The sequence below is a fragment of the Denticeps clupeoides genome, unplaced genomic scaffold, assembly GCF_900700375.1.
Source record: "Denticeps clupeoides unplaced genomic scaffold, fDenClu1.1, whole genome shotgun sequence".
Classification (NCBI taxonomy): domain Eukaryota; kingdom Metazoa; phylum Chordata; class Actinopteri; order Clupeiformes; family Denticipitidae; genus Denticeps; species Denticeps clupeoides.
In genome coordinates this window covers 1-53,793 of record NW_021629896.1, presented here as the reverse complement: position 1 = coordinate 53,793, position 53,793 = coordinate 1, and the positions used below count along the sequence as shown (strand labels likewise).

The window sequence follows — 53,793 nt, the reverse complement described above, 5'->3', positions numbered from 1 at the left end:
TTTTGTGGTTTTATAGGAGTTGACGTATTTAAGTAGACTGGATCAGCTGAGAGAACTGAGTCTGAGTGACACCCAGTCCTCCCCGAACCCCATCTGCCTGCTATGTAACTACTCCACACACATACTGTACCACCTACCTCACCTGCTGCGGCTGGACGGCTACACTGTGTCCAGCAAACAGGTGAAGGATGCAGCTGAGGTAAGACCTGAGTGTGTGTGTGTAGAATACAGTGTTTCACAATGACTATCTGTTCACTTTCACTTCCCTTCACCTGCATGTGTCCCTGCAGTCCACGGTGCAGAAGAAGATGATGTACTACAGCATGCGCATGCGCTCAATCCAGAGGCAGCTCAGGGAGGCTCAACTTCAGCTGCTGGAGAAGAAGAAGACACGCCTGCAGCTGCCTGCAGACAGGATCCGCACCCTCAGCTACACCCACAAGAGCGTGAGTTCCACAGCAGTGTGGCTACACACGTTGGGAACAACTCTCATTTCTGCTGCAGCTACAGTGTGCGTGTGTGTGTGTGTGTAGCTGGAACTGGACCTATCAGAGTTGCAGTCTGGGGGCAGGTCATCAGAGCACTTGGCAGAACAGTGTTCAGCTCAGTCTGGAGCCTTCGCTGACCTCAGCAACACACCGCAGCTGAAACGCAACCCGGAGCAGAGGATTCTGGGTAAAATGGCCGCGCTGAAAAGAGGCTAAAGAGGTGGAACTTCAGGATGGAGGAGTGAGTGTCATCAACTGTTCACTACACAGCAGATTCACATTTATACTGGACTCGCTTCACCTAGTGGCCTAGCGGGTAGGGAAGCCGGCTCGTAATCGGAAGGTTGCAGGTTCAAACCGTCCCCACACACTGGTCCCTGGGCGCCTTGCATGGCTGCCCACTGCTCACTAAATGCAGAGGACACGTTTCTCTGTGTCACGTATGCTGTGCTGCAGTGTATCACAATGGCAGGTGTAGAGGTTCCTTTTAACGCATTGCCAGTGTTAAGTGTCCAGTGATATGTGGCTATCGGGTTTGCGTGCTGTGATTGGTGGTAGTAGCCTAGTGGGTAACACACTCGACTATGAACCAGAAGACCCAGGTTCAAATCCCACTTACTACCATTGTGTCCCTGAGCAGGACACTTAACCCTAAGTTGCTCCAGGGGGGGACTGTCCCTGTAACTACTGATTGTAAGTCGCTCTGGATAAGGGCGTCTGATAAATGCCATAAATGTAAATGTAAATGTGATCAAGTGGACATAGCCTGTAGGGTGTGGTCGTGCAGAGGTCACCGGCAAAGTATGTGACAAGTGGTTGAGTTTGCTCTGCTCCTCTCTGCAGACTGGAGCATCAGTACCAGCTGGACCTGAAGTTGCTGACGGCCAGAAAAGAGCTGATGGTCCATTTTCTGTTGACGGAGCTGGAGACCGTGGGCAACGTTCGCTTTGAGGAGGGCAGCCCCAGCGCCCCCTGGTGTCTACCTCGGATCTATTTTCCGGTCATAATTTGCGAAACCCGATCGTATTAAAAGGAACGAAACAGGAATATGTTCCTTTGTTCTGCCCCGCAGGTTCACCTCCTGTCACGAGCTCCTGCTCTCCCGTTTCTGTGCTTGGGATTACACGCGGCACGGGGTGACAGGGTTAAAAGTCCACCGGATCATCAGAATCCAGAACCGCGCCCTTCGTTCGCGCTTCGAGGACCGACTGCACAGCCTGCTGGCCAGCAGCGACTCGCCGTTCGTCTCACAGTGAGGCTCAGTACGACAGAACCATCGTCATATCCCGCGTTTGTTTAAAAAAGCCCCGTCCCGTCTCATTTCTGCGTGGCAGGAGTTACAAGCGCTCGTTGGAATATCTGTTCTACGTGCCTGATCCTGGACACGCCCCGGACAAAACGAGATCCTGGACATCCCAGAGTACGGCCTTAAAAGTGCTGATCTCTACATGGTATGTCTTTTTTTTTATGTTCTTTACAGAGAGCCACGGAATGATCTAAAGGAAGAATAAAGTTTAGGATGATTGGCTGTCTGCGTTTGTCCCAGATGCAGGGAAGAGAGCGGGCAGTGCCACTGTCCAGCAGCCTGAGCGTTGCAGAACGTTTCCGGATACAGTTTGAAGAGAGCGGATGGAGTGGGCAGAACTTAGGAAGAGGGCCCGTCCCCTTCAAACATGGTCAGCAGTGTTACCCAACCCTGGTCTTCAGTCCAATCCCACCGTAATTAAGCTCGAGTGCTTCTTAATGGCCGGCAGAGGTTCCTCCAGAAGCAGGCTTGGGAAACACGCAAGTTCAGTTCATTACATTCATGCATCTGTGACCTTCTACTCTGTGTGTGTGTTTTCTGCTGCAGGCCAGCTTATCATTTGTAAAGTGTTCTTGGGCAAAAGCGTTGCGGTGAGGGACGACGTTCCAATAAACCCCGCCCACTTCCCTAAAGTCCACTCAGTTTACCGCAGCGCCAACACAGGACCAGGTGTGTGAGGGCATGTACACACACACATCTATCCTTCACATATATGTTATATATATATGGGGGCAGTGGTGGCCTAGTGGTTAAGGAAGCGGCCCCGTAATCAGAAGGTTGCCGGTTCGAATCCCGATATGCCAAGGTGCCACTGAGCAAAGCACCGCCCCCACACACTGCTCCCCGGGCCCTGTCCACTGCTGACTAAGGGTGATGGGTTAAATGCAGGCAAATTTCACTGTGTGCACTGTGTGCTGTGCTGCTGTGTATCACAAGTGACAATCACTTCACTTTTTTTTTTTTTTTTTGCATATGCTATGTGTGGGTCTAACTGTGTGTATATGGTGGCTGTGTAAACAGCCCCAGCTCCCATGATGAATGTGGCTGCAGTCAGAAACAGACTGAGTGGTTTGTGTTTGACCATGAGCTCGTGCTGCCAGAATATTTCATCGATTTTGAATACATCACAGAGGTGAGGGCACAAAAACATCACGTCACACTTCACTTCACCATACCTGGATCACCTACGCCACTTCACTTCCACCACCTCACACTTCATCTCACCTACATCACCTGACACCTACACCACCTTGAGACAGTGGTGGCACCTAACTGTTTGGGAAGCAGACTCATAACCAAAAGGTTAGAGGTTCAAATCCCCAAGATGCCACAGAGGTCCCCTTGATCAAAGTACCGTCCCCACACACACACGCCTTACACACGCTGCCCACTGCTTACTAAGGGTGATAGTTAAATGCAGAGGACCCATTTTGTTCTGTCACTATATGCTGTGCTGCAGTGTATCACAATGACAAAAACAATCGCTTTTACTTTTGCCTCACCTACACCACCTCACAATTTACCTACATCACCTCATACCTCACCTACACACCTCATATCTCACCAACACCCCCTTACACCTCACCTACATCACCTCATATCTCACCAACACCCACTTACACTTCACAACTCACCTACACCACCTCACCTACATCACTTCACATCTCACCAACACCCCCTTACACAACACCTCACAACTCACCTACATCACCTCATACCTAACCTACATCACCTAACAATTCACCTACATTATCTCACAACTCACCTACATCACCCTCACATCTCACCTAAAACCCCACACATTTCATATTGTAACCTACCCACAATACATCATATCATACACCACCTTCACAATGAACAACTCTACTGGTAATTGTTCAGACCACTATCCTCCTGAAATGTGCTTCCTCATCTATAATTCCCACAGGACCAGGATCAGCTCTCATTACTCATTAGAAAGTAACCCTCACCCAACTCCAACTTTAGATGATCACATGACAATAAACATCCTGGCACAGGATGAAGCGGTGATGGGGATGGAGCCAGCATTAAAGCCTCGAACAAAGATGCTGAGTCTGAGTGACAAGACCCTACTGAATGTAGCCAAAGCCAACATCCTGAGCCAGATAACTGTAAGAGAGAGAGAGGACGTGAAGCAACACACTCCTTTCCCCACAATCCACCATTCAACACAGGCCAATCAGAACTTAATCAAAAATCTATAGCTTTAGTACAGTGTTGCATGTCTCTTCTCCCCATCTCCAGGTGCTGAATCTCCATGGCAACAGCTTGAGCAGTTTGAAGGAGATATCCTGTTTGACTGGTCTCCGTAGTCTGACAATCAGTTTCAATGAGTTCACACATCTGGATGACATCTCATACCTGGTGAGCTCCAGAAAGCACGGGGCAGACGTTTATCTGGGCCTCGGGTTATTCGTTCTCTTTAAAGAGCATCCATACTCCGTTAAATCGCATGTATTATTCAAAGAAATGCAGACCCGCATTAACCAGATGATTAAAGGTGAACGATTTACTCCTTAGAAAGCAGTGACTGTCCCTTTTGAGCACCAGATTTTGTCAGTTGCCTCAATAGCTCATTCGGAAGGCAGAAGAAGAAACCAGCATGTTCTGTAGACACGTTCTGTAGAACCTCAACTGAAAATAGGTTGGATCCACTGTCTTCTTTCTGCAGTCCAATTTGGAGTCTGTAGATGCCAGTTTTAACCATGTGACATCTCTGGGCGGAGTCCGTGCCCTGCCACGCCTTCAACAGTTGGACCTATGCTGTAACCTCCTGACCCATCCACAAGATGAGGCGGCCATCCTGCAAGAACAAGCCCCTGCTCTATTACGCCTTGACACTCGCTACAAACCCCTGGGACAAGTGAGGACAGAGGTCACACACCACACCATCTTCTGAGAAGACAGTTCCACTGCAGTGTATGTGTATGCATGTGTGTTCCAGTCAGACTCTGTGAGAATGGTGCTGCTAGGGTGTCTCAGGTCCCTCACACATCTGGACGATGTTCTGGTGTCAGAGGAGGAAGCTGTTGCTGCTGCTGCGTTGAGGACTACAGGATCCAGAATCAGCCAGGTACAGCAGATAACTTCAGACATCGGGGCAGCGGGTTGTGGGGGACATTGGGGCAGTGGTGGCCTAGCGGTTAAGGAAGCGGCCCCATAATCAGAAGTCACATTATAGAGATGAAGTTAGTGTTTGTGTGTGTATAGGCTTGTCTCCTGGACCACTCTCGTACAGATTGCAATCGTCCACGGAGCCTCAGTCTCCTCTCCACAGCTCACCTGATGTCTCAGGTTCGCCCCAGTCCCTGGGAGCTCCATGACCTTCCACCTGACTGGACCAGCAAGGTGTAGCTCACAATCTCAAACACATCAACCATTACTAATGCAAACATGTTACATTTTGTGTGCATAAAATCCATATGATCGCAGCTCAGTTAATCTCTGCCTCTGCCGAGCCTCGACAGATCACGGCTCTGAGCCTGGACAGTCAGGGTCTTTCCTGTCTCTCCGGTCTGGACAGACTGGTGAACCTGCGCTGGGCCTCGTTCAACCACAACAAGCTGAGCTGCCTGGAGGGTCTGCAGTGCTGCCTGAAGCTGGAGGAGCTTTCTCTTGACAGGAACCGTCTCACCAGCCTCCATGGTCCGTCAGTCTGTCCAACACCTGCCTGCCTACCTGTCTGTCTCTGAGACATTCTCCCTTCTCTCCACCAGGTTTGGACCAGCTCCCCTGTCTGACGCGTCTCAGTGTGAATGAGAACCAGATCGGCTCTCTGGACGGTTCTGTCCTTGACCGCCTACCCAACTTGCACTTCCTGTCTGCGGAGAAGAACAGTATTGACCGTCTGTACGGAGTACAGAGGGCGCGCTCGCTCCTCAAGCTCTACGTGGGCAACAACGCCATTGCCACCTCTAGGGACATCTACCACCTGAAGGTACAAGATCTGGCCCTGTAAGCCATCCTGAAGGGGAATGGACTACTGGATGCTGAAATGATTTTCTCTTTCCTTGTTTCCAGGCCCTGACAAACCTCATCATTTTGGACTTGTATGGAAACCCTCTAGTGGAGAGGCAGGTGAACTACCGCATGTACGTCGTGTTCCACCTGCCTTCACTCCGTGCACTGGACGGCGTCACCGTGGTGAGATCTGTTCCACATATTATACTGTTTACTTCATCACTCCAAATATACATTTTTGATGAATTGGTGGAGAGGGTGACAGAGAATCATTTTCTATTGCAAAACCTGTACAGGGCCTGTCCATGTACCTGTACGTGGGGCAGTGGTGGCCTAGTGGTTAAGGAAGCGGCCCCGTAATCAGAAGGTTGCCGGTTCGAATCCCGATCTACCAAGGTGCCACTGAGGTGCCACTGAGTAAAGCGCCGTCCCCACACACTGCTCCCCGGGCGCCTGTCATGGTGCCCACTGCTCCCTCAGGGTGATGGTTAAATACAGAGGACACGTTTCGTTGTGTCACCGTGTGCTGCGCTGTGTATCACAATGACAATCACTTCACTTTAAACTCACTTTAAACATCTCACTCTACTTGTCAATGTCTGCACTAACTTTGAATCTAGATATCACCAGTCAGGGTTACTTACCCTTCATGATTTGTTTGATTTTCTGAAGGAAACGTCTGAGCGTGAAAATGCCAGGGACATGTTTGGAGGGAGGCTGACTCCAGATATGGTCTCTGAGAAACTGGGCCACTCCAACTTCACTGAAATATCAAAACTAGAGCTGTCATCTTGCTCCATCAGGTAGTTCAGATATATCATCACAGTGTGGCACAAAGGCCTTTTCCATGAAAGTCAGATGGCAAAATGATTTGGAGTAATTTTGGAAAGAACTGAGGAACAGACATTTGTGCTGCAGGATGGTGGATTTGTCTCCTGCTGATCTGTTCCTCAACCTGCACAGCATCAACCTGGAGCACAACAACCTCACCTCCTTCTGTGGTCTCATCTGCCTGCCCAAGCTGAAGGTGTGTGGGTCCTGTGTGTTTCTGCCTGACGTCTGCCTCTCTGTCCGTCTGTAGTTTTCTAACTGCACACGTCTTTAGATCCTGTGTTTGAACTATAACCACGTTGAGTCGATCCTCCCACGTGAGAAGGGTTCAGTGCAGCTGAGCAGCAGGCAGATGCTCTACAACCGGGTTCCTTCCAGCGGCTACGGCCAGCAGACAGCAGCAAGACCATTCGGTAGGGAACCGACCACACCCACCCACACTCTCACACATTGACTCTGCTGAGCATACACACTCTCTCGGCCCTCTCTCAGGGACAGTGTTCCTGGTGATTGCCCTGGACCCCATCATGCCCAGCCTGGAGGTGCTTTATCTGGGTTACAATGGCATTTCAAACCTGTCTGAGCTGCAGCTCAGTCGCCTCCACCAATCTTCGAGCTCTGTTCCTCCAAGGTATTGCTGAAGTGGGTGTGTTTTAATTCCAATAATCTTGAGACAGATCTTTATTATGTGTGATTTATATAACAGACTCAGAAATAACTGCACCAGATTTCACTAAAACAGCTGAGCTGCTCTAAACAGGTAATGAGATTTAAAAGCGTGGAGGGCCTGAACGGCCTCTGTTCACTCAGAGAGCTGGTTCTGGACCGGAACCGCATCAGAACACTTGGAGAAAACTCCTTCTGTACCCTGTCCTCCCTGCTGGAGCTACACCTAGTGGAGAACCGAATCCGAGCGCTGAACAACCTTCAACCACTAATACAACTGCACAGACTCTTTCTGGCTATGAACAAAATACAGGTACAGATATCCTTCCCACAACCATCCAACTGCTCCAACCAAGGTTCTCTAATAGAAACATTTCCATAACTAGCCATCAACATTCCCACAACCTACCTACCACCCAACCAATGTCCTCTTATAGAAATTTCCATAACTAGTAATCAAGCATTCCCACAAACCGACTTACCACCCAACCAATGTCCTCTAACAGAAAATTTCCATAACTAGTAATCAACATTACCACAACCTACCTACCACCCAACCAATGTCTTCTTAAAGAAACATTTCCATAACTAGTAATCAACATTACCACAACCTACCTACCACCCAACCAATGTCCTCTTAGAGAAACATCCCCATTACCTAGCTACCACCTGACCAATGCCGTCTTAGAGCAATATTCCCACAACTAGCCATCAACATTCTCACAACCTACCTACCTCCAAACCGGTGTCCTCTTATAGAAACATTCCCATAACTAGTAATCAACATTACCACAACCTACCTACCACCCAACCAATGTCCTCTTAAAGAAACATTTCCATAACTAGTAATCAACATTACCACAACCTACCTACCACCCAACCAATGTCCTCTTAAAGAAACATTTCCATAACTAGTAATCAACATTACCACAACCTACCTACCACACAACCAATGTCCTCTTAGAGAAACATCCCCATTACCTAGCTACCACCTGACCAATGCCGTCTTAGAGCAATATTCCCACAACTAGCCATCAACATTCTCGCAACCTACCTACCTCCAAACCGGTGTCCTCTTATAGAAACATTCCCATAACTAGCAATCATCTTTCCCACAACCTACCTACCACCCAACCAATGTCCTCTAGCCATCAACATTCCCACAACCTACATACTAGCTTTGATTTTTAAGAAATCTGTGAGTTTATAGTGTGTGTTGGAGAATTGGTTTATGACTGATTGAAAACAGCTGCTGTTTTAATGATCTGTGTGATGTGGAGACGTGTCTCCATAGTAACAATGCTGCTGTGTTCCGCAGGACGTGTCTGAAGTTGAAAAACTGGATCTTTCTGCCGTCCCTCACCGAGCTGTCAGTGGTGGGAAACCCTGTGAGTAACACACACACACACACACACACACAAATTACATGTAGCGAAATTGGATTATTTAATTACAATCCATTAGTTGTAATCCATTGGAATTACTGGAGGAACTATAAATTATATTACAATTACTTATTGAACAATTCATGATTCCAATTTTAAATACATGATAATATAATATATAAAACCATGCTGATATGTTTAATAATAGTGGTTTAGTGGGAATAAGTCCCTATAATATCCACTGTGTCGACATTACATTCATATCTTTTGTAAGGCGACATTATTCTAACGCTAGTTCAGTGTCGCTGTTATATAGTAAAGAGTCAGAAAAAGAAAGAAACATGCACCAATAAATTGTAAATATACAGTTATTGTCAGGATGGAGGAGCGGTTGGTTCTAGCAGTGATTTCAAGGTCTGATGTAGAAAAATGTCAGATGCACAGGCCTGCCAGGTGTGTTTTGACTGCGAGCGGGTGCTGGTTTCCTGGGACGGAGGTGAGAAGGGTGGAGGAACCCCGACCAACCACAAGTCCTCACATTATTCAATGTTCTTGAATGTTAAATATTTGATTTAGCAGTGGTTTCTAACTGAATGATTTTACAGCAAAATTAAGCCTGAATTCTGAACTTTCGGTGGCTGTTATTATATTATCTCAAATTATAAATTATAATGATGTTAATTCATGTATCGAAAGGTAGTTTGACAATGTTCAGTAGTGCTATAAGGTAAAGTTACAAAATTTCAAAATTGACAAACGTAAACAAAACGTACTTTCATATAGTAATTAACATAGTTACACTACTATTATATTTTAAACAGGTTAATTTGTAATATTCTGTACCCAACACTGCACACTCGGTTGGTTTATGTGTCAGGTGGTGCGGCGCCCCCTCTATAGGCCAACTGTGGTACTGCACCTGACCCAACTGCGCGTTCTCGATGGGCTGATGATCACACTGGAGGAGAGAACCAGAGCAGAACTGCTGAACACAGAAACACAGGTGACAGCCTCTATACACTTACAAATTATGTATACCCACAAAGTGATTGTAACCTCTGTAAAATTTAACAGTATGTCAGTGAACCAGAAGGAATTATGTACGTGTTTATATACTTATGTGTGGCTGAAATGTGTTTTGTGTGTAGGGTGTAGCTATAGATCTACCTCTGTTTTCTCTGCTGCCATTGGTCTCCAGGCCAACACCTCTGCAGAGGAACATTATCATCGGGCAACAGCAGCATTTGGATGAAACAAACACAGGTCCACTACACACACACTCAAACATCCCACACACTCCATCCAGCAGTCACAGCGCTACTGGAAGTAAATATCTCCTGCATGACAACAGGTCATATGACAAATATTTCAGTGTATTATGTTAAATGAGGTGCTGAAACCAACTCTCACCGTGGAACCATGAACACCACAAAACACACACCCATTTCCACAGAGAGGAGGCAGCGAACATCTCGTCTGGGTCCAGCTGAGACCCTGTATCGACTGGCCAAGGGAGTGACCAACCCAGTTCCCAGCAGCCACCGAGGCGCATTCACACACACCAACAACGACCAGGATTACAGGTATCACACACACACACACACACACACACACACACTTCAAGATTCATAGCAGTACAACACGCAGTAAAAAAAATCCTGAACTGTAACAGTTATAAAAATAATTACAATAGAACAAAGGAAGAAGAAAATAATTCAAATAGAAAAAAGTAAGATATTTATGTTCAGACTTCATTAGGTAGTGGCTAGGCTATGGATTCTGCTAAAGTGGATGACCAGCGTAACCTACACACACACACACACACACCAGCCTGTCGTGTTTCCAGGACTCAGAGCGGCAGCGGCGTAAAAGCCCAACACACCAAGGATCAGACGGAGGATGCACACACTCTGAACACACACAGAACCTCATCTCTGGACACGTCCAAACAAGACAACTGTAGATGAGCTTCTGCCATTTTTAATTTTTTGATCAATGTATTACTTTGAGAAAACATCATGTTTATATATATATATGTATATATTCTTTAATAAGAAAGAAATAATAAAAATATGTTCATTTATAGGGTCATTCCTCCTTGACTTGACAAAAACACTTAAAATGGTTCAAATTGAACCAAAGTACAAACAGGTTGCTGTATTTTCAACACAGCATTTTCCAGTCTGGCTATTTCTCGTGGGCGTGGTCGCTGTCATTCACCAGAAATCATCTTACCTCAATGGTGGAGGTAACATTAAACATTAAAAGATCTCTCTTATACACACACAACTACTTGCTGGTAAAACTGTTTTTTTTTTTATTAACATTTCAAAATACAATGTACATAGTGCACATAGTGGCAGCATATAAATAAATGAAGAAAAACACTGAGACTTTACGCTGTTATTTGGACAAAGGATCTAAAAGAGAAGTTAAGCAGAAGGACCAGACTTATTAAAAATGTGTATGGTTTTGGAAGAACCAGTAATGGTACCAAGGTAGCATTTGAAATTTGGCAGAAAGAAGTTTAAAGGGGGTCTTTTTGCCAGTATATTTAAATGTATAGATTAAAAAAAAAACAAAAAAAAACTTGCCATAAACTATGAACGGGTTTAGCACAAAAGACGGGTCAATGATGTGGTAAAAAGCTCTTTGTAGGTTTTCTCGGAACACGTGTTCTTTTGCCGCCCCTGGTATCAACGTACCCGAATTTAGAACACAAAAAGACCGTCAACGTAGTCACAGAATAACGCGCAGCTTTGTGCCTGAGATGCTTTTATAGATACGGGCATTTCACTGTTTTTTTTTTTTTTTTTTTTAAACCAATATATAAAGATAATATCCCGTTGCATTTCTGCCGTCCTCTGTTACAGTTATGTTTATATCCTAATTTTAATTAGTGAAATTAAAACTCGCTGATGGTGCAACAATGATTTATTACTTTTTAAATATAAAATGCCAGTCTGTTTTATGAACATCAGTCATCGAGAAGACGTCTGCAGTGCAGCATGGCAACCATCATAGCAGCCTTCCAGAAGAGAACATCTGGCCCCGGGTATCCACGGTCATGATTGCAGGGCCCTCGTTTTCACCTCATCCCTTACAGCATCAAGGACAAAAGGACGCGGGGACGATGCAGCTCTTCAGCACAGCTCTACACAGCAACCAGCGCCTCCTTCATAATCAGGTACTGCAAAGAGAAGCGTGAAGAGCAGGAGGTCATTTGAAGATGGCTGAGTCGCCGAAGGAAGCTGGAAGGCGGTTCCACAAGCGTCTCGCACCTTCTTCCTGCTGGCAATGGCCTGCTGGATCCAGAGCAGCTCCATGGTGAGAATGCTCCTGCGCTCCTGCAGCGAAACGGCAGAGGCGAGGACTTCTTCAGCGGCCGGACGTGCCTGCAAAGCTGTGCACAAGACAGCAGAAATGACCTGATCTCCACACCATCTTTCCAGCTGCTCTGCTCTACATTCCCTGTAATTCTGCTGCTGGAGAACAACACCTGCACCCACAGACCCACCTTTTAACTTAAATTCACTGCTGGTACCATCCACAGGTGAGCTGCACCAAGCAGAGGTTCCTGGGTGGTTCTCCATCTCCAGCTCCCCGCCATCTCCCACCTTTCTGCACGCAGGGTCCCTCTCTGGAGCAGCATCCTGCGGCCGAGTGCTGGGAGCTTCGCGTTCAGGCGGCGCGCAGCGACCGAGTCCCAACGTCACGACTCCCTAAAGACAGGAGGAGGCACATGGGGTGGTTGTAGCCTAGTGGGGTAACACACTCGCCTGTGAACCAGAAGACCCAGGTTCAAACCCCACTTACTACCATTGTGTCCCTGAGCAAGACACTTAACCCTGAGTTGTCCCTTTAACTACTGATTGTAAGTTTCTCTGGATAAGGGCGTCTGGTAAATGCCGTAAATGACAATCACACGCGGACAATCGGCCCGAGACCACTGGTGTAAGACGGCGCGGCGGCGACACCCACCTGGTCTGAAAAGCGAGGTTGAGGGATGAGTGTCCCCTCCCAGCTGAGGTCACAAAGGTCCCCGTCAACCTCACTCACAATGTCCTCAAACTCGGCCTGCGCAGCCTTCAAGGTTCTCCGGACCAGGTAACCCCGGGATCTCGCCTGCGGAGGGAATTGCAGAATTCCACTTTACGGACGAGGAGGAAACGTCAACGGTGCTGGAGACATTTTCCATTATGTGATGCCCTTTTCCGCATTCTACTTTAAATACGGAACTGTACAAACGTCACCACAAGAAAATAATTTTCCCGAAAAGCCGTTTTATCTGCGTCCGTTTTATCCATCGTTCTAACCCCCTCCACCCGTAGGTGGCGCTGTAACTCCCCACTCGCCTCGCTCCTTCGCTGGGAGTTGAGAGCGCCGTTGTGCGGGCGTAGAGACGATTTCTAGTAGTTGCTTCAGCACGACCACGAACGTGTTGTCCACCATCGGTGTCGCCAGACGTACGATCATGATCACATTTGTCTTCTCTGTACATTCGATGATTCCCAAATCCCCAAAATGTACAATCATTTTGCCACTTCAAAATAATTTGATTATTTCATCAGCAGGACAGCTACAGATCTCAGTCGCGTCACGTGGCTTTACAGACAATCGTGGGGTCGCACGTCGTAAACAATGACGAGCGGTTTAAATGCGGATTTACATGGCGGAGTTGCAGCTACAGAAGAAAATGTGATTTTCTGGACTCATCCTGACTCCACACAGGTAGGGGGCGCTGTTCGTACTCAGAAAGTGAAAGTGCTTTAGTTACATTTACGGCATTTATCAAACGTTCTTATCCAGAGCGGCTTACAGTCAGTAGTTACAAGAACAGTCCCCCCTGGAGACAATTAGGATTAAGTTTCTTGCTCAAGGACATAATGGTAGTTAGCAGGATTTTAACCCGGGTCTTCTGGTTCATAGGTGAGTGTGTTACCCACTAGGCTACTACTACTTTCTTCTTTCTGCAGTCTCAGTTTCTTCTCCTGTGAACATCCTTCTCATCGTCTTATATCGCCCTCCAGGGCCACTCGGTACCTTTATTGATGAATTGGACACTCTGCTCAGCATTTTCTCCTTAGACACCCCCCTAATTCTCCTTGGTGACTTCAACCTTCCACCAGCCAAACTCCAATCACCTTGCCTTCTTCCTTTTCTCCACTCTTTTTCCTTGACCAACAGCAACATCTCTCCCACACACAAAGGAGGGAATGTCCTGGATCTGGTCTTCAGTCGTCTTCAGCTGACCTCATCCCTTTCTTTTCTTATATCATAAACAGCTCAATGTCATCCAGCCATGTACCATCTGCCTTTAAAACAGCCAGGGTTCTTCCAATCCTAAAGAAACCCACAGCCGATCCTACAGACATCAACCACTACAGACCACTTTCCCACCTCTCATTTCTTTCTAAAATCATTGAGCGGTGTGTCTACAATCAGTTATCGGTTCATCTGTCACAGAACAACCTACTGGATCCTAACCAGTCTGGCTTAAGAACAGCTCATTCCACTGAGACGGCCCTTCTGGCTGTTACCGAGCAGCTACATGCAGCCAGATTGGCAAAACTGTCATCGGTTCTTATTCTCCTCAACCTCTCTTCAGCATTTGACACCGTTAAACACAAGACTCTCTTGTCTATCCTGAAGAGGCTTGGAATTCGGGGCTCAGCATGGCAGTGGTTTGCTTCCTACCTTGAGCGATCTTACCAAGTGACTTGGAAAGGATCCACCTCTACCTCACGTAGACTCTCCACCGGTGTCCCTCAAGGCTCGGTGCTAGGTCCTCTCCTTTTCTCCCTCTACACGATATCACTTGGTGAGGTCATTTCCTCACATGGATTATCCTACCACTGCTATGCCGACGACACACAACTCCTCTTCTCCTTTCCTCCCTCAGATCTACATGCTGCTTCCAAAAATCTCTGCATGTCTAACCAGATCGGGATTCGAACCGGCAACCTTCTGATTACAATAACTTAAAACTCAAAATACGATAAACTTTAAGATGCTAGTACGATACGTCGACATTTAGGATCTGGCAACTCTGTCCGCCATTGTTATATGTAGGAGGCATTTGGGGTTATAGGTCAGGTTAGAGGCTGGGATAACAGTTTTTTTTTTTTTTTTTTAAATCACCGTTCCGGGTCACCGTTCCAGGTTTATTCGTGTTTTATACTGTATATAAATGGCATTCTATTTAAATTCCCCGTGTCCGTGACTTTATTATAAGTATTATGCCGTCTTTCCACTCGGAACTTTTATTTTGAAACGTGGCACACCGCCTTAAGATGGAAGAGCGGCGGAATCACTTCTCGTTTTTTTTCTTACAATTTGTCTGTAGCAGCAACTGAAAAACGGACATGCATGACCTTGCGAAAGTTGAGACTTCTGGGTTTTTGTTTAACGAGTGAGAGAAGATCCGTGAAAGAACTCCGGTAAATAAACAGCGAATGACCTGAAACCGCGTGGTCCGCTGGAGCCAGGCGCTCCTCTCAGTCATCTCGTTTCTTTAAATGTTCTTTCAATCTTTAAATGTCGCCCAGACGCGGCCATCGCGTCGGTTCGTTCCTTCTTCGTGGAACTCGGACAGGCTCGTCTGCGCCCTGGCGCCCCCTGCAGGCCGCAGCAAGTTCCACAAGTTCCTCTTCCACTCATCTGCCAAAATATGATGCACCTCATGGTCTCTTCAGGCTTTTCCCCCACAGAAGTGAAGTGATTCACTTGTGATACACAGCAGCACAGCACACGGTGCACACAGTGAAATACTTCCTCTGAATTTAACCATCACCCTGAGTGAGCAGTGGCAGGCATGACAGGCACTTTGCTCAGTGGCACCTCGGCGGATCGGGACTCGAACCGACAACCTTCTTATTAGAGGGCCCCTTCCTTAACCGCTAGGCCACCACTGCTCCCAGAATGCGAAAGTGCTGGAATCAAAATTCAAGCATCCATCGGTCGCTGGTCGCAACTTGGACGTGACTGGAGCTCCATAGACCCCATGACAAGAGAAGCCTCCAGTCCATTAGGCGACCAGATGCTGAGATGGTTCCATCCAGGCTTGCCATGAAGCTCACCTGTAAACCTGCACATCCTCGACCTCAAACTACATTTATGGCATTTACCAGACACCCTTATCCAGAGTAGTGACCGGGACAGTCCCCCTGGAGACACTCAGGCTATTGAACCCGGGTCTTCATAGGCGAGTGTTTTACCCGCATCAGGTATTCCACAAATAACTGCTTATTTCAAATCTTCTCAGACATCATTACCAACCGTCATTACTTAACTTCACCGGGTTCTTCTGAACATGAATATGAATGAAATATAGAAGGACGCGAACATGGCTTCTCTGGCCTACTTCTTGCTTCCTGGCGTCAGTTTTTATGCTTGATGTTCGTGTCTCTTTTTCATTATTGCATGAATTTCATGACATTTACTTACGGTAGAAAGTGCCAGGACAGCGAGACGCCATTACGTATTTAAAATGGCATACGGTCATATAGGTGTTACTTAGTGGCCTTTATTTTTTTTTGAATGGATTCAAAACCAGGTTCATAACCAGGTTGGAGCCTGACTCCGAGCTGTAGCTGAGTGGCTATGGTCATTACTTCATCATGATAACATATCATCAGCATGGACTGATGATATGTTAATGCAGGCCGCATTAAAATTTCCAACCTTTGCGTCATCCCGCAGGCCGCTACCCACTCACCTATGAACCAGAAGACCCAGGTTCAAACCCCACTTACTACCATCGTGTCCCTGAGCAAGACACTTAACCCTGAGTGTCTCCAGGGGGGGACTGTCCCTGTAACTACTGATTGTAAGTCGCTCTGGATAAGGGCATCTGGTAAATGCTGTAAATGTAAATGTAGTTTGAATCCGGTGGTGTCGTTACATTTCGAACCCCTCGTTTACCTTGCATCACCTCGACACCGTACTGTAAAATATGTTCACCCGCAACACCGAACTCGCAGAAGCACCTGAACTTGAGCTAAACTCCGCCGTCACGTCCGCGGACGCAACCGTGAAGGCCTGGTGACGTTCACCGGCTTTCCCCGGTCTTCTTTTTACCGCCACGACGGAGACACTACAGGACGCTCCGTTTACTCTCCGTGAGAACCTTCCATGTACGTTGTGGTGTTGTTTGGAGTGGCGTTCTGGTGAAAATAAAGGAGTTTGAAATCACAGGAACTGGTTTCAATGTCTTTCTTCCTCGGTTTATTCTGTATTTACATGGTCGCATAGCAGCGTTCTGATGAAACCTTTCTTTTTCTGGAAAAAGAAACCATGAACGGATTTGGATTTTTTTCAGAAAACATCTTCTGTTTAAGAGAAGTTTTTAAAGGCGGCTCTTGTGGAGCAACCCCGGGAAAATAACCAGAACGGACACCGATATTTTGTACTAATAGCAGCCATTTTTTATTCTCAGGCTGTGAGATGTGGGCACAGATCATTAAGCCTTAACTAACAATGCTTGTTAACGAATGCGGATGTGTGTAAGAACTGTGTTGTGTTGTGTTGGACGCACACCAAAAATGACGATTTGAAAGTGAAGTGATTGCCATTTGAGACACAGCAGCACAGCACACGGTGACACGTTGATATTTGTCTTCTGCATTTAACCCATCACCCTTGGTGAGCAGTGGGCAGCCATGACAGGCACTTACAAATCGGCTTCTTGCAGGTCTGCCTGCAACATGTGTGAAAGGTGGGTGTAGAACATTAATGGCTGGTCATCCATGAATTATTCAAAATTAAAAGGAGATAATGCGTGCATAGATTTCTAGGGCGACATTTCACAAATCCATTTGAGTGGGTGGTTGCATGGGGCATCGTTCCAGGCCTCCAGCGGTTTGCTGGTGGGATATGTTGCAGCACAGTCCTCAGCAGAGTAGAAGTCGTTGGGTTCACCCTCCCTCCAGTGCCTGGGAATACACAAGATGCACAAAAAAAGATCTGCGGGAACCCTTGCACGAAAACTGCATTGTGCCGTGGTTTTATATGCACCCTCGCTCCAGCGAAGCCCCGTCTCTCCACTTCCAGACGCCCTCAGTGTGGTCATCTTTCAGTCCAATCCAGAAGCCATCCCAGTAGCCGAGGCGGGATGCCTGCAGGACTTCCGAAACGAACTCCTGCGTGAAACAGAGTGGCGGCGTCATTTCGATGCTTTGATGCTGCTTCTTGTAAAAAGAAAGTTATTTTTTATTATTTTTTTTTACCTGCTTCTCCTGGGTATCTACAACCGCCAGGTCGCCCCCCTTGTTAACACAGTCCTGCCTGCTCTGTTCCCAGCCTCTTTTGTGAAGACCTTCATCGGAGAAGTAGTAGCAGGTGGCGTTCAGCAGTCTCCATCCCTGCGGGCAACGTCCACAACTGTCCCCTGTCATGCAACATGGACGATTTGATCACATTTACGACATGGAGTCATTTTAGTTGCGCACTTAAAACCATTCAAGATCTCACTGGATATCTTCAACTGATTCTCGCTTCTTTCCTTCTCCTGCCGAAGGGCGACGATCTGTGACATCGCCCTCTCCAACCGCACCTGCAGGGCCTTCTTCTCGCTCAGCACCTTGCCGAACTCCTCGTGCAGCGTGGACTTTGTGGCAGCCAGGCGCTTGTAGTCGGCCTTCAAGCTCTCCAGCTCGCCGTTCGCTTGGCTGGAGTTGAGCGCCAGGCGGTCGTGCCTCCCGCTCACTTCGCTGTCTGTCCGAGAGGAGGACAGAAGGCGAATTGAAGCCCTGGCCGCCCTGGGTTCAACGCGTGTCTCAATACAACGCATATCATTATACGCACAGACTGGAACGTATCAGGGCGATCAGTGCATGGTCCTTCGGAATATTAATAAGATGCATATCATGAAACACTTACATTCAATACTACCATTCAAAGGTTTAGGGTCAGTTTGAAATATGAAATATTTTTATGAAAACGATTGTTTTGTCCAACGTCAAATGAAAACAACACCGAATTGATGAAAAATCCTGTCCAGAAGGTGTCCTCTTGCAATGAGAAGGGCTGAGTACAGTTTCACTGGTTAGACAAGCAAATAAAACTGGACAAATTCACACTAGTTGAGTATCTGGCGCATCAGCAAATGTGGATCCAGTCTTTATTTCTTTGTATATGACTTTATATTTAATGAGATAATAATTTCATGGAAGACGAGGACATTTCTGAAAGACCCTGAAGTTTTGAACAGTAGTACACATGCATACATACGTGCGTCTCAGTGTGTCTCAATATGTAAGTTGGCAGTATTACACAGTCAAAGCATGCTGAACGTGCCCATAAAACAGGCAAATGTCACTCACAGAGCACCGACATGCCAATGATGACAACGAGGAAAAGGACAGAGAGCAGCCCGAGAATGGTGGAGGCCAGTCGGTAGAACCCGGAGCCAGTCTCACCTCGCACCGTTAATATGGACACTGCATGGGGACACAAGGCCACATGTGTGACGGCGAGAGTCCTGGACAGGGACACACTGGTCTGCTGGACTACATGTGTGGCTCGCAGTGTGTGAATGCAGATACATGCTGTGCGTGGATCGTGTTCCCCGTACCTTCCTGTAAGTCTTCAGAGTTATTGCAGAACGGCATGTCGTCCGTGCCGAAGTCGTCTCGCCTGTACGTCTCCGCGCTCGAACTGGCCATTTTCTGGCTGGTGTCCCGCCAGGGACTGGACTCTGGCAGCCTTTACTTTTACGTGACTTTTGGGGAGGGGAGGGACTCTGCCTGTGAGAGATAACAGGAGCAAACAATGAAAGATTTAGCTAGTTTTTTAGGGCTTTTTTAGAGCCTTTGACGTGAACGTTGCTCCATGTTCTCACAGATGTGGTCTACTTGGCTTCAGAAAGATGGTCGAAATGCACGTACGTACAGTAGAGGCCAAAAGTTTGGACACACCTTCTCATTCAATGTGTTTTCTTTATTTTCATGACCATTTACGTTGGTAGATTCTCACTGAAGGCATGAAAACTATGAATGAACACGTGGAGTTATTTTCTTAACAAAAAAAGGTGAAATAAGTGAAAACATGTTTTATATTCTAGTTTCTTTGCTCTGATTACTGCTTTGCACCCTCTTGGCATTCTCTCGATGAGCTTCAAGAGGTCGTCACCTGAAATGCTTCTCCAACAGTCTTGAAGGAGTTCCCAGAGGTGTTTAGCACTTGTTGGGGTCCAGCTCACCCTATCACTCCCTCCAGGTAATACACGACACCGAGGTTCACTTCTCCGCCAATCCACCATAAAATCCACCGTCAAACTGTCATTACATAAATGTACAGAATGATTAAAGTAAATATAACAAATAAACATTTAAACTAAAGTTGTGAAACATTTAAGAAGTATCTACATTTACAGCGTTTATCTGAAGTATTCTCGCTGCCCCGCCCCTTTCCACACCTCTTCCGGGTCCTTGAGAGCCAACATGGCGTCCGCCGCCGTGTCGGGCTGAAGGCCGTAGCGGTCCGGTTCGGTTCTCGGTTCGAGTTTTGTCAGCCTCGCAGGGGCCAACATGTCCCTGGAGGAGTACGAGCGACACCTCGCGTCCCTCAGCTCGGAGACGGGCAGCGACGCGGCGGCCGGTGGCGGCGGCGGCGGCAGGTCGGCGCCCGGCGGGGAGGAGGAGAAGCTGCACTACATCCCCATCCGCACGCTGGGCAAGGGGGCGTTCGGCGAGGCGACCTTGTACCGGCGCTCGGAGGTGCGGCGCGTTTTAAACGTTTACATTTACTAACAGTCAGTAGTGACAGGGACAGTCCCCCCCTGGAGACACTCAGGGTTGACACGATGGTAGTAAGTGGGGTTTGAACCTGGGTCTTCTGGTTCATAGTCGAGTGTGTTACCCACTAGGCCACCACCACCCAACATTATCAATACAACAATATACAGCATTTTATTATGATAAATGGAAAAATTATTAATTCAACAATATACACAGTGTTTTGAAAACTGTTTCACACAGTGCTTTTATAAAAATATTAAACACTATTATGAATTTAGAAATCATTAAACCAGGGACAACATCAGCTAAGATGCCTCAAGAGCATTTACCAGATGCCCTTATCCAGAGTCACAGGGACAGTCCTCCCCTGGAGACACCCAGGGTTAAGTGTCTTGCTCAGGGACACGATGGTAGTAAGTGGGGTTTGAACCCGGGTCTTCTGGTTCATAGGCGAGTGTGTTACCCACCAGGCTACTGCCAGGCCCCGCCCGGCCCTCACCATGCCTGCATGTCTGTCTCCACGCAGGACAACTCGCTGGTGGTGTGGAAGGAGGTGGAGCTCAGCTGCCTGTCGGACAAGAAGCGGCGGGACGTGATGAACGAGATCAGCATCCTCTCCATCCTGCAGCACCACAACATCATCGCCTACTTCAACCACTTCATGGACAAGAGCAGCCTGCTGATCGAGCTGGAGTACTGCAACGGTGGCCGCAGAACATCTCACAACCTTCTTAACATAGAAAGTTCTGGAAAACTGACACGTGAATGTATTACCAAGACACTTCCTCTACGTTTAAAGCCAGCGCAGGTCTGTAGTATCTCTGCTGGCTTTACGTAGTGAACCACGTCACTCTTCCAGAACTTTCTCAGCCGCATGTCTCAGTAAATTAGAGCTGACGATCTACGTCAGAACGTTACAATGTAAGCAGTGGTGGCCTAGCGGTTAAGGAAGCGGCCCCGAAACCGAAAGGTTGCCGGTTCGAATCCCGACCCGCCAAGGTGCCACTGAGGTCCTCTTGATGAAGGTACCGTCCCCACACGCTGCTCCCCGGGCGCCTGTCATGGCTGCCCACTGCTCACCAAGGGTGATGGTTAAATAGTGAAAGTGAAGTGATAGTCACCTTCATCAAGGGGACCTCAGTGGCACCTTGGCGATTACGGGGCCGCTTCCTTACTCTCTGGGCCACCACTGCCCCATAAATTCAGAGGACACGTGTCTCAGATAATTAGCAGCGTGCCGCTGACGAACTGGCTGTGTTGTTCCAGGTGGAAATCTGTACGACAAAATCAACCAGCAGAAGGGGAAGCTCTTCTCCGAGGAGGTAATATTTGGGGGACTGGAGGGGGACGTGTGGTGTGTCGCTGCACATTTTAATTTTTCCCTCCGTTGTCCTCAGGTGGTGATATGGTATCTGTACCAGATTGTGTCCGCCGTGGCCCACATACACAAGGCGGGCGTCCTGCACAGGTAAACGGGTTTCGTGTCCCCTGGCGTGGAGCAGCGGCGTCAGATCTGCATTTTAACGGCTCGGTATCGATGCTTTCCCCCCGTAGAGACATCAAGACGTTGAACATCTTCCTCACTAAGACCAACCTGATCAAGCTGGGCGATTACGGACTGGCCAAAAAGCTGGGCTCGGAGTTCTCCATGGCAGAGACGGTGAGCGGCCGCCGTGTAAAACTCGGGCGGGATGGATGCGGCGAAGCTGCCGTTTTTAACTCGTTAAAGGCCCATGTGGACTGAGGTGAAGAGGCGGTGGAGAAGATGATTATACCATCATGCGAGACGATGACATTCTCATCACACAACGAAATATGAGTGAGGAAGCGAGAGAGATTCTGTGTTTCCGTATTCCGGAGACGAACAGCATCCTGGTCGGCTTACAGTACAGGTCAAAAGTCTGGTCACATCTCATTTTCTGTTTTCTTTATTTTCATGACCATTTACGTTGGTAGACTGAAGGCAGCAAAACTATGAATGAACACATGTGGAGTTCTGTACTTAACAAAAAGTGGAGACCTGACCTCCACAGTCACCGGACCTGAACCCAATCCAGATGGTTTGGGGTGAGCTGGACCAACAAGTGCTAAACACCTCTGGGAACTCCTTCAAGACTGTTGGAGAAGCATTTCAGGTGACGACCTCTTGAAGCTCATCGAGAGAATGCCAAGAGTGAGCAAAGCAATAACTAGAGCAAAGAAACTAGAACATAACACATGTTTTCACTTATTTCACCTTTTTTTGTTAAGTACAGAACTCCACATATTGCAGTGTGGTGAAGTTTGAAAACTCTTTATCGCTACAGTGGAGCATCCTGAGCCTGAAGTTGAATGTCATTATTCAAAATTTTGCCGCTTCCATTTTTTTACTGTGAATTTATTGCCATCGGGTTGCAAAAATTGTAGAGGCAAGATATTCAGATACTTTGGTTTTCCTTTCGGGGGCTGATCAAATTTCTAAATCTGATGGAAACAGGGCGCTGGGGGATCTAGAAAAGGGCAGCCCTGCACTGGGGTTAAAGCCAGTAAAGAAATAAATAAAAAAACTCATTATAGTCTTATAACATCAGAAAAACGTGTAATAAAGAAGTAATCGTTCCAAATCTGATAGACGTCCAGTAAGGTTTTAGTTAAGCAGCTTGACCGCAGTGCAGACTCGGATGAAACAGGCGCCCAGTTTCTAATAGTCAAAAGTGCGTTTGGACAAAATCTGCCAAAATGTCAAAATTAGTCTCGTCTGATCAAAGTCTCTAAATCACACGTTGTGATTTGTGTGGTGATTCTTGTTTTTTAAAGTTTGCCGCGTATTTCTATCAAGTTTCAAATGAATATCAAATTATAGAAGGTACTGCTGTGAATAAATCACTTTATTTATAATGTATTAGCTTTCGTAATGGCCTCGTGCAGAGTTGAAGGGGAACCAACGTCAGAGGGTTGCCGGTTCGAACCACTGAGTTCCCCTTGACGAAGGCACCGTCCCCACACGCTGCTCCCCGGGCGCCTGTCATGGCCGCCCACTGCTCACCAAGGGTGACGGTTAAACACTGAGGACACGTTTCACCCTGTCACCGTGTGCTGTGCTGCAGTGTTTTAACAAACGCGTGGTCGGGTCAAAGTCACGTCAATCCATAAAACGGCTTACGTGAAACGAGAATAAATTCGCCGAATGAGTTTGCGGTTGTGCTTGCTCGTTGGTGCTTTTTTTACACTGTCCGTGGTCCTGGGCATCTAGTCCTTCCGGTTGGGCAAGGGGCCTGGTACCCGCGGCAGCCGTGACATTTTTTCAGAACGATTACGACCAGGGTTTTAGTAAGAGTTGTCAAATTGTCACGCTGGACGTAACTCCTTTGCTTGATGGTGGCCCCTGGCAGTGTGTAGGAACTCCGTACTACATGTCTCCGGAGCTTTGCCAGGGAGTGAAGTACAACTTCAAGTCCGACATCTGGGCCACGGGCTGTGTCCTCTACGAGCTTTTGACCCTCACCAGGACGTTCGATGCTACGGTAACCCCCCCCCCCCCCCCCTTCTCTTTTGTCCTCGCCGCCGTTCTACGTCCACGTTCTACATCAGGCGACTCCCGATCTCCCCGCAGAACCCACTCAACCTGTGTGTGAAGATCGTCCAGGGCAACTGGACCATGGAGGTCCGGTCGGACGTGTACTCCGCCGACCTCATCAAGCTGGTCTACGCTTGCCTCGAGCAGGTCAGGAGCTTTTGGCTTTTCATGTTCGTTGTTGTCATGTTGATTTTATGGCTGTAAAAAAAAAAAAAAAAAAAATTCCCGCCCAACCAACCGGAATACTAGCGCACGAGTGACGGCCGTTCCATTTTCCTTTTGGACAGGACCCGGAGAGAAGACCCGCGGCCGACCAGATCCTCAACCAGCCGCTCATCGCCGGTGTCAAGCAGTGGGTGTTAGAAATAGAGGCGCTAGAACGCGGCTCCGGCGGTGTTGCCGGACGAGGGAGGATGTCAGCGCTTGTTCTGTGTTCCGCAGGGAGCTGGAGGAGCGAGTGGCGGCGCTCAACTCGGCCATCAAGAAGCCCAAGTGGGTGGGACGCAGGGACACTTTCTCCCGCCGCCGCCGGCGCCGCTCGGGCTCGCCAACGTCACGCTGCTTCTGTCCGCAGGCTGAGTTCGGTGACGGAGAGTCCCGTGGCGGTGGTGACCACTCGCTCCAGGGAGGCGTACTTCTGGGGCGGCGGCAAGCTGACCCCTCAGAAGCTGGACACGTTCAAGGGGGGCAGCAGCGCCCAGCACGTGTGCGCCGGGGAGACCCACTTCGCGGTGGTGACGGTGGAGAAGGAGCTCTACACCTGGGCAGTGAGTAGTGATCTCGCTAAGCGGGCGGAAAAAAACGTCCCCGCATCCAATAAAATGATTGTTTTTACGTTTTTTTTGTTTGTTTGTTTGTTTGTTTTTTTTGCCTTTTCTGCAGAACTTTGCTTGTTTTTGTCTAGAGCGTGCAGGGCGGTGCCAAGATGGTGGGCCAGCTGGGTCACGGGGACCAGGCCTCGTACCGCCAGCCCCGCCGCGTGGAACGCCTGCAGGGCAAGGCCATCCGGCAGGTGTCGTGCGGGACGGACTTCACCGCCTGCGTTACCGGTGAGTGCGGGGACGGGACGTCCGGACTCCTCTCCGTCGCCCCGGGCCTGCGCCGCATCGTCGCCGCGTGCGTTTTTTCTTTCTTTAGACGAAGACCAGCTGTACCTGTTCGGGTCGGATTACTACGGCTGCGTCGGCGTGGAGAACGAGCTGGGGATGGAGGTCCTGGAGCCGGTTCTTCCCGAGTTCTTCCAGGAGCGGCGGGTGCAGCAGGTGTCCTGCGGCGACAACCACGTGGTGGCCCTGCTGGCGCACAGCGGGGACCTGTATTCCTGGGGCTGTGGTGAACATGGTGAGCGGCTCGTTCGTTTCGCTCGAATTGACGTACGCTGTGGCGAGTGTTGAGAACTTTCTGTTCGTTCTGCCCGCAGGTCGCCTTGGTCTGGGCTGTGAGGACGATTTTGCTTCTCCAATGCAGGTGACCGACCAGTTAACTACATTTGCATTTAAATATTCGGCATTTACCAGACGCCCTGGGGCAGTGGTGGCCTAGCGGTTAAGGAAGTGGCCCTGTAATCAGGTTCGAATCCCGATCTGCCGAGGTGCCACTGAGCAAAGCACCGTCCCCACACACTGCTCCCCGGGCGCCTGTCATGGCCGCCCACTGCTCACTCAGGGTGATGGGTTAAATGCAGAGGACAAATTTCACTGTGTGCACCGTGTGCTGTGCTGCTGTGTATCACATGTGACAACCACTTCACTTTTTTTATCCAGAGCGACTTACAATCAGTAGTTACAGGGACAGTCCCCCCCTGCAGACACTCAGGGTTAAGTGTCTTGCTCAGGGACACAATGGAAGTAAATGGGATTTGAACCTGGGTCTTCTGGTTCATAGGCGAGTGTGTTACAAATTAGGCTACTACCACCCTAACTGGGCATGATGCTAAAGTCATAATTTCCCTTTCTACATTAATACGGTATTTCTGGCAATTCAGACCGGGCCCAAGTCGGGCGGGGTCGAGGTCGCGCTCGTGCTGTAAATTAACTTCTTTAATACTTATCCGTTGCGCGTGATCCGCTGCTTGTATATTTGTTTCGGTGGTTGGTAAAAGTGTGTTGCGTGATGTTTATTTTTTTTAAATTTCAATGACATTCGATTTGCGTTTCTCGGCCACCGTCGCCAGGCAATTCATTTTAACTACATCAAAGAAAGTCAGACTTTTTAGAAGCAGAACTTGTTGGGCTTGGGCCAGGTCAGGTTTGTAATTCAGACAGTACATTATAACAATCTAAAATCACCTAAAGCTTCTAAATCTTCTGCCTTTCGTCTGTTTTGTACCGATGTAGGTGGACGTGCCCAAAGGTGCCAGATTTGACTCTGTCTACTGTGGCAGCGACGGCACCTTCTTCCTGACCGAATCTGGGAAGGTGCTCGCCTGTGGGAACAATGAGTTCAACAAGCTCGGCCTGAACCAGGGCATCACGGGCCTGAAGAACCACCCTGGAGAGGTGCGTGCGTGCAAAATAAGTCCCTAAATGTTCTCATACCGACCGTCTGAGCTGCCACTCTCTGAACGGTGAGGCATTTCTATCGCCATTTCTAGCCACTGCGGGACCATATACAGGCTTGGGGACTCGTATTAATGTTAAATATTCATGGTTTGAATCTTACAATCAAATGCATCGTATCCACAGATCCTTAAAAAGCCTTTAATTGGATGTTCGGCCAAAAAATTAAGGCCTTAAATATAATAAAAAAATGTCTAGTAATCCCTAAATCCACGGTTAAAGGTCTTAAAAATACTGCAGACCCAATATAATTTTGTACTGGTAACATCTAAATAATTTGGTGAATTTCGTCACTTCTGGGTTCACGAAGTGCAGCAGTGGAAATGCCTCACACATAAGAAACTGAGAATGTTGCTGTCGCCCCCTAGTGACACTTACCAAATCAAATACAAATAATCTATTATTTTAGAAGAGTATCTGGTCAAGGATAACTCTGGCCCTTGGATAAATGTGGTTCACGACCCTGATTCAGGGCTTTTAATTCGATGTAAGTGGCCTTAAAAAAGCTCTTAAAAAGCCTTAAATTTGGCTTCCTTAAACCTGCATTACATTTACATTTACGGCATTTGGCAGACGCCCTTATCCAGAGCGACTTACAACGTGCTTTCAAGTTACCATCGATGAAGAGATCAATTCCGGTTCACTAGGACCCCAACTATGAATACATCTATTTAATTCACTCTGTTGTAGATTCTGTACACAAAGTTTGACAAGAAAATTACAATTTAATCTAAATATTCTTTAAAGAGGAAGGTCTTGAGCTGCCGTTTGAAGGTGCTCAGTGACTGAGCTGTTCTGACCTCGAGGGGAAGTTCATTCCACCACCGAGGGGCCAAGACGGAGAAGAGTCTAGATGAGCGTCTTCCTTTTAGAGATGGAGGGACCAGGCGAGCAGTACTGGAGGCTCGGAGTATACGAGGTGCAGTGTGAGGTGTAATAAGGGCTGTGAGGTAGGATTGTGCTACTCCATGTTTGGCTTTGTAGGCCAGCATCAGTATTTTGAACCTGATGCGTGCAGCTACTGGGAGCCAGTGAAGGGAACGTAGCAGAGGGGTGGTATGGGAGAATTTGGGAAGGTTGAAGATCAGTCGTGCTGCTGCATTTTGTATGAGTTGTAGAGGTCGGATGGTACATAGAGGTAGACCAGCTAGAAGGGAGTTGCAGTAGTCCAGTCGTGAGGTTACTAAGGACTGAACCAGTAGTTGGGTGGCCTGGGTTGACAGGTAAGGGCGGATTCGTCTGATATTGTAGAGAAGGAATCTACATGAGCGGGAAAGATTGCTGATGTGAGTTGAGAAGGAGAGTTGGTTGTCTATTGTTACGCCAAGGTTGCGGGCTGTTGCAGAAGGAGAGAGCTGCGAGTTGTCTAGGTAAATAGCAAGATCCTGATGTGGTGAAGAATCTGCTGGAATGAATATTAGTTCAGTTTTGGTGGGATTGAGTTGGAGGTGATGGGCTGCCATCCAAGACGAGATGTCTGTTAGACATGCAGAGATTTTGGAAGCAGCATGTAGATCAGAGGGAGGAAAGGAGAAGAGGAGTTGTGTGTCGTCAGCATAGCAGTGGTAGGATAATCCATGTGAGGAAATGACCTCACCAAGTGATCTTGTGTAGATATCAGACTGCAGATATCAGTCAGGTGCCGACAAAAAAAAAAAAAAAAAAAACAGTTCATCCGATCATTTTTCTTATTTCTCCTAAATAAATCCTGTTTATTAAACTAGGATAATCAAGGCATTCCCTACACCCCCACCCTCACCCTGGTGAAGACTCTGGCTCGCTTCAAGATCCAGGTCATCGCACCAGGAAAGACCCACACGGCGGCCATTGACGGTACAGAATTTGCCTTTCGTTTGGTCTGGTAGGGAATCCGTTGTCTGCATTTCCTCACGTCCCCCGTCTCCGCGTTTTTCTGCAGAGCGAGGACGCCTGATGACGTTTGGCTGCAATAAGTATGGCCAGCTCGGGGTCAAGGACTTCAAGAAGCACCAGGGCGTGCAGCTGCTTCTGGGTCAGTTCGGGGGGAAGGCCATCACCAAGGTGTCCTGTGGGGACGGATTTTCTATCGCTGCCACCGAAGGTGAGGGGACCTCAGCGTCTCATCTCTCCCGGTCACAACGTCAGATTAATATCTGGAATTAGTTTTAGGATCTTATCTGTGCCTGTTTGTTCTTTTTTCACTTTTTATGTCAAATTCAAAATTAAAATTTTATTTGTCACGTACACAGTCAAACACTATGATATGCAGCGAAATGCTTTAGCGACTGCTACAGACCTCAGTATTTCAAATATTGCAAGTATACAATGAACCACAATGTCTATTATTGTGTTAATATTGTGTGGGCTGTTTTTACCGTACTGTCCCGCCCGTTCATTTCTACCTTTATTTTGTCACTGCGTCTGTATTGATTTTACCGTATTAGTGCTTCATGTTCATGCTGAACCTTGAGTGTGTGTAGCACTGTAAGATCTCAGCTGAACAGTTGAGCACTGCCGGTTCAAGGCCAGTTGTCCATAACCCACCGTGTGGTGTTTTTTTTTTTTTTTTCCCTTTCGCTTCACGTAATATTCGGTTTAAAAATCCGAGAAAGCAGTAACACGTTCTTTCCGGCCTCCACCAGACAATCAGATCTTTGCGTGGGGGAACGCTGGGAACGGGCGGCTGGGGATGCCTCATGATAAAGGCTTTGGGTCTGAGGTGTGCCCCGCTCTGCCGCGCCCAATTTTTGGCTCCCTGCATCACGTGCCGGACCTGTCCTGCCGTGGGTGGCACACCATCCTCATCATGGGTCCGTGCCTTTTCTTTATCCTTTTAAATTGATCAGAAGACAAAAAAAAAAAAAAAAGTCCTGCTCTCCATTCATGTTTTTTTTTTTCTTGTTGTAAATTTCCAGAAAAGGTCCTGAACTCAAAAACCATCCGTTCGAACAGCAGCGGCGTTTCAGTAGGCAGCGGTAAGCAGCTTTCTGGGGGGGGGGGGGTTGAGTCGGGTTCTTATTGGGGTTGGTTGTAATGCAGTCGGTGTTGTAGGCGTGGGCCACGTCTCCACGTCCTCCATGGACCTGGACACCGAGCACGGCTCGGCGGACACCGAGCTGCGCGAGGGCACCATGGGCGGCACGGTGGAGGCGGACACGGAGGACCGAGGGCTCGAGTTCTCAGCGATGAACATGGCGAGCCAGACGGGGGACAGTTCCTGTCCTTTCTGGCTGCGAAAGGTGATCGCCACACTGTACCAGAATGTTTCATAATCTACTCCGTTCACACATTTTAATTTCTTACTTTGAAATAAAGAAAACGGGTACGAAATGAGATTAAAAAGCAGCTGCTCTGGTGCAGGACAAGATAAAGTGAACAGTGCAGGAAGTAAATAAATAATATTAAAAACACGTTATTGCAGCGAATAGTCGATATTGAGAATAATAATATTATTTTTATTAGCTTTTGCTGTTAAATGTTACACAATTTATTAATACAAGGTATTCTGGGGGTCGAGGGGCTAGTCTGTCAGTGTTACGCTAGTTTTAAGAAGGTTGCCGGTTCGAATCCTAGCTTTCAGGAAATTTACGTTTGTCTCCGTCTCTCTGCGCTGGTTCATTCGCTGCATCTTTTTTGGCGCATGTTCCACCGAGTCACACGCGTCCCTCTGGCATCGCCCCACTCTTTGAGACGCAATTTTTTTTTTTTCCACGTGGTCAGCGCCTGTAACAGCTCAGAATGGCCTTTGGGGATGGAACTAGAGTCTTTTCGTCATTGTCATGAACCACATGCCGGGTGGGAGCAGTAGCCTAGTGGGTAACACACTCGCCTATGAACCAGAAGACCCAGGTTCAAACCCCACTTACTACCATCGTGTCCCTGAGCAAGACACTTAACCCTGAGTGTCTCCAGGGGGGGGACTGTCCCTGTAACTACTGACTGTAAGTCGCTCTGGATAAGGGCGTCTGGTAAATGCCAGAATGTCTGGTAAAATCTGCTGCTGTGATGTGACCGTCCCCACACACTGCTCCCCGGGCGCCTGTCATGGCTGCCCACTGCTCACTCAGGGTGATGGGTTAAATGCAGAGGACAAATTTGTCCTGTTCAGCGGGCTCAGAATCTGTGCTTTTGTTCATGCTTCGGATATGGATGATCAGGATTCCGCGTCAGGCTACAAGGCGTGTAGATGTTACATGTCAGACAGAGGGCATCCGAATGAAATTGCTCAAAATGGCGATATTTAACCCACAGGAGCTGCAGGACGCCGAGTTCATCCCCATGCCGGCCAGCTCCGGTAACTCCCTGTGCGGCCCCCTGGCCTCCTCCGTGTCGGAAAGTGCCACGCTGCCTTACGACGAGCTGCAGGGCCTGAAGGCGGCCGCCCACGCCGCAGCTCCTGGGAAGGGGCTCTCGGTAAGGCGCAACGCGGTTTAACGCGCGGCCGCGCGCCACCGCGCACGTTTTCATTTCTCGCGTGTCGGTCCTCAGCAGGCGCGGCCACCGGCCTGCGAGAAGGTCAACGGCGTGCAGGAGGGCGGGGCCTGGAAGAAGAGCGGGATGGGGCAGAGCTGCTGCCATGCGAGTGTCGAGTTGGCCCAGGTGAAGCTCCGCCCCTGCCACACCCCTCAGCAGGGTTACTGTGAAGGCGAAGCCTTATCATTTCCTTCTGGTTTTTTGTGCGTGCAGCTCCGAGAGACGGTGAACAGACAGGAAGCTGCGATTCAGTTGTTACAAAAGCAGGTAAAATGTCTTTCCACGTTTCTTTCAATTTAAACGGAAATCCGACCCCAAGGCGCTAAATGAAGAGTAGGGCTGGAGCGACGCTCCGACGTAGTCAATGTAAAATACGCGTGGAACTAAAGCATGGGGGCCGTGGTGGCCTAGTGGTTAAGGAAGCGGCCCCCGATCCGCCAAGGTGCCACTGAGCAAAGCACCGTCCCCACACACTGCTCCCCGGGCGCCTTTCATGGCTGCCCACTGCTCACCAAAGGTGATGGTTAAATACAGAGGACAAATTTCACTGTGTCACCGTGTGCTGTGCTGCAGTGTTTCACAATGACATTCAGGTCACTCTTACTTTCAATGTGAGAGACTCGCGGTTTCGTCAGAAATGTGGGAGTACTTAAATGTAAATAAGAGACCTCGTTTCTGTTACAGTAGTATTCACACCTGTAAATACAACACAGGCCAAAAGTTTGGACACCTTCTCATTCAACGTGTTTTCTTTATCTTCATGACCATTTACGTTGGTAGATTCTCACTGAAGGCATCAAAACTATGAATGAACACATGTGGAGTTCTGTACTTAACAAAAAGTGGAGACCTGACCTCCACAGTCACCGGACCTGAACCCAATCCAGATGGTTTGGGGTGAGCTGGACCAACAAGTGCTAAACACCTCTGGGAACTCCTTCAAGACTGTTGGAGAAGCATTTCAGGTGACGACCTCTTGAAGCTCATCGAGAGAATGCCAAGAGTGTGCAAAGGTGAGGCAGTGGTGGCCTAGCAGTTAAGGAAGCAGCCACGTAATCAGAAGGTTGCCGGTTCGAATCCCGATCTGCCGAGGTGCAACTGAGGTGCCACTGAGCAAAGCACCGTCCCCACACACTGCTCCCCGGGCACCTGTCATTGCTGCCCACTGCTCACTCAGGGTGATGGGTTAAATGCAGAGGACAAATTTCACTGTGTGCTGTGCTGCTGTGTATCACATGTGACAATCACTTCACTTTAACTTAAGCAGTAATCAGAGCAAAGAAACTAGAATATAAAACATGTTTTCACTTATTTTACCTTTTTTTGTTAAGTACATAACTCCACATTCGCCTTCAGTGAGAATCCACCAACGTAAATGGTCATGAAAATAAAGAAAACACGTTGAAGGAGAAGGTGTCCAAACTTTTGGCCTGTACTGTAACTGAAATGACCCGTAAGCCTACTTGACTTGTTAAGAAATTAATGCAGATATGTACATTACCACGTATAAATTGCTATAGTCGATTAATCAAGAATCTGATCAAACTGAATGTTAATTAATCAATGCATTGTGAAAGTAATCGCTACAATAATCAATTCTTTAAATTATTTATTTTTGCCCAGCCCCCAAATGTCAGCTTTGCTTTGTTTCACAGCGTGACGATCAGCTGGAGGAGAACGAGAGACTGTGGAACGCCATCCGGAATCTGAGTGGCGGCGGAGCGAACCAGCCCTCGGCTCCGCGCCGCGATGACCGGGAGGACGGGGAGGAGTTCAGGGAGTGAGACTCCGCCCTCGTCCCGACAGGCCGCACCGCTTCTAAGGTCCCGGGGTTTGACAGGCCTGCCGTTTTTTTTGGGATTTAGTATCGATAACCGATGATCGAAACCATGACCGGATATTCAGCAACGAGGCCTTTTCATTCCAGTTTACTGTATTAACATATTATTATTGCATGATATGTATATGAATGCGTGTCTCTGTCTTTCAAGCCAAAGTGTGTTCACGCCACCGGATTCAACGTTTTGCACGTCGCTTTAGCGGGAATGTTTAATAGCGTACGTGTTGCCTGCGTGCAGAAGTGAGGTATGAGTTATATATTTTTATATTTGTGTAAATTACGTCTTTATTGGCCATTCAGCATCACATCTGGAATTGTTTCAGGGGTGGCGATTCGTATTCCTGCCAGCGTAAAACGTATTCAGTATTCATCACACGCAAACAGTTATCTGTGCCTTATTATTATTACTATTATTATTATTATTATTGCAGCTTACATGCCTCCACGATGAAAAGTCTGTTGAAAATGATTTCCGATCTCATCAAATGTAAAAGATTTCAGGTGGAGGGGCAGCTTTTTTTTTAATTAATTTATGCTGCATACATATGCAAACGGAATATAATTTTATGGCTAAACATCAAATGGTTTTGTATTGATGGACACTACTCATGGAAAAAGAAAAAACGCTTTACTGATATTATATCCAAAGATTCTGGGTCCTGCAGGGGCTCGTATGGATTACATTTACATTTACGGCGTTTACCAGACACCCTTATCCAGAGCGACTTACAATCAGTAGTTACAGGGACAGTCCCCCCCCGGGGGGTTAAGTGTCCTGCTCAGGGACACGATGGTAGTAAGCGGGATTTGAACCTGGGTCTTCTGGTTCATAGGCGAGTGTCTTACCCACTAGGCTACTACCACCCATGCATGCATCATATATGTGGACAGAAGCCTTGATTAAACCTTCATAATGCATTACGGTGCATAAATATTTCCATGCATATTCATCAGTGTGTGGTACGCGGTGGGCTTGGACCCAGAACGTTTGCACACTTGACCTTTGAACTTACCCAGAGCTTGGAAATGATTAATCCAGTTAAATCGTGAACCGTACTCAAAAGTGTTTTTATAAAATGTATGCATAATTATACCAAAGAAATGTCTGTTTTTCCCCCGTTTCTCTGCTTGTGCCTTTAATTTTGTTTTTTAAATACGAGTTTTATATAATCAGAATTTATATTCTCTCTATATTCTCATGTCACCGTGTGCGGTGCTGCAGTGTTTCACGATGACCGTCACTTTTCACTTTCTTTTATTTTGCCAAAGAATGTTCCACGAAGCCGAGGTGTGATGTGGGTGTAAATAAAGGCGTCTCCGTCCAGGCCGTGTCCGAGTCGTGCTGGTCAGCGCCGGTGTCTGGGAGGGGGCGGCGGCCTGCTCCGGATGTTCTGACACTTGGGAACGTGCCTCTCGGCCACGCCCGGCGCGAAGCGGCGGCTGCAGTGGGGACAGGCCACGTAGTGGGCGTCCGCGGGGACCGCGTCGCGGTGCGCCTTGCGGACGAGGGCGTCGTTCTTCTGCCTCGGCGTCTTCTCCTGGGGGGGACACGGATACGGAATGAACGTGACGCACGGACGGGGCTCGGCTGCGGGTGGGCGGGCGTGGTCTTACCTCGGCGGTGGAACTCCCGCCTCCTGCCTTCATGAATTTCTCGAGCTCGGTCCCTCTCGCCCTCTGCTTGGACGAGTCGAACGTCTTGCGGTTGGAGCGCTGGACCTTCTCGCAGATCTGAAGGTGGCTCTCCAGTCTGTCCGAGGCGAAGCGCCGCTTGCAGATCGCGCAGGGCTCCCGCCGGGCCCACAAGCTTTCCTCGGAGTGGAACTCCACCCGTCCCAGCCTGCTGAGGCCTCGGGACGCGGGCGCCAGCCTGGGGGGGTCTCTGGGTTCCGTCTTCACGCCCAGACCTGACCTCTGCATGAGCTCGGTCACCTGGGACGCCCCGCGATCGAGGTCCGGGTCCCGTCTCTTCTCGGGGTTCCCACCTCCATCCTTCCATCTCAACTCCGTCCTCTCTGGATGCCGTTTGGTGTCCCTCTCATTCTGCTTCCAGTCCCTTCCTACATCTGCCTGCCTCGGTCTGTTGTCCCGCCTGTCTCGCCTGGCTTCTCTCCACTGTTCTGTCTCTCCTTTCCGCCTCTCCCAGTCCCACTCCGCCCTTACACGTCCTCCCTGATCAGATGAGTAGATCCTACCTTCTCCCCACCCCGCGTAACTCTCCGTCCTCAGCTCTTCCACGACCCTGCGGAGCTTCTCCTGCAGGACCATCTCCCTGCGTCGGATTTCCTGCGCCATCCTGGCCTCCCTGTCCCTCAGGCTCCTCAGCCCGAGCTTCCCTTCCTCCAGGACGTGATGTGGGGGTCCGGGCGCGTCGAGCCCGGGCTGGTGGCTCGCTGCTCTCCTGTAGCAGGCCGGCTTCAGTGGAAATCCGGGTTCCTTCGGCTGGTCCTCGCTTCTTCTCAGCGGCGGGAGCTTCTGCCACCTCGACGGCGCGGCGCCCTGAGGACGGCGAGACGCGGCGAGCATCGCGACGCGCGGCGGCGGGTCCGACGTGGAGACGGGACGCGGCTTTGTTGACCCGCGTTGCCTGGTAACGGCGCCGCGCTTCCCGGAAGTTGCGACGCGGAAGCGTCGCGCGTTTCCCGTTTCCGGCCCGCGTGGGCGCCGCACGTCGACGTTCGCCGTGGATCCTTTACACAAAAACAGCCTTTAAAAAGCACCCAGCCGGTTTCCACCATGTCCGCGGACCTCCTGTCGGTGGATTTCGAGGTTTTCGGTAAAGTCCAAGGCGTGTTTTTCCGGAAGTATACTCAGGTAACGCACGTTAGTTCGGTGTTCGGTTCCGAGCTCTCTTATTGCACGTTTCTAATTTAATTCCACCGATAATCTGGGTTTATCGGGAGGAAACCGGAACGCCGCCCACCGTGCACAGTTCTAGAATTAAATCGAATCGGGTTGTAATGTGTTCGTTTTATGTCGGCCCAGCGGTGGCCTAGCGGGTAGGGAAGCGACCCCGGTTCCAATTCATCACGGTTGATGGTTAAATACAGAGGACGCGTGTCACCGTGTGCTGTGCTGCGGTGACATTAACAATGACAATCGCGTCACTTGTCACCTTTCAATGGATGTAAAGGAGGAAGTGACGTGATTGTGATGCACAGTGAAACGTGTCCTCTGTGTTTAACCATCACCCTTGGTGAGCAGTGGGCCTTCGAACCGGCAACCTTCTGATTACGGGGCCGCTTCCTTAACCGCTTGGCCACCACTGCCCCCAATGAGGACATGAGACGTCTTGTCACGTTTACCACGGTGTGTATTGCACGATCGTCCACAGTCAGAGGCGAAGAAGCTGGGCCTGGTGGGCTGGGTGCGGAACACTGCGGCGGGGACGGTGCAGGGCCGCGTCCAGGGCCCGGGGGACCAGGTCCGGCAGATGCAGGAGTGGCTGAAGACCACCGGCAGCCCCCAGTCGCGGATCGTCCAGGCCCAGTTCACCAACGAGCAGAAGGTCCAGGCCCTGGACTTCACAGACTTTCAAGTGGTTCGCACTTAAAAAAACCCCACATATTTATTCATTTATTTATTTCAGATGCAGAACATGCTGATTAAAAGTGAAAATCTAATTTAAAAAGCACGCCGCTCGGTTCTGTTTCGTTTTTCAGCTTCGTTTCAGGATCGGTTATCTGAAATAGTTTAGTCTTCATGTCAATTCTGTTCTTCCCAGATTTCTCCTTTACGTTCCACTGAAGGTTCAGCTGATTCAGAATTTTGAAACTTTTTTTTGGGGTAATATTCTTTATTTAAAGGTGACAACACGATGGAAATTTTATTACAAAATCCAAAACACTGATATTTTTGTTATTTATCTTAAAGCCTTATATGGAGAAAAAAAAAACTACGTTCATATTTAGAATTTTTGTAGAAATGGTACATCATGGTACAACATTATTAAACAAAATATTCAAAAACAATCATCCATCAGCAATATTTTACACCGGGGAACAAGACGTAAAAAGTGGATGCGTCACTCGATCAGCTTCTTGGCCTTAAAGAACCTGCGGAGGTAAAGGACCTGCCATGTGGCGAGTCCAGTCAGGCAGCACATGGAGAAGATGCTGAAGTACAGGACCCGGCTGCTGGTGGACTCTGCGGAAATTCCAACACTCGCTATTACACGGAACTCCTCGAGCTTCCATCCAAACTAACAATACGGTTATTCTAACGTACCGTTCGTGTCCCTCATTTCCTCCTCGCGCTTTTTCATGTAGGCAAAGTCGTTGACGATGGACTCGGACAGATCCTCCAGTCGTCTCAGCTCCACCTCCAGGGGCTTCAGCTTCTCAACTTTGGCAATCTAAGCAACACAAAGTAAAGTTAACGATCTATCTTTGATAGATCAAATATTAATATAATGCAGGCATTTCATAATATGGAAATTGATGTATGACCGAATTCTCCAGTAGATGGCAGCATAATAATCTGAAAGGCCATTTAGCTAAATGTAGGTTACACAGTCCATTCTTATATTTAAATCTCAAAAATACACAAATACTTAATGCATCATGCTGTTAATGATGTTAATATTACTGCTATTTACTACCCGTGAAAAGGCATGATATTTTAGCCTCTTGTTGTTTTGTCTTGAAATGCAGGATAAAATAGACGAGGGGCGTCACTCTCACGCACCAACCGCGGCCGTGCATGGTGGCCGATGTGAAACACATTCGGGGGGCGAGTTCTTACCTCTTCATAATTCTTCGCCTCAACCCCATGCTTCATGTCTAAATTGACCAGCTGGTCCGGGACCCTCCCTGTACCTAGAGCCCAGAATGAAAAGACTTATTGTGAGGAAGCCAAAAATTCCAGGAAATGACTGTTCGCCCGCCCCCCAACCCCACATTCTCTCCTTCCAAAATCCAGGACTGGCTGCACGTTTTGTACATTTTCCCCGCTTAGTGCTGCCGTGGGTCATGACGGCGGAGCGAGCGTGGGCAGGGCCTGTGGCATCATGGCACTCACCCATGGGAGATTTACTCTCGAAGCACACTTCAAACATGTCGTAGTCCTCCGTGGTGAAGGCGAACTTTCCTTTAGACGCGTTTTCTTTCGAGTACAGCATGTGAGAAGAAGAGTCTTTGATCTGGGGAGGAGATTACAATAGTGTAACAATGTGACTGCAATCACATTAGAGTAACACTAATTACAACCATATTAGTGTAATAGTGTAACAATGTAACTACAATCACAGTAGAGAAACACTAATTAAAACCATATTAGTGTAACAATGTAACTGAAATCACACTAGAGTAACACTAATTAAAACCATATTAGTCAAATAGTGTAACAATGTAACTACAATCACATTAGAGAAACACTAATTAAAACCATATTAGTGTAACAATGTAACTGAAATCACACTACAGTAACACTAATTAAAACCATATTAGTGTAATCTAAAGTGAAGTGATTGTCACTTGTGATACACAGCACACGATGCACACAGTGAAATTTGTCCTCTGTATTTAACCATCACCCTGTGTGAGCAGCGGGCAGCCATGACAGGCGCCCGGGGAGCAGTGTGGGGGGACGGTGCTTTGTTCAGTGGCACCTTGGCGAATTGGGATTCAAACAGGCAACCTTATGATTACGGGGCTGCTTACTTAACTGCTAGGCCACCACTGTCCCGTAATGGTGTAACAATGTACCTAAAATCATATTGCTGTAATAGTGTAACAAATAGAAGACAAATTTCACTGTGTTGCTGTGTATCCAATGTGACTATTGGATGCCCTTGTCCAGAGCGACTTACAGTCAGTTGTTACAGGGACAGTCCCCCCCTGGAGACACTCAGGGCTAAGTGTCTTGCTCACAGTAAGTGGGGTTTGAACCTGGGTCTGGTTCATAGGCGAGTGCGTTACCCACCAGGCTACTACCACCACACAGGCGTACGAGAAAACGTCATGTGACCATGTAGAAAACTGACGTGACGCGTCGATATCGAGGCACTGGTAATCGCAATCGTAATCGAATAGTGAAAGTGAGGAGGTGATCGTCACACTGTGACACGTGTCCTCTGTATTTAAACGTCACCCTTGGCGAGCAGTGAGGCCGGTGAAGGTGTAACAGCGTTACAAAGTTACAGTGTAAGAACGCAACTTTAAAGAAAGATTATTTGGTAACCGTTTAAAGCAGGTTACATGGTTTATTCCCACCTGCAGGCTGTTCCTGGTGTTGGGCGCCTCGCTGATCTGGTACTCTCCCGTCACCAGCACGTCTTTGTGGATCTCCTCTCGCAGGCACCTCCGGGAGTTGACGGGCAGGTAGAACGTGATGGATCCCGCCGGTTCGAACAGAACCAGCAGCAGCAACAGCGGCGTCAACATGGCTGTCGGCTAGCAAGCTAACGGCCGACTTCCGGGTTGTGGTCACGTGACGTGCGTTACGTCATGGCGGATCGCCTCTGACGGAGCGGCTTCGTAGCAACAAAAGGCTTTATTTAGCCACAGTGCACCACTTGCATCACACGTTTAATACGGTCGCCGAAGTTAATGAAAGGAATGTGATTAGTAAAACCAGCGTTTTTCCCCTGATTATTACATGGTTTTACCACAAACGTCCAGCCAGTCAGGCAGTTTCTTCTTACAGACAGCCTTTACCAGACACCCTTATCCAGAGCGCCTTACAACACTGGCAACACTCAGGGTTAAGTGTCTTGCTCAGGGACACGATGGTAGTAAGTGGGATTTGAACCTGGGTACCACCACCATTTTCTTGTCTGTCCACAGCACCTGCCTTGTGCAAGCTGTGAACGCCACGCAGGTGACTGGTCGATGGATTTGTGTACGAAAGTGTGGGGACAGCGCCTTGTTGGTTCAGGATTCAAACCCACAACCTTCCGATTGCCCCGATATCTAAGATGCATGTTACTGTGGGAGTGGTGGGACAGGACTCGCAATCAACCTGGATCACGATCAATCAATCAGGCTGTAAGTTCGAATTGCCAAGGTGCCACTGAGGTCCCCTTGATGAAGGTACCGTCCGTCCCCACACACTGCTCCCCGGGCGCCTCTCATGGCTGCCCACTGCTCACTCAGGGTGATGGGTTAAATGCAGAGGACAAATTTTACTGTGTGCTGTGCTGCTGTGTATCACATGTGACAATCACTTCACTTTATTGTCATGGTGCCCACTGCTCACCAAGGGTGATTGGTTAAATACCGAGGACACATTTCACCCTGTGCACCGTCTCTCAATGACAATCACTTCACTTTGAACTAATGATTTACCTGTTTAGTGCTTATTATAGTGTTTTTTTTATCAAACAATGACGTGGTGTGTGTAGAGAAGGAATATCGTCCCCCACAACATCCATTAATGAACATGAACATTATCGGCATTTTCGCGTTAATGAACCCGAACTGCCTCACGGTTCGCTCGATGAATAAAGACGGGCCCGCTGCACCCGGCGTCTGCGCTCGAAAATGGAATCCCAGCACGTCACTGTCCTTATAAGGACAACTTCCGGCGAGATACTGGCGCGTCACTGCGGCGACGGGGAGCGTCCGCGCTGATTGGCCGCGGGAGGGTCCGCTCTGCATTCCAGTCTCGTATTTTTGGCGCCTCTAAAAAAAAAAAAAAAACGCCTAAACGCGCCGGCGTCCCCAACACGCGTGTTTCTGTTAAACGTGGACCGACACGTGACACGTCGACCTTTCAGACGTGCGCGTCGTGTCTGTAGCGCGGCGACGTCCGCGCATCAGTATTTTATGAATGGCGGCGCCGGACGTGCCACGCGTATCCCGTCACGGGGGTGAGACGGGGAGACGCGCGTCCGCAGCGGCTCTGGCGCCGACGCGCGTCACGCTGCCGCGTCTCGGAGCCCCGCGTAACGCGGGTAAAAACCGCGGGTCGCGTCCGCGGCGCGTCCGTCCGCGTCCTTCTCGTCCCGTACCCCCCCGCCTCGCCGGGAGTTGGTACCGTCCCCGGTTCATTCATAAAATTCCGTCGGACTATAAAAGGGCGGAGCTTCCCGAGCGGCTCCATCAGTCGAGCGGGTTTTAAAACCTGGAGGAGCCGGAGCAGCAGCAGCAGCAGCAGCAGCAGCAGCAGCAGCAGCAGCAGCACCAGCAGCACCACCTGCGGACGCGGAGACCATGTTCCCAAGCAGCCTGTCGCCACGGTGCGGGGACGCCGGAGCCGAGGTGAGACGCGCTCTCACGTCATAATTTCCTTTATCGGTTTCAACGGAATTGATCGGAACGAACGAACGTGTCTTCGGATAAACAAAATGACGATTTTGTTTTTTTTAAATCTTAATTCCACGTGACGTTTTAATGCGTGGAGATGTTGCGTGTACGAGCGGTTCGTGGTTCCGTCCTGCGGTTCATTGATAAAAAATAAAGCCATTGAGGAGACTCCACAGCAGCCCTGCGTCAGTGTTGACGTCAGCAACAATGGTGGGGGGGGGCAAATATTGATCTGGAGGAGACTATTTTAGGTCGACGCGAAATATGCAAATGTTTGAAGCAGCTTCTGGTCCACGCGTGTCGGTCGTGGCTTGATGGTGACATTCTCTCCCCCCCCCCCCCTCCCACACGCCAGGACGCGTCTGGCGACTCGTTCGTCCCGACGGTGACCGCGATCTCCACCACCCCGGATCTGCAGTGGATGGTCCAGCCGACCGTCATCACGTCCGTGTCGCCGTCGCCGGGCAGAGCGCAGCCCGCCAAGCCGGGGAAGGGCGCGCCGAGGAAGGGGAAGGGCGAGCAGGTACCTCCGTGTTCTCGGTGTTCAGACGCAGTGCAGAGGTGGTGGAGATGGTGTGGTGGTGATTGTGTGGTGATGGTGGAGATGGTGTGGTGGTGATGGTGTGGTGATGCATCTCCTCTCTTCTCAAATTCCCCGAGCAGCTGTCTCCCGAGGAGGAGGAGAAGAAGCGCATCAGGAGAGAGAGGAATAAAATGGCTGCAGCCAAGTGTCGCAACAGACGGAGGGAGCTGACCGACACCCTGCAGGCCGTGAGTAGTCCCATCACGCACCGCGCCAAACCACGGCGCTCACCTCACGCACCGCGCTCCAAGCACCACGCACCGCGCTGAACGCCCACTTCACCCACCACGCTCCACGCCAAATCACGACGCTCACACCACGATCCACGCACCAAGATCCACGCTCCACGCACCGCGCCAAATCACCGCGCTCACACCACGCTCCACGCACCAAGATCCACGCTCCACGCACCGCGCCAAACCACCGCGCTCACCTCACGCACCGCGCTCCAAGCACCACGCACCGCGCTGAACGCCCACTTCACCCACCACGCTCCACGCCAAATCACGACGCTCACACCACGATCCACGCACCAAGATCCACGCTCCACGCACCGCGCCAAATCACCGCGCTCACACCACGCTCCACGCACCAAGATCCACGCTCCACGCACCGCGCTCACCCCACGCTCTCTCCCCTGCCTTCCCGCAGGAGACGGACCAGCTGGAGGAGGACAAGGCGGCTCTGCAGGCGGAGATCTCCGCGCTGCTGAAGGAGAAGGAGCGGCTGGAGTTCGTCCTCGCCGCGCACAAGCCGGCGTGCCAGATGCCCGAGGACCCGGACGCGCCCTGCAGCCCGGACGCCGGCGCCAAGCTCCCCGAGGACGTGGAGGACCTGGACGCGCCGTCCACCGCCATCTCCGGCAACTCCGACCTGCTGCTCTGCTCCAGCGCCGAGCTCGGCCTCTGCGACCTGGAGCCCGGCCTGGACGACCTGCTCGGCGGCGCCGACGACGACGGCGCGTCCGCGGAGACGGCGCGCTCGGTGCCGGACATCGACCTGAGCGGCTCGCTGGGCTGGCGGACTGGGAGACCCTCTACAAGTCGGTGGCCGGCGACCTGGAGCCGCTGGCCACGCCCACCTGCGGCGGCTACCTGTCCGTCTTCACCTTCGCGTGCCCGGAGCCGGACAGGGCGGAGCCCGGCGCGGACATCCTCAACTCGCCCACGCTGCTGGCGCTGTGAGCGGTGTGCGCCTGCGCGGCGCGTCCTTCTTCCAGACACACTCGATGTAGCTATGCGAGCATGTGGGCGTTCCTGCGGACTGGTCTCAACTACGTCCTGGTTCCAGACGCATGCGCAGAGATGCCATATATACACATACATATATAGCAGGTATCCGAGTTGAATATCCGTGTGATCTTGTGCTATAGGTCTACTGTTTACCGTGTCGTGGACTTGACTGTGTGGTTTTATTTATTTATTTATTTTTCTTGCGTTTTGGTGGCAGTAGTGTGTATGTATATGAATAGCTGAATGTCGTGCTTCTCTTATCGCATACCTCAGCGTCATCATTCAGACCGTGCTGTCGCCTCATCTGTTCGGGAAAAAAAAAAAAAACGAGTTTTCCATGAAAACATCCAGTGCTATATCTATCAAGATGTATTTTATGATAATTTATTTTTCTACCTTTTAAATTTTGACTTGTCCGTCAAACAAATGAAGTGAACCGAGCATTGATTGCTTATGAATAAATATCGACATGAACACATCCTGTGTTTTTTCTGTCATTAATTTAATATACCAAACTATTGATGTCTTATTATTCATTGTCTTGAAATGATGAGCCGTAGTCAATAGCAGCAGTGAGATGACTGAAGATGATGATGCGCCTCATTTTTCTGGAGAATATAATACAAGGCCAGTGGCAAAAGATGCTAAATGCTTTTCACTGTACAATCATGCAGCCCGACAGAATAAGAATATTTGCATTACTTTTATGCCATTTATCGGACGCCCTTATTCAGAGCATCTTACAACCAGAAGACAGAAAATAAAGGAACGTGCAAGATTTTAGTCACGTACATTTCAGTTAATTATCGACTGAAATCAATTTAATGGAGAACCGGAAATGGGGGAAAAAGGCGCCAAGAAGCGTGATTGGATCGCAGTGCGGGTTAATTTGCATATGCCCGCCTGCCTGGAGATCACCATCCGGGTGATACGTAGTGAAAGGTCAACGGCTGAAACACATTCACTTGTTTCAATTTACAAAATAATTCATAAGCGCGACATTGACGACTTGAGTGCATGTCAAAAATACACACTGAAATGGAAACAAGTTTATTATATTTATTATGTTAAGAATTAATATTCTGGCTATTTTCATTTACAGCATTTACCAGAAGCCCTTATCCAGAGCGACTTACAACCAGTAGTGACAGAGACAGACCCCCCCTGGAGACACTCAGGGTTAAGTGTCCTGCTCAGGGACACGATGGTAGTAAGTGTGGTTTGAACCCGGGTCTTCTGGGTGTTACCCACAAGGCTACTAGCACCTCTACCAAGACGATTTAAAAGTGTAAAACGCGAATAATCCGGATTAAAACCTGAATGTTCATGTCGATATGTAGAGATGTGCTCGAACTAGTAAAAGTCTACAGACGGAGAACAAGACGGCACTGCAGCTCAGAGTCTCTTTCTCTGCACACGTCACGTCACAGTTTCACGAAGAGAAGGGAACTCTGCGATAAACGCTTCAGGAAATATCGAACAGTTAGGGCCTTTTGACCGCAGCTTCGATGGACAGTGGTTTTATTGTCATCTGTATATACCGATGTAGTCAGTGCAAGACAGAAGAAAGAATGAAATGGCTACACGGGGTTGACATTGAGAGCCGTGGGAACGTCTAGAGATGGCTGCACTTATTGCCATTTCCACACAGTGAGCAGGAGACTTGGGGAGAGCTGATGGGACAGAATAAGAACCATCAGAACCATGTCAACCTGCACTGCCCACTGCACGCTCTTCCTACGCTGGAAGCTGGTCCCTCTCGGACTCACTCCTTCTCAATACACATATTATATATAAGAGGAAGAGGACAGGACAATGTCCAGAAGTTGAAAAAAGAAGAAAGAAGTACTGCTGCATCTGCAGTGTACATGGAAGCAAAAGATTGGCAGAATGAAATGAGAGGAGGAGGAGGATGAAGATAAAATAAAGGGAAGTGATTTTCGCTTGTGATACTCAGCAGCACCATGCACACGGTGAAATTTTGTCCTCTGTATTTAGGACAGGTGCCCGGGGAGCAGTGTGTGGGGACGGTGCTTTGCTCAGTGGCACCTTGGCGGATCGGGATTTGAACCGACGACCTTCTGATTACGGGGCCACTTCCTTAACCGTTAGGCCACCACGGCTCCCATTAGGAGGATGTAATGGACCTCAGATCTCTCATCACTCCTTGCTCTGAACCTCTATATCTTCGATCCGCCAGCACTGCTCGACTGGTACCACCAGGGAAGGGAAGGAGGAAGAACAGGAGGAGGAGGAGGAGCAGGAGGAGGAGGACGAGGAGGAGTAAGACAAGAAGGAAGAGTAAGAGAAGGAGTTAGAGAAGAAAGAGGAGTAAGAGAAGGAGTTAGAGAAGAAGGACGAGTAAGAGAAGGAGGAGGAGTAAGAGAAGGAGGAGTAAGAGAAGAAGGAGGAGTAAGAGAAGGAGTTAGAGAAGGAGGAGGAGTAAGAGAAGGAGAAGTAAGAGAAGAAGGAGGAGTAAGAGAAGAAGAAGTAAGAGAAGAAGGAGGAGTAAGAGAAGAAGGAGGAGTAAGATAAAAAAGAGGAGGGGTAAGAGAAGAAGAAGGAGGAGTAAGATAAAAAAGAGGAGGGGTAAGAGGAGGAGGAGGAGTAAGAGAAGAAGGAGGAGGAGTACGATAAAAAAGAGGAGGAGTAAGAGAAGAAGAAGGAGGAAGTATAAGAGAAGAAGAGAGTAAGCTTACAAACAAAGAGAAGGGGTAAGAGAAGAAGGAGGAAGGATAGGAGTAAGGAGAAGAAGAAGGAGGAGTAAGAGACGGAGGACGAGGGAGTAAGAGAAGAAGGAGGCGTTTTGGTAAGAGAAGGAGGAGAGGAGTAAGATAGACAAAGAGGAGGGGGGTAAGAGAAGAAGGAGAGGAGGTAAGAGAAGAAGAAGGCGGCAATGTAAGATTAAAAAAGAGGAGGGTAAGAGGAGGAGGAGGAGTAAGAGAAGAAGGAGGAGGAGGAGTACGATAAAAAAGAGGAGGAGTAAGAGAAGAAGAAGGAGGAGTAAGAGAAGAAGGAGGAGTAAGATAAAAAAAAAAGAGGAGGGGTAAGAGAAGAAGAAGGAGGAGTAAGAGAAGGAGGAGGAGGAGTAAGAGAAGAAGGAGGAGGAGTAAGCGAAGGAGGAGGAGGAGGAAGATAAAAAAAGAGGAGGGGTAAGAGAAGAAGGAGGAGGAGTAAGAGAAGAAGAAGGAGGAGTAAAAGAAGAAGGAGGAGCTCCACTCCGTGCTTTTACACTCCCCCCGCGCCTCCTTTTTTACACTCAGCAGACTCCGGCTCCGGCTCCGGGGGTCGCGGCTTGTTTGCGTCCCGGGTCGAGGGGCGGGGCGAGGCGAGGCGAGCCGGACTTGTTCTCTCTCTTCTCCCCCCGCAGCGCGTCCGCATCCCCGCTGACGTCTGGCTGGCACGGCGCGCTGATTTCCGCATTCCCAAATCCTCCCAGATCGGGATCCAGAGACGGGCTGATGCAACGGTTTCCCACTTTTCAAGATCTACTCTCGACCTGCGGCGGACGCGAGGAGGGGGAACATCTGTCTCACCCTGGGACCCAAGTCAGGTACTTCGGCCTTTTTAACGCGCACGTCGCACCGTCGCACCCGACCGCAGAAGAACGGCCGATTGTCGACACGGCCGGCCAGACGGAGAACTTCCGCTCGGGGTCCGACTCACGACGCGCCGATTTTACAGCAGAAGCCTGGACGTCCTGCCCCCAACTCGAGGTTCTGGGGTTTCTAGTGACCCGTGGAGAGGTGCAGGAACGCACCTGGAGGGGTTCGAACCCGGGACCCCTGGTCCCGCCATGCTGACTGAGCACCTGGCCGTGGAGCTTCGTGTCCACGAATCCTGGAGAGTCCTGGATTCCACCAGGCCCGGCGTCATAATAGCACCATTATGCAACACGGGCCGGTTGCAGTTTCACACATTGCTTCCAGATTTCCTCCCTGTCTGCTCGCTCTAGAAACTGAAAGCTGCTTCAGCCCCGAAGCCCCTTCTTACAGGACCTTCTAACACGTTCCTTCCACGATTCAGCACCGTAGCTTCCAATCCGTTTTAATCAATTATTCACAAGTGGATTGACCTTTAGAATTCTCGTCCGGAGCGGGTTATTTTGGACTGAGTTGCAGGAGAAAATCTGGGCCGGAAAAAAAAAAAAAACCAGACCAAACTGTTCACGTGAGCAGACCAAACACAGACCACAAATATGACCCGACGCGAGTGGCCTTTTCTCGGTTTACGTTACTACCGAGCAACACGATCCTCAGTTCCTCTTCCCTGCATCAGCAGCCATGTTTTAGTCTGGCTGATTGTCCAGTTCTCTGTGTATAAAGGACGATTAAAGGACCCCTATTATGAAATGATTGAACATTAATACGAGTTCCCCAAGCCTGACTGTGGTCCTGCAGTGGCTAGAAATGGTGGTCGGTGTAAAGAGTGTTTTGGTCGTTCTGCTTCGCTGTTTAGAGAGCGGCAGCTCAGACGGTCGCATCTGGAATTTGTCCCCCTTATGATGTCATAAGGGGAAAGGTTACCTCCCGTTTCTCATGCTTTTTCCATTTACATTTATGGCATTTATCAGACGCCCTTATCCAGAGCGACTTACAATCAGTAGTTACAGGGACAGTCCCCCCCTGGAGCAACTTAGGGTTAAGTGTCTTGCTCGGGATTAGTGGGATTTGAACCTGGGTCTTCTGGTTCATAGGCGAGTGTGTTACCCACTAGGCTACCACCACCCAGAGAATTTCGCCCAGAGAATTTCCCGCCCCTCCCCTAAAACGTTATCTCCACCGACCGTCATGGCTTCCAAACATGTGAAGCATTGCAGCTGCTCGTGATTGGATGTAAAAATCACGCGAGACTCTGAAGAACCGGCGGGTTCATTTTATTTTTTTCTGGAAAAACGCAGACACGACTTCCTGTCTGTACCAAACATTGTTGTTGGTGAACCGTGTTGATGACGAATGTCCCTCAACGTCTATAGGCCGCTCTCCTCCTCGTCCCGCCTCTCTCCTCCTCATTAGCATTTAAAGCTACAGGCGGTGAGACGGCGCGTCCTGGGAAACCTCACTGTGGGACTGGATCAAAGTGGCTGTAATTCTGCACCAAGACAGAATTAGGGGACCAACAAGACCGACATAAAAGCAAAAAAAATCTTAATGTCAGGGGATCTTTCATTCATGTCCTGATGCGGGTCGCCGTGTTTCTTCCTGCTCTGAAGATAGTTCCCTCCAACCACTGATCCTGGACCTGCACTAGTTCTGCATTAAAAATACAAATGATCTTTCAAATACGTTCCTCTAAATGAATGGTGCTTGGTTATCGTTCATCTGGAAAGTGATTCACTAAATTTGCGATTCATTTTGACATTTTGAGCAGCTCAGCTGCAGTGACTGGCCTGATCCAGAACTCGGGGACGAGGTGGACGTACGACCGCGTTACGCTGCCGTTTGCCTCCGTGAAGCAGCTTCCTTGCCGGCAAAAGAAGGAAAAAAAACAAAAAAAAACAAAACAAAGAGGACACTGTTCGATTCGATTTATTTTTCCAAAATTATTCACGCTGTCACTGCTTGAATACACGCTTGTCCCAGCCGGCAAATTTGTAGCTTTATTTGGAAGTAGGTGTAGATTTTGGTCGATCGTGGCTCTTTGTCCACGTCCGCGGGTTCGACAGACGCCCAGGAGTATCTGGAACGTGAGCGGGCGCGGTGGGCGCCTGCTGAGAAGGGGACCGCTGATTTGTTTACTCTGGAACCGTCCGAGGTGACAGCCATGTCTTGGCACCCGTTCACGTCAGGAGGTCTTGTCCTTGGCCCATGAAGCCAGGGCCTTTTGCCAGGACAAGCTGTAAAATGTATGTGAAGAAATCTGTTTCACCATAAAATGTCAATTATCGGTAATGTTTGATTACTTCCGGGAATAATGAGATTTATTTGCATAAATCTGCATTTGTCAAATTGCAGTAGTTTGTTTGTAGTGCCACAAATTTAAAAAAAGAGAATGTTAATGACATTTCCTGCAAAATGCATCACAGTTAATTATTTTGGTAAGGTAAGAATAACACGTTTGATTAGAATTCAATGGCAGATTAATTTATTTGAAAGTTAATGAATTTATTTGTTGCTGCCATGGTTTGAAATAATGCAAAGGAATTGGAACAGCCTAAAGCAAATGACTCCATTATTCAATTCATTGTATAAGGAAGCACCTCTAGACGGATTTCCAGAGCGCCTTACAGTCAGTAGTGACGGGGACAGTCCCCCTGGAGACGCTGCTCAGGGACACGATGGTAGAAAGTGGGGTTGGAACCTGGGACTTCTGGTTCAGAGGCGAGTGTGACACATTCCATATATATGCATCTAAATGCGTCTAAAACATCAAAATCAAATGATGCATGTGTTGCAGGGGGACGTTCTGCAGATCTGCTGGAACTTTGGGGCGAATGTGTGTTGCAGGGATCGGCGTCTGGAAGCGATGACTCTCCAGCCACATTCCACCAGCCTTAGACAGAGCGCGGGCTCCGGTGGGGAGCGTGGAGGCGAGCGGGTGGGCCGTGTGCTCGGGCTGGCGGGGCCGCGGCCGATCGCCATGGGATAGGGTGGAATGTGTCTGGGACTGCTTTTGTGAGCGCGTGGCCACGCACCCTTCCCTCTGGCCCTCTGGAGAAAATACGCAGGACATGGGCGCGTACGTGCAGTGTGCGATAGAGACAGGAGAAATAATATCATGTAATTGGTCGTTTAGGATACAAGCTTGAGCCTGGTGCACCATGGGATATGCCTGCTTTACCCTGGAACTCACTTGGCTGGAAAATGAAGACCACAAATCCCACTTAATACCATCGTGTCCCTGAGCAAGACACTTAACCCTGAGTGTCTCCAGGGGGGACTGTCCCTGTAACTACTGATTGTAAGTCCCTCTGGTTAAGGGCGTCTGGTAAATGCGGTAAATGTGAAACCTTACTGCACCTCATCCCATAAGAGAATTTGGTAAAAGTGTTATGGTCCCAGACAAGAATCTGTCCCCTAGTCATTTACATTTACAGCATTTACCAGAGCCCCTTATCCAGAGCGACTTACAATGAGTAGTTTACAGGGACAGCCCCCCCCCCCCTGGAGACACTCAGGGTTAAGTGTCCTGCTCAGGGACACGATGGTCGTAAATGGGATTTGAACCTGGGACTTCTGGTTCACAGCAAGTCGTCTGCAATGTTTTGTCATGGAGAGGAAGGGTTCTGATCACATTTTAAAAACTCTGGAGACACTCGGGGGGTTAAGTGTCCTGCTCGGGGACAAGTGGGGTTCGAACCTGGGACTTCATGCTCTTCTGGTTAGGAGGTGAGGGTGTTACCCACCAGGCTACTACCGTCACAGGTCGTGTTTGGAGAAATGAACTCTAACTGAAAGATACTGAGTCTGCTGCAGAAGGAGAAATGATTCACTCGTCGTGAAATGGTTTTTGATTGTTTTACCGATAATTTCCTGCTTTCTGCTAATCGTGATTATGCTGGACTTTAACTCGGCCTGCTGCTATCATGTCCCAAGAAGGCCAGAGTCACCGTTAACTTCAACCTCCTGTTCCCGCCACTAGCTTCTGTCGCGGCCGGATGTGACATGATGCCTGGACAGATCCCGGACCGTCGGTGACAGCGGGGTCCTTGCCCGGGCCTCGGCCCGCTGGTCGGCATCTCGGCGACCACCCTGACCGACCAGCTGAAGTATGCCGACCGCTGCAGCCTGGGCGCCATGCTGTCCCCGCTGCACCTCCTGGGCAAGCTGGGCAAGAGACCTGTGGCCATCAAAGCCGAGGTGAGGCCTGGTCCTTCACCAACTGATGACAACAGCAAAGCTAACAAACCACAGGCGATGAACAAGGCAGGGCCCAACATCTCGGAGATGTTTTATTGCCGTGAAGAAACACGAGTTGCCTGCTCCTGTAGGTGTCCCGTCCACCTATGTGCTCCTGTTTGCTTTCCCAGCAAATTATGGGATTTTGTTCAAAGCCACCTGTAACACGGATCTTCTTCCCACATAGAGAGATGAGGAGGAGGAGATGAGGAAAAGGAGGCGAGGAGAAAAACAAGGTTGCTGTCTGCGCGGTCTGGCGAAATAAGAAGAAGGAGGCGGACGGAATATCTACAAAGGGTGAGTTTCCTCTCCGGACTTCACGTGTATTTATTTTACAAATGCAGACTTCTACCCAGTGTAGTCACCCAGAAAATAAACTTTGAAGAACAAAGATTTAAAAAGGGGCGGGGCCTGTTAGGCATTGCCAGCTCTCCACACCCCTACTTCCTCATTCTGGAGGATTTAACGCCCCTCCTGTCAATACATGACACGCCCACTATCAACACCAACATGCAAATTTTCAGCCGCTTTAATTCCAGTGAATGTGACCACACCCACTACCAACAGCAACATGCAGGTTATCAGGCTCTTTAATTCCAAATAAACATTACATTTACAGCATTTATCAGACGCCCTTATCCAGAGCGACTTACAATCAGTAGTTACAGGGACAGTCTCCCTGGAGCAACTTAGGGTTAAGTGTCTTGCTCAGGGACACAATGGTAGTAAGTGGGATTTGAACCCGGGTCTTCTGGTTCACAGGCGAGTGTCTTACCCACTAGGCTACTACCACCTTACTAAACATGACCACGCCCACTACCAACATCAACATGCAGGTTATCAGGCTCTTTAATTCCAAATAAACATGACCACGGCCACTACAGACACCAACATGCAGGTTATCAGGCACTTTAATTCCAAATAAAACGTGACCACGCCCAACACCAAACATGCAGGAACAACTTACATTTTGAAAATGCAACTTGACAGCAGCACCATGAACATGGGTACCACATTCCCAATGGGATTATACTGTGTGACTGAGGATATGGTTGCGTCTGTGCTCTAGTTGCCATAGCAACAAGTGCTGTCTCTTAGCTGCAACGGTTCGAAATGTTTAGTCCCCTGTGGACCTGTTGAAGGCCGGGTGGAGTGACCACTCCCTCACTTCACCACGGATAGTAAGTGCGCTATATATCATGTAATTAAGTCACAGGAAGGCGTTATGATGCCGAGTGTGATAGCGGTGGCAGCAGGTCTCGTACCAGGGTGGTAGTAGCTTAGTAGTAACACACCTCGCCTTGAAACCAGAAGACCCCAGGGTCAAACCCCATTTACTACCATCGTGTCCCTGAGCAGGACACTTAACCCTGAGTGTCTCCAGGGGGGGGACTGTCCCTGTAACTACTGGTTGTAAGGTCGCTCTGGATAAGGGCGTCTGGTAAATGCCATAATGTAAATGTACCGGGAGAGTCTAATGTCTGTATAATCTCGGGGCCGCAGGAGTCGGAGCGGCTGGAGATGATGAACTCTGAACTGAAGGCTCAATCGAGGAGCTGAAACACGAACGGCAGCAGCTCATCATCATGCTGAACCGCCACCGGCCCACGTGCATCGTGCGAACTGACAGCATCAAGACCCCCGAGGGCGAGGCCAACCCCCTCCTGGAGCAGCTGGAAGCAGAGGCCAAGTGAATGGGCCGGCCATGTGACCGTGGAAAACTGTTTACAGCGCAACCTCAACTGGGCTAGCTAGCTAGCAGCACTTAGCGCGACTGCAGACGAGCACTCGTGTCCGAAGGCCTGGACTCTCAGCCTTTATCAGCATCGGCAGAAATATATATATTTTTTGTTATTGTCGGTTGGAAGGCCTAAACTCTTTTACAGCTACAGAACAAAGAAAAAGCAAAAGCGCCTTACATCAGGCTGACTGAATAATAATAAAGGCTCTGAGAGTTTAATAGTATTTTTCTCATGTATGCAGGTTGATACGAAACAATATTTTTATAATATGAATGCCCTAGTTACAGTGGCCCTACTTTTTTTTTTTTTTTTTTGACGCAGGCGTCATATATGCACATATATATGTATTCAAAACTGTTTTACATTCTTGCTGTTATGTTACTTACATTTATATATTCCTTTTTTTATACTGTGTACGTCATGTTTGAATGGACTCTGCGTTATCACTTGATGTGACGGATTTATATATATGACCCGTTTTCGATTCTGTCACGTTTTTTTTAGAGTTTGGGTGGAATTCTGAGACCTGCGTCTGATGCCAGACCCCTGGTGGGGGGTTCGAGCTGGCGTGGTGTGTGGGTGTGTGTGTGTTTCTGCTGGGCAGTGCTGCAAAACTCATGTTTTGGAATCCCAGACATTTTTTTGTTTGTTTGTTTAATTGCTGTGCAAACGAACATACGACAATAATTCATGTTCTAAATAATAGCCGTCATATCAACATGTATTTGGGTATGCATTTATTTTATAGGCAATTAAAATACTATTTTCTAATAGTATGTCATCGCATATTTGTCTTTTTTGTGATGTTTGCTGAAATGAATGTTATAATATTATCCACTGGTTCAGACTGGACGTGTTTAAAGACCACGGCCTTGACCTCTGACCTCTGCAGTTTGATTCCGGAGCCGGTTTCGTCCCGAATGACGTGTAGTTACATGAACAATAATGTTTGAATAACGACCATTGGCCTGTGTCGGTCCTCCCCTTCGTCACATAGCGCATCACGCCACCTAGTGGCGGAACCTCGCAGCGCCTCTGATTTTTCCAGAGTCTTCTTATTCTTTTCTCCGCTTGAAGTTTTAACGCTGATTTTATAGGAGAGACAGCCGATAAAACTGCTGCGGCGGTCTGGAGGGGAGGACAGAACCCAAAAAGCTCTCAACATTTTCAGAAAGATGGTGGTAGCGGCCTAGCGGGTCACACACTCGCCTATGAACCAGAAGTCCCAGGTTCAAATCCCATTACTACCATCGTGTCCCTGAGCAAGACACTTAACCCTGAGTGTCGCCAGGGGGGGACTGTCCTGTAACTACCGATTGTAAGTCGCTCTGGATAAGGGCGCTGGTAAATG

General features: G+C 48.9%; 7 protein-coding genes and 2 pseudogenes across 10 annotated transcripts; 5 read left to right on the top strand and 4 right to left on the bottom strand.

The window, feature by feature from the left end:
• The first annotated feature begins 19 nt into the window (after positions 1 to 19).
• Positions 20 to 7,980, top strand: LOC114776761 (leucine-rich repeat-containing protein 9-like; annotated as a pseudogene).
• A 3,476-nt stretch (positions 7,981 to 11,456) lies between these two features.
• Positions 11,457 to 15,253, bottom strand: LOC114776763 (IQ domain-containing protein C-like). Its single transcript, XM_028966853.1, has 5 exons — positions 15,118 to 15,253; positions 12,639 to 12,782; positions 12,175 to 12,379; positions 11,939 to 12,060; positions 11,457 to 11,847 (listed from the first exon to the last, which is right to left on the bottom strand). The coding sequence occupies exons 1-5, from the start codon at positions 15,160 to 15,162 to the stop codon at positions 11,812 to 11,814; spliced, it is 552 nt and encodes a 183-aa protein (XP_028822686.1). The 5' UTR covers positions 15,163 to 15,253; the 3' UTR covers positions 11,457 to 11,811.
• A 2,087-nt stretch (positions 15,254 to 17,340) lies between these two features.
• Positions 17,341 to 20,064, bottom strand: LOC114776760 (C-type lectin domain family 4 member E-like). 3 transcript variants are annotated; one of them, XM_028966851.1, is made up of 8 exons: positions 20,030 to 20,064; positions 19,788 to 19,933; positions 19,231 to 19,402; positions 18,980 to 19,096; positions 18,129 to 18,371; positions 17,885 to 18,045; positions 17,673 to 17,797; positions 17,341 to 17,590 (listed from the first exon to the last, which is right to left on the bottom strand). In XM_028966851.1, the coding sequence occupies exons 3-8, from the start codon at positions 19,319 to 19,321 to the stop codon at positions 17,449 to 17,451; spliced, it is 879 nt and encodes a 292-aa protein (XP_028822684.1). In that variant the 5' UTR covers positions 19,322 to 19,402; positions 19,788 to 19,933; positions 20,030 to 20,064; the 3' UTR covers positions 17,341 to 17,448. The 3 variants fall into 3 exon arrangements, with proteins under 3 accessions (XP_028822684.1, XP_028822683.1, XP_028822685.1); XM_028966850.1 differs by having other exon boundaries at positions 20,024 to 20,063; XM_028966852.1 differs by lacking the exons at positions 18,980 to 19,096; positions 20,030 to 20,064 and having other exon boundaries at positions 19,788 to 20,026.
• Positions 20,065 to 20,079: 15 nt separating this feature from the next.
• Positions 20,080 to 34,125, top strand: LOC114776754 (serine/threonine-protein kinase Nek9-like). 2 transcript variants are annotated; one of them, XM_028966844.1, is made up of 23 exons: positions 20,080 to 20,374; positions 20,922 to 21,099; positions 21,662 to 21,717; positions 21,793 to 21,863; positions 21,950 to 22,055; positions 23,767 to 23,898; positions 23,988 to 24,098; positions 24,239 to 24,303; positions 24,393 to 24,443; positions 24,526 to 24,718; positions 24,856 to 25,000; positions 25,089 to 25,292; positions 25,372 to 25,418; positions 26,288 to 26,449; positions 28,234 to 28,342; positions 28,428 to 28,589; positions 29,131 to 29,298; positions 29,404 to 29,463; positions 29,540 to 29,727; positions 30,740 to 30,901; positions 30,980 to 31,087; positions 31,175 to 31,228; positions 32,617 to 34,125. In XM_028966844.1, exons 1-23 carry the CDS (start codon positions 20,186 to 20,188, stop codon positions 32,743 to 32,745), a joined length of 2,850 nt encoding a protein of 949 aa, XP_028822677.1. In that variant the 5' UTR covers positions 20,080 to 20,185; the 3' UTR covers positions 32,746 to 34,125. The 2 variants fall into 2 exon arrangements, with proteins under 2 accessions (XP_028822677.1, XP_028822676.1); XM_028966843.1 differs by having other exon boundaries at positions 30,977 to 31,087.
• On the bottom strand, positions 33,921 to 35,392 carry LOC114776755 (zinc finger C2HC domain-containing protein 1C-like). Its single transcript, XM_028966845.1, has 2 exons — positions 34,416 to 35,392; positions 33,921 to 34,339 (listed from the first exon to the last, which is right to left on the bottom strand). The coding sequence occupies exons 1-2, from the start codon at positions 35,325 to 35,327 to the stop codon at positions 34,148 to 34,150; spliced, it is 1,104 nt and encodes a 367-aa protein (XP_028822678.1). The 5' UTR covers positions 35,328 to 35,392; the 3' UTR covers positions 33,921 to 34,147.
• Positions 35,393 to 35,441: 49 nt separating this feature from the next.
• LOC114776758 (acylphosphatase-1-like) lies at positions 35,442 to 36,435 on the top strand. Its single transcript, XM_028966849.1, has 2 exons — positions 35,442 to 35,615; positions 36,136 to 36,435. Exons 1-2 carry the CDS (start codon positions 35,538 to 35,540, stop codon positions 36,352 to 36,354), a joined length of 297 nt encoding a protein of 98 aa, XP_028822682.1. The 5' UTR covers positions 35,442 to 35,537; the 3' UTR covers positions 36,355 to 36,435.
• Positions 36,436 to 36,674: 239 nt separating this feature from the next.
• On the bottom strand, positions 36,675 to 39,915 carry LOC114776757 (transmembrane emp24 domain-containing protein 10-like). Its single transcript, XM_028966848.1, has 5 exons — positions 39,014 to 39,915; positions 37,821 to 37,941; positions 37,545 to 37,618; positions 37,029 to 37,155; positions 36,675 to 36,947 (listed from the first exon to the last, which is right to left on the bottom strand). Exons 1-5 carry the CDS (start codon positions 39,182 to 39,184, stop codon positions 36,826 to 36,828), a joined length of 615 nt encoding a protein of 204 aa, XP_028822681.1. The 5' UTR covers positions 39,185 to 39,915; the 3' UTR covers positions 36,675 to 36,825.
• A 762-nt stretch (positions 39,916 to 40,677) lies between these two features.
• On the top strand, positions 40,678 to 43,341 carry LOC114776756 (proto-oncogene c-Fos-like). Its single transcript, XM_028966846.1, is given in 5 exon segments — positions 40,678 to 41,002; positions 41,403 to 41,570; positions 41,711 to 41,818; positions 42,282 to 42,645; positions 42,648 to 43,341. Coding segments are annotated over 5 exon segments (855 nt in total). The 5' UTR covers positions 40,678 to 40,954; the 3' UTR covers positions 42,815 to 43,341.
• Positions 43,342 to 50,451: 7,110 nt separating this feature from the next.
• Positions 50,452 to 52,406, top strand: LOC114776759 (jun dimerization protein 2-like; annotated as a pseudogene).
• The last annotated feature ends 1,387 nt before the right edge of the window (positions 52,407 to 53,793 follow it).

Bases quoted from the DNA above. Each gene is read 5' to 3' on its own strand.
- LOC114776763 (XM_028966853.1), bottom strand. From the start codon at position 15,162: ATGACTGAGAGGAGCGCCTGGCTCCAGCGGACCACGCGGTTTCAG. The intron at 12,783-15,117 runs GTCATTCGCTGT...TTCCCTCCGCAG, and splicing joins AGCGGACCACGCGGTTTCAG to GCGAGATCCCGGGGTTACCT. The intron at 12,380-12,638 runs GTGGGTGTCGCC...TCCTGTCTTTAG, and splicing joins AACCTCGCTTTTCAGACCAG to GGAGTCGTGACGTTGGGACT.
- LOC114776760 (XM_028966851.1), bottom strand. From the start codon at position 19,321: ATGGCCAGTTCGAGCGCGGAGACGTACAGGCGAGACGACTTCGGCACG. The intron at 19,097-19,230 runs GTACGGGGAACA...GTCCCCATGCAG, and splicing joins CTCTGAAGACTTACAGGAAG to TGTCCATATTAACGGTGCGA. The intron at 17,591-17,672 runs GTGCATATAAAA...GTGTATTCCCAG, and splicing joins GGGGCTTCGCTGGAGCGAGG to GCACTGGAGGGAGGGTGAAC.
- LOC114776754 (XM_028966843.1), top strand. From the start codon at position 20,186: ATGTCCCTGGAGGAGTACGAGCGACACCTCGCGTCCCTCAGCTCGGAG. The intron at 29,728-30,739 runs GTGATCGCCACA...TTTAACCCACAG, and splicing joins GTCCTTTCTGGCTGCGAAAG to GAGCTGCAGGACGCCGAGTT. The intron at 31,229-32,616 runs GTAAAATGTCTT...TTTGTTTCACAG, and splicing joins TTCAGTTGTTACAAAAGCAG to CGTGACGATCAGCTGGAGGA.
- LOC114776755 (XM_028966845.1), bottom strand. From the start codon at position 35,327: ATGCTCGCCGCGTCTCGCCGTCCTCAGGGCGCCGCGCCGTCGAGGTGG. The intron at 34,340-34,415 runs GTAAGACCACGC...TGTCCCCCCCAG, and splicing joins GCGGGAGTTCCACCGCCGAG to GAGAAGACGCCGAGGCAGAA.
- LOC114776758 (XM_028966849.1), top strand. From the start codon at position 35,538: ATGTCCGCGGACCTCCTGTCGGTGGATTTCGAGGTTTTCGGTAAAGTC. The intron at 35,616-36,135 runs GTAACGCACGTT...GATCGTCCACAG, and splicing joins TTTTCCGGAAGTATACTCAG to TCAGAGGCGAAGAAGCTGGG.
- LOC114776757 (XM_028966848.1), bottom strand. From the start codon at position 39,184: ATGTTGACGCCGCTGTTGCTGCTGCTGGTTCTGTTCGAACCGGCGGGA. The intron at 37,619-37,820 runs GTGAGTGCCATG...TCTGGGCTCTAG, and splicing joins CGAGAGTAAATCTCCCATGG to GTACAGGGAGGGTCCCGGAC. The intron at 37,156-37,544 runs GTAAGAACTCGC...TGTGTTGCTTAG, and splicing joins AGGCGAAGAATTATGAAGAG to ATTGCCAAAGTTGAGAAGCT.